This window comes from Leuciscus leuciscus (genome assembly GCF_965113295.1).
Source record: "Leuciscus leuciscus genome assembly, chromosome: 6".
Classification (NCBI taxonomy): Eukaryota; Metazoa; Chordata; class Actinopteri; order Cypriniformes; family Leuciscidae; genus Leuciscus; species Leuciscus leuciscus.
Genome location: NC_138730.1, coordinates 8,810,990 through 8,883,078, shown reverse-complemented (window position 1 = coordinate 8,883,078; position 72,089 = coordinate 8,810,990). Strand labels below are relative to the sequence as shown.

Below are 72,089 nucleotides of genomic sequence, written 5' to 3'. Positions count from 1 at the left end.
GAATCTATGAATAGTTTACGATCAGGGAAATACTCCTCAACCTGGACATTTTTCATATTCTTTGTTTTGTGAAGGAATAATCTTATTTTTCCAAATGTGTACACACCTTGATGATCGTACTGTCCATTTCTGCTAGCTGTTGCCTCAACATCAGACTCAACTGAGCTGCATTCAGTATCATCATTTCTATTAGCTGCGTCTACAGTCACCTGACCAGTGCTCTTATTCTTTAAGCTTTTCTTTACTCTTTTCCTTTTAGTAGAGGGAGTTTTAAAAAGTTCTTCATCCCTCAGCATCTCAGTGTCCAGACTCTCTTGAGCCTCAATAATTTCTGCAACAGCAGATACATTCTCCTGTGATTCATCAGTTTCATTCTCTACATTGTCTGCACCTATCGTTATGCCATGAACGTGTTCCCCTACACTCTCCACAGCTTCCTCATCCTCAACAGTCTCACTTCTCCTACTTTCCACATGCATGTCTTCCTCAGCAAAAGCAGCACTGGTCCCAGCAGAAGCAGCACTGGTCCCAGCAGAAGCAGCACTGGTCCCAGCAGAAGCAGCACTGGTCCCAGCAGAAGCAGCACTGGTCCCAGCAGAAGCAATCTCACCCATCCTCTCATTACCTACAGTTTCAGCATCATTAACTTTCTCAGTACATGCACCTCTAATGTGTCCCTCTTTTCCACATCGGAAACATTTCATAATATCAGAGGTAACAAAAACCACATAATCAAAACCATCAACCTTAAATTTGAAAGCCACATTCAATTCGTCTGCATCCTTCTTCAAAACCATATAAACCTGACGTCTAAAACAAACAACATGCTTAAGTAGCGGTGACTTACAACCAAACGGGATCTTTTTCATTTGGGACACTACTTTACCATGCCTTGACAGCTCTGCTATCAAGAGTTCATCTTTAATGAACGGGGGAACATTAGACAGAATAACTCTTTTCGCCGGTTGAAGCAGCGGCATTACGGGAGTGAAGGTATCCTGTATAACAACGCCATTCTGAACAACACTATTAACTTTTTCAATAGTGTCTAGAAAGACAACAACAGCGCTGTTCATGCGAGAAGCAGATAATATGCTATCGCAACCAACAACTTCTCCTACAGCCAAAACACATTGTTCCACCGAAACATTACTCACAGGCGCGAGCTTGATACCGTGTCTTCGCGACAACCGGTCCAAACTCACGCGTTCTGAGGACGCCATTGCCACCCAGCAAACGCCGGATAGCGGCGAAAATCGTCCCACCTAAAACCTACCAAGCCTATATTAACAATCTCAAACTCACACTTCTTAAAAAATCTTTAAACAAAAACAGTAAGAAAGTTAAGAGAAAGAGAGGGAAAAACTCACTCACACCAGCAGTACTCACACCAGCAGTACTCTCACCGCAAACTCCGCCCACTCACTCACAGCATCCACTCACAGAGAGAGAGAGAGAGAGAGAGAGACAACAGCAAGTGATGAGAGAGAGAGAGAGACAACAGCAAGTGATGAGAGAGAGAGAGAGACAACAGCGCAAGTGATGAGAGAGAGAGAGAGAGAGAGCGAGAGAGAGACAACAGCAAGTGATGAGAGAGAGACAACAGCAAGTGAAGAGAGAGAGAGACAACAACAAGTGATGAAAGAGAGACAACAGCAAGTGATGAGAGAGAGACAACAGCAAGTGAAGAGAGAGAGACAACAGCAAGTGATGAGAGAGAGACAACAGCAAGTGAAGAGAGAGAGACAACAGCAAGTGAAGAGAGAGAGACAACAGCAAGTGATGAGAGAGAGACAACAGCAAGTGAAGAGAGAGAGACAACAGCAAGTGAAGAGAGAGAGACAACAGCAAGTGAAGAGAGAGAGACAACAGCAAGTGATGAGAGAGAGACAACAGCAAGTGAAGAGAGAGAGACAACAGCAAGTGATGAGAGAGAGACAACAGCAAGTGAAGAGAGAGAGACAACAGCAAGTGAAGAGAGAGAGACAACAGCAAGTGAAGAGAGAGAGACAACAGCAAGTGAAGAGAGAGAGACAACAGCAAGTGATGAGAGAGAGACAACAGCAAGTGAAGAGAGAGAGAGAGAGAGAGAGCGAGAGAGAGACAACAGCAAGTGATGAGAGAGAGAGAGAGAGAGAGCGAGAGAGAGACAACAGCAAGTGATGAGAGAGAGACAACAGCAAGTGAAGAGAGAGAGAGACAACAACAAGTGATGAAAGAGAGACAACAGCAAGTGATGAGAGAGAGACAACAGCAAGTGAAGAGAGAGAGACAACAGCAAGTGATGAGAGAGAGACAACAGCAAGTGAAGAGAGAGAGACAACAGCAAGTGAAGAGAGAGAGACAACAGCAAGTGATGAGAGAGAGACAACAGCAAGTGAAGAGAGAGAGACAACAGCAAGTGAAGAGAGAGAGACAACAGCAAGTGAAGAGAGAGAGACAACAGCAAGTGATGAGAGAGAGACAACAGCAAGTGAAGAGAGAGAGACAACAGCAAGTGATGAGAGAGAGACAACAGCAAGTGAAGAGAGAGAGACAACAGCAAGTGAAGAGAGAGAGACAACAGCAAGTGAAGAGAGAGAGACAACAGCAAGTGAAGAGAGAGAGACAACAGCAAGTGAAGAGAGAGAGAGACAACAACAAGTGATGAAAGAGAGACAACAGCAAGTGATGAGAGAGAGACAACAACAAGTGATGAGAGAGAGACAACAGCAAGTGAAGAGAGAGAGACAACAGCAAGTGAAGAGAGAGAGAGACAACAACAAGTGATGAAAGAGAGACAACAACAAGTGATGAGAGAGAGACAACAGCAAGTGATGAGAGAGAGAGACAACAGCAAGTGATGAGAGAGAGAGACAACAGCAAGTGATGAGAGAGAGACAACAGCAAGTGAAGAGAGAGAGACAACAGCAAGTGATGAGAGAGAGAGACAACAGCAAGTGATGAGAGAGAGACAACAGCAAGTGAAGAGAGAGAGACAACAGCAAGTGATGAGAGAGAGAGACAACAGCAAGTGATGAGAGAGAGACAACAGCAAGTGAAGAGAGAGAGACAACAGCAAGTGAAGAGAGAGAGAGACAACAACAAGTGATGAGAGAGAGACAACAGCAAGTGAAGAGAGAGAGACAACAGCAAGTGAAGAGAGAGAGAGACAACAACAAGTGATGAAAGAGAGACAACAGCAAGTGATGAGAGAGAGACAACAGCAAGTGAAGAGAGAGAGACAACAGCAAGTGATGAGAGAGAGACAACAGCAAGTGATGAGAGAGAGACAACAGCAAGTGATGAGAGAGAGAGAGACAACAGCAAGTGAAGAGAGAGGGACAACAGCAAGTGATCAGAGAGAGAGACAACAGCAAGTGATGAGAGAGAGACAACAGCAAGTGATGAGAGAGAGACAACAGCAAGTGATGAGAGAGACAACAACAAGTGAAGAGAGAGAGACAACAGCAAGTGAAGAGAGAGAGACAACAGCAAGTGATGAGAGAGAGACAACAGCAAGTGATGAGAGAGAGAGACAACAGCAAGTGATGAGAGAGAGAGACAACAGCAAGTGAAGAGAGAGAGACAACAGCAAGTGATGCGAGAGAGAGAGACAACAGCAAGTGAAGAGAGAGAGACAACAGCAAGTGATGAGAGAGAGACAACAGCAAGTGATGAGAGAGAGAGAGACAACAGCAAGTGATGAGAGAGAGACAACAGCAAGTGATGAGAGAGAGACAACAGCGAGTGATGAGAGAGAGACAACAGCAAGTGATGAGAGAGAGACAACAGCAAGTGAAGAGAGAGAGACAACAGCAAGTGATGAGAGAGAGACAACAGCGAGTGAAGAGAGAGAGACAACAGCAAGTGAGAGAGAGAGACAACAGCAAGTGAGAGAGAGAGACAACAGCAAGTGATGAGAGAGAGAGAGACAACAGCAAGTGATGAGAGAGAGACAACAGCAAGTGATGAGAGAGAGACAACAGCAAGTGATGAGAGAGAGAGAGACAACAGCAAGTGAAGAGAGAGAGACAACAGCAAGTGATGCGAGAGAGAGACAACAGCAAGTGATGAGAGAGAGAGAGACAACAGCAAGTGAAGAGAGAGAGACAACAGCAAGTGATGAGAGAGAGACAACAGCAAGTGATGAGAGAGAGACAACAGCAAGTGATGAGAGAGAGACAACAGCAAGTGATGAGAGAGAGAGACAACAGCAAGTGATGAGAGAGAGACAACAGCAAGTGATGAGAGAGAGACAACAGCAAGTGATGAGAGAGAGACAACAGCAAGTGATGAGAGAGAGAGACAACAGCAAGTGATGAGAGAGAGAGAGACAACAGCAAGTGAAGAGAGAGAGACAACAGCAAGTGATGCGAGAGAGAGACAACAGCAAGTGATGAGAGAGAGACAACAGCAAGTGATGAGAGAGAGAGAGACAACAGCAAGTGAAGAGAGAGAGACAACAGCAAGTGATGAGAGAGAGACAACAGCAAGTGATGAGAGAGAGAGAGACAACAGCAAGTGATGAGAGAGAGAGACAACAGCAAGTGATGAGAGAGAGAGACAACAGCAAGTGATGAGAGAGAGACAACAGCAAGTGAAGAGAGAGAGACAACAGCAAGTGAAGAGAGAGAGAGACAACAACAAGTGATGAAAGAGAGACAACAGCAAGTGATGAGAGAGAGACAACAGCAAGTGAAGAGAGAGAGACAACAGCAAGTGATGAGAGAGAGACAACAGCAAGTGATGAGAGAGAGAGAGACAACAGCAAGTGATGAGAGAGAGAGACAACAGCAAGTGAAGAGAGAGAGAGACAACAGCAAGTGAAGAGAGAGAGACAACAGCAAGTGAAGAGAGAGAGACAACAGCAAGTGAAGAGAGAGACAACAGCAAGTGATGAGAGAGAGACAACAGCAAGTGATGAAAGAGAGACAACAGCAAGTGAAGAGAGAGAGACAACAGCAAGTGATGAGAGAGAGACAACAGCAAGTGATGAGAGAGAGACAACAGCAAGTGAAGAGAGAGAGACAACAGCAAGTGAAGAGAGAGAGAGACAACAACAAGTGATGAAAGAGAGACAACAGCAAGTGATGAGAGAGAGACAACAGCAAGTGAAGAGAGAGAGACAACAGCAAGTGATGAGAGAGAGACAACAGCAAGTGAAGAGAGAGAGACAACAGCAAGTGAAGAGAGAGAGACAACAGCAAGTGAAGAGAGAGAGAGACAACAGCAAGTGATGAGAGAGAGACAACAACAAGTGAAGAGAGAGAGACAACAGCAAGTGAAGAGAGAGAGACAACAGCAAGTGATGAGAGAGAGACAACAGCAAGTGATGAGAGAGAGAGACAACAGCAAGTGATGAGAGAGAGAGACAACAGCAAGTGATGAGAGAGAGAGAGACAACAGCAAGTGAAGAGAGAGAGACAACAGCAAGTGAAGAGAGAGAGACAACAGCAAGTGATGAGAGAGAGAGACAACAGCAAGTGATGAGAGAGAGACAACAGCAAGTGAAGAGAGAGAGACAACAGCAAGTGATGAGAGAGAGAGACAACAGCAAGTGATGAGAGAGAGACAACAGCAAGTGAAGAGAGAGAGACAACAGCAAGTGAAGAGAGAGAGAGACAACAACAAGTGATGAGAGAGAGACAACAGCAAGTGATGAGAGAGAGAGACAACAGCAAGTGATGAGAGAGAGACAACAGCAAGTGATGCGAGAGAGAGACAACAGCAAGTGATGAGAGAGAGAGAGACAACAGCAAGTGATGAGAGAGAGAGAGACAACAGCAAGTGATGAGAGAGAGAGACAACAGCAAGTGATGAGAGAGAGAGAGACAACAGCAAGTGAAGAGAGAGAGACAACAGCAAGTGATGAGAGAGAGACAACAGCAAGTGATGCGAGAGAGAGAGACAACAGCAAGTGATGAGAGAGAGACAACAGCAAGTGAAGAGAGAGAGACAACAGCAAGTGAAGAGAGAGAGAGACAACAGCAAGTGATGAGAGAGAGACAACAACAAGTGAAGAGAGAGAGACAACAGCAAGTGAAGAGAGAGAGACAACAGCAAGTGATGAGAGAGAGACAACAACAAGTGAAGAGAGAGAGAGAGACAACAGCAAGTGATGAGAGAGAGACAACAGCAAGTGAAGAGAGAGAGACAACAGCAAGTGAAGAGAGAGAGACAACAGCAAGTGAAGAGAGAGAGAGACAACAGCAAGTGATGAGAGAGAGACAACAACAAGTGAAGAGAGAGAGACAACAGCAAGTGAAGAGAGAGAGACAACAGCAAGTGATGAGAGAGAGACAACAACAAGTGAAGAGAGAGAGAGAGACAACAGCAAGTGATGATGTCTTTTACAAGCTTTGGCAATATTGTAACATGTACAGTCATGCCAATAAAGCAATTTTGAATTGAATTGAATTGAATTGAATTGACAACAGCAAGTGATGAGAGAGAGAGAGACAACAGCAAGTGAAGAGAGAGAGACAACAGCAAGTGAAGAGAGAGAGACAGCAGCAAGTGATGAGAGAGAGACAACAGCAAGTGATGAGAGAGAGACAACAGCAAGTGATGAGAGAGAGACAACAGCAAGTGATGAGAGAGAGAGACAACAGCAAGTGAAGAGAGAGAGACAACAGCAAGTGAAGAGAGAGAGACAACAGCAAGTGAAGAGAGAGAGACAACAGCAAGTGATGAGAGAGAGAGACAACAGCAAGTGAAGAGAGAGAGACAACAGCAAGTGAAGAGAGAGAGACAACAGCAAGTGATGAGAGAGAGACAACAGCAAGTGATGAGAGAGAGACAACAGCAAGTGAAGAGAGAGAGAGAGACAACAGCAAGTGATGAGAGAGAGAGAGACAACAGCAAGTGATGAGAGAGAGAGAGACAACAGCAAGTGAAGAGAGAGAGACAACAGCAAGTGAAGAGAGAGAGACAACAGCAAGTGAAGAGAGAGAGAGAGAGAGAGAGAGAGACAACAGCAAGTGATGAGAGAGAGAGACAACAGCAAGTGAAGAGAGAGAGACAACAGCAAGTGATGAGAGAGAGAGACAACAGCAAGTGATGAGAGAGAGACAACAGCAAGTGAAGAGAGAGAGAGAGACAACAGCAAGTGATGAGAGAGAGAGAGACAACAGCAAGTGATGAGAGAGAGAGAGACAACAGCAAGTGATGAGAGAGAGAGAGACAACAGCAAGTGAAGAGAGAGAGACAACAGCAAGTGATGAGAGAGAGAGACAACAGCAAGTGAAGAGAGAGAGACAACAGCAAGTGAAGAGAGAGAGACAACAGCAAGTGATGAGAGAGAGAGACAACAGCAAGTGATGAGAGAGAGACAACAGCAAGTGATGAGAGAGAGACAACAGCAAGTGATGAGAGAGAGAGACAACAGCAAGTGATGAGAGAGAGAGACAACAGCAAGTGAAGAGAGAGAGACAACAGCAAGTGAAGAGAGAGAGACAACAGCAAGTGAAGAGAGAGAGACAACAGCAAGTGAAGAGAGAGAGACAACAGCAAGTGATGAGAGAGAGAGACAACAGCAAGTGAAGAGAGAGAGACAACAGCAAGTGAAGAGAGAGAGACAACAGCAAGTGAAGAGAGAGAGACAACAGCAAGTGAAGAGAGAGAGACAACAGCAAGTGATGAGAGAGAGACAACAGCAAGTGATGAGAGAGAGACAACAGCAAGTGAAGAGAGAGAGAGAGACAACAGCAAGTGATGAGAGAGAGAGAGACAACAGCAAGTGATGAGAGAGAGAGAGACAACAGCAAGTGAAGAGAGAGAGACAACAGCAAGTGAAGAGAGAGAGACAACAGCAAGTGAAGAGAGAGAGAGAGAGAGAGAGAGAGAGAGACAACAGCAAGTGATGAGAGAGAGACAACAGCAAGTGAAGAGAGAGAGACAACAGCAAGTGATGAGAGAGAGAGACAACAGCAAGTGATGAGAGAGAGACAACAGCAAGTGAAGAGAGAGAGAGAGACAACAGCAAGTGATGAGAGAGAGAGAGACAACAGCAAGTGATGAGAGAGAGAGAGACAACAGCAAGTGATGAGAGAGAGAGAGACAACAGCAAGTGAAGAGAGAGAGACAACAGCAAGTGATGAGAGAGAGAGACAACAGCAAGTGAAGAGAGAGAGACAACAGCAAGTGAAGAGAGAGAGACAACAGCAAGTGATGAGAGAGAGAGACAACAGCAAGTGATGAGAGAGAGACAACAGCAAGTGAAGAGAGAGAGAGAGACAACAGCAAGTGATGAGAGAGAGAGAGACAACAGCAAGTGATGAGAGAGAGAGAGACAACAGCAAGTGAAGAGAGAGAGACAACAGCAAGTGAAGAGAGAGAGACAACAGCAAGTGAAGAGAGAGAGAGAGAGAGAGAGAGACAACAGCAAGTGATGAGAGAGAGAGAGACAACAGCAAGTGAAGAGAGAGAGAGACAACAGCAAGTGAAGAGAGAGAGAGACAACAGCAAGTGATGAGAGAGAGACAACAGCAAGTGAAGAGAGAGAGAGACAACAGCAAGTGAAGAGAGAGAGAGACAACAGCAAGTGATGAGAGAGAGAGACAACAGCAAGTGATGAGAGAGAGACAACAGCAAGTGAAGAGAGAGAGAGACAACAGCAAGTGAAGAGAGAGAGAGACAACAGCAAGTGATGAGAGAGAGAGACAACAGCAAGTGAAGAGAGAGAGAGACAACAGCAAGTGATGAGAGAGAGAGACAACAGCAAGTGAAGAGAGAGAGAGAGAGAGAGAGAGAGACAACAGCAAGTGATGAGAGAGAGAGAGACAACAGCAAGTGAAGAGAGAGAGACAACAGCAAGTGAAGAGAGAGAGAGACAACAGCAAGTGATGAGAGAGAGACAACAGCAAGTGAAGAGAGAGAGAGACAACAGCAAGTGATGAGAGAGAGACAACAGCAAGTGAAGAGAGAGAGACAACAGCAAGTGAAGAGAGAGAGAGACAACAGCAAGTGATGAGAGAGAGAGACAACAGCAAGTGAAGAGAGAGAGAGACAACAGCAAGTGAAGAGAGAGAGACAACAGCAAGTGAAGAGAGAGAGACAACAGCAAGTGAAGAGAGAGAGAGACAACAGCAAGTGATGAGCACAAAGAGCAGCCTAGGGGCCCCTGACAACCTTAATCCGCCCCTGGGTGTGACTATGCCCAAAATTAATATTGATCTCCATGTTGACCCAGAGTTCCTCGAAAGTTAAAAAAGCTTTCCAGTTCCTGTCAACACAGACTCTCCATTCAGCTCCACCCTGGTAAGACCCTCTCCTGTTGCTCCAGCCTCCACACCAGCCCCAGCATCCTCAGACTCCACAATCGACACAGACTAATGTATGTATATAGTGAAACAAGAGATCAGCTTCATTTTTGTTGAAAGTACATGCTGAAGTCATTATGGCACTGTTTCACATTAAGTGACAAACTAAATGATGTTACACCAACATTTGTTTTTTCTCGCCTTCCATATTCAATATCACAAATTATACAGAGGAAGACCGTGCTTCCCTTTATTTTTCATTTTACAGGTGTGAGAGAAGCCTGGGAAAAGGAAAGGATGTTATTGTCCTTGTCTCAAAACTAATTTAAACTTTTCTTTGCTGACATTTATTGAACTCAACAAACAACAAAAGTGAGGTTAGTCTTAGCTCGTTTTCTACAATAGGAAAGGCTGGCACTCCACCCTAGCTGTGGATCATCGAGGCAGGTAAGATTGGAACCATTTATTAATAAGACATAAAATGTTACTCTAGAATTTTTTGTTATCAACTGCATGTTGTCAAGTATAGTGACCAGTATTATTTTATGCACTGAATTGCGCTTTCCATAATTTATGCACTTTACAGTTATTGAACTGAACCAAATAAACACTGAACTGAATTGAGCCGAATGACAACATTGTCTTTTTAGAGCTGATTTGCAGCAGAATTAATGCATTATTTATCATTATTTTATAACGATCTTTATAACCATTACTGTGCATCACTGCTTTGAAAATCTGTATTGTATAAAGTGCTATATAAATGAAGGTGAGTTCACTTCCTACTTTCAGTTTCACAAACATAAACATTGGATGGCCGGGCAGCGTACATGATGCGCTGTGATCTTTGATCTCGCAGAACGTGGAGAGCTTTTCCCAGCTGTAAGTCTTATGCATTTTACTCAGTATTTTGGAATTCAATTATATACCACAGTCAGCAAAAGCTGCACAGTTGTAATTTATTCTAACAGTAGCCTGTCTTTTTTCTTTTTATATTTTTAAGGAGACCAAAAAACATATCTGGAACAGCTGTACCCTTACTGTTACTGGGTGATCCTGCTTACCCTTTGTTGAGTTGGCTCATTAAGCCTTACCAATACAATGGAAACCTAACAAGGGCACAGAAGTACTTCAACCAGAGGCTCAGCAAGGCAGTGTTGCCAACTTAGCACCTTTGTCGCTATATTTAGCGAGTATTCAGACCCCTCTAGCGACACATTTTCAAAAAAGTGACTAACGACTTTTTCTGGTGTTATTGGAGACTTTTGGAGACTCTCTGACGTGAAACCACATATCGTTCTTACTCTTCTCAACGAGCAGCGGGTGCTTGCCGTGGGCCCCACCCCCGTCCCAAAGCACTCACAGGCGGCCCAGTCCTCGCGCAGCAGCCCCTCCGAGCCGGTGTAGCAGTCGATTCTGTTCCCTACAGGAATTTGTGTTCCCCCTCAAAGAGGCATGTCTGCGCATGCCTAGAAGATGCATCAAACCACAACTGGAAGTACGGAAAGCGGCAAAGGCCAAACGCATTGGCGCAACATTCAATTGTCAGCATAATAAAATGGTTCTCACACTCCAGTAATATTTCTGTCAAAACAAAAACTCAATGCCTCATATTATTGTCTTTATATTATTATGTCTGTATTATTTATAAAGATTGCAAAACGTCAGAGATGACAGGTTTATGAAATACAACGTTGTAAACAGTATACAAAATGTATTAATATGTTAAATGTCACCAAAATACACATTTAAAAAAAGAGTTCATCATATTATTGTCAAAAGGTAAACACATTTTCAGGTGACACCTTTATATCCCCTGTATGAAAATAAATAAATAAATATGAATAAAACCATATTGCTATTTTTCTTTAATATTTTTCACATGCGAGATACATGGGTGCAACATAACATTCTAGTAATTAATTAATTAACCATTTCTGAGGGCACTAATTAGCTTTAATTAATCAAATGAATCAATGGTGTTATAAATGGGGAGATGACCACACAACATTGTCACCTGAATTTCTATTCTTGCTGGCACATTCCAACAATGGATCCAAAAATGTATGAAGAAATCATGAGCTATAAAACTCAAGGCACATATCCATTTGGTATAAAAAAAGACCAAAAATATGTGATTCGCAGACGTTGCTCCAATTTCCAAATTCATGGTAAGTAATCTATTCTAAATTATAATTATTTTTGAAAGTGAAGATAACATAGCTCCACAGACAGGAGTGAGGTATAGTAATACACCAAGACTTGATAGAAACAAAAAACCCATACTTGTCCATGGTCTATAGCCTTCTTTGCAAATAGAACATAAAATATTACCTATCCTGCAATTTTAGTTTAAAATATCCTATTTCTTTCATTAGGCATTCAGAACCTCCGTGGTTATTGTTTAGACTTTACTAACAATAAAGCTATTTCAATAGATGGTCAACTTTACTACATCTCCTCAAAAAATTGTATGGGTTCGAGGAAAAAAGTGGTCATTGGCCAAAAAGAGGCCAACCAAATATTTACAGAATTCCATGCCAGCCCCTACGGAGCACACTGTGGAACAGAAAAAACCAAGCTTGCCATTTCAGCGAGGTTCTACTGGCCTGGAATGGGGGTGGACATTGATAAATGGGTAAATCCTAAATTATTCCTTTCTAACTTTGTTGTGAAACATATGAATGCATTATGTTTTGGAATGCATTTCTCATGTGCTTATTTCTGAATATCAGGTTTTGCAGTGTGCCCAGTGCCAATATAGCAGACTGTCCATCAAACAGGAGCCCAAATACATCCCAATATGTGTAAGCTTGTCCACAGATGTGCATGGGATTTGAGACTGGTATTTCATGAGTGCACATAATTTGAATGTATTTATTTTAATTTTAAGGTGGATAAGCCTCTGGAACTGCTAGGTATGGATTTGGTGGGGAAAGTCACCAAAACCAACCAGGGAAACGAGTACATTTGTGTCCTCGTTGACTACTATACTAAATGGTCCGAGGCATATCCAATCCCAAATAAATCTGCAGCAGTTGTCTCGCGCTGCATTATACATTTTTTCTACAGGTTTGGGGCACCAAAGAGGATTCTAACTGACCAAGGGACTGAGTTTGTAAACCAGGTTTGAAGTTTGTTAAATGAACTAAATTCAATATGCATGATATTTTAATGGTTTCACACATGTTTTTGTTTATGTAGATTAATGTTAATGTATGTTTTGGAAACAGATCAATGAAGAGCTCTGTACCTTCCTCAATGTGGAGAGAAGCCTCTGTGCCCCGTACCATCCACAAACAAACGGGCTTGTGGAAAAATTAAATGGAACCATTCAGAGGTGAACCTTCATTTATGGGTTGCTTGTGGGAATGCAATATTCAGGGAAATATTTGTCTTTGAAAACTGGTTACTCATAATTTAACTCATTTTGGTCATGACTCCAGAGCCTTGTGCAAACTGGTGGATACAAGACCAGAAAAATGGGATGAGTACCTAGATGCAGTAATGTTTGGTCTTAGAACCAAGACACAGCTGACAACTAGGTTCTCACCATTCTTTTTAATGTTCGGAATGGAGGCACGATATCCTTTTGAGGTGCCGGAGATATATGAGGTATGTGATCATTTACATTGTTCCATATAAATATCATGCATCAATTTAGTGAAATCATTTCAATCTTCAATGTTTCTAAAAAAGGTCAACAGCACAGTGGAATCTGTGATCGCAGAGGACACCATTTCAAAGGCCATTTCTTTGAAGGAGAAAATGGACAACATTGTAAAAAAAAATGTAAGAAGAAAACAGGACAGGAGACAGAGGGTGGCTGCGGTGGCAAATCAGGCACCACTTTTTGTAGGGCAGAAGGTCTTACGACAAAACATACGGACCCAACAGAGGAAAGGGGGCAAGCTTGAGCGCAGCTGGTTGGGACCATATGAAGTTGTTTATTTGCAAGACAAAAGCGCAGATTTAAGGGATGAAAATGGCAGGATATTCCCCAAAATCAACACTGACCACCTCAAACCCTTCAAAGAAGACACACCCCGGATACCCCATAGAATCACCCAAGAACCACAACATAAAAGAGCACATCATGAAACGTTATGCCCTTCACTCACACCTGTAGACCTCACCATCACCAAGTCACATGAACACCAGCCCCCACCATCACCTCCATCCTCACCAATTGACTTGTCTACTAGATCTCAATCTACAAGATCTTCTCCCCTGTCTCCGTTGAACTTTTCAACCAAAATGCCACTTTCCTCTCCTGTGTCCCACACACCTACAATGATTGCAGAGGTACCAGCCGACACCACAGACGCAGTGCATGGCTGTAAGTGTTGATGCACAGTCAGATCTTATAATAGATCAATATTAGTCTGATTTCTAATATATTTCTGAGGTGGTAAGTGCAATGCTGTTTTTGGTTATCCTCTGTAGATATCAAAAGTGCCTGGGCTGGAAACGACAGCTATGTACTGCTGTCCAGAGTGGGACCCTATAAATTATTTTATAAAGACTTGCGTATCGGCCCTGGAAGGGAGTTGGAGAGTGAGGTACACATTTAATTGATTTTGTCAGATAAGCCTTTCATCTGCTATGCTAATATTTTGTATTAATGTTTTTCCATGTTTGTCAAGGTTATAAATGCATATCTCTCCCTAAAAGTGAGGGAGCACAATTTAACTTCACCAGGCAAGGCATTCCACATGGACACATTTGCCATGACCGATATGTGGAACGGAAAACATGAAAGGCTCAAGGTGTCCTGCAAAAGTGCAAATTTTTTTTTTAATATATATTTTTTTACTTGTTCTAATGCCCATTTTGTGTACAGTCGCAAAGTTTAAACATGTTTTTTTAGTTTTTTTTTAGTTGGACCCAGCAAACTATGAGGTCATAGTGGGTATTGTAAATGAGGGCCACCACTGGTTCCTAGTTGTAAGTATTTGTGGTATTGAACAGTTTTTTACTTAAGTTTTCCCTTTTCCCCTTAATCCTGATTAGCAATTATACACCCCTATCAAGTTGTCTTTTTGCATGTTACTTAGGCTATATACCCATCCCAACAAAAAACCATTCTGCTTGACTCAATTGGAGAGTCAGATATCAAGAAGAAAAAGTGTTTGGAGACAACAAGGTATTTTTCATACACCATATGTAGTGTTATTGTGTAATATGTAGGCTGCTTGAAATAATACTATCTTGTTTGTAGAGCCCTGATGATGGCAAAGGGTATTTCGGTTTCAAACTGGGTGTGTGAAACCTTGCCTCACCCACTTCAGAGGGATGCCATATCATGTGGTGTGTTCGCTTTGAAGGTGTGTGATTATAGTATTGTAGCAAATATTATAATATTTGTGAGTATTATTTGTGTGATATTATAATATTTATAATATCATCCACTTATAAGTGTTCGTTAAAATGGGATGATGCTTAAGTTAATATCTTGTTACTTCCTCAGTTTGCAGAACACATTCTGCAAAATACCACAATAAACTTCTCCAGCGATGTACAATCTTTAACACTATTCAGAATGGAGATTTCTTTAACTCTGCTCCGCCAATCTGGTATGGCTTTATAAACTCCTGAATGTTATTGACGTGCTTTTTGTTTTTGATGTGCATCACTTTCATCAGTGTCGTACTGTACCTCATAGATGACCTAAGTGACCTGTGCCACTTTTGTGGAGAGGCAGAAACTTTTGATGACTCTGAAGGAGAGGCAGAAACATTGACTGGATGTGCAGATGATTGCAGTGCAGATGTTCTTTGGGTAAATATGGTTAAGCATTTTTGGTTGGTGTAGCATACTCAAAAGTAATCATGAATGGACCAATGCTTTAAACCCCCCTTTTTTTAAAATTGTTAATCTTATATATATTTTTTATTTATTTATAGATTGCCTGTGATGACTGTGGGCGATGGTTCCACTTAAAGTGTGTTGGCAATCCATCCACGGAAGATGAATACAAATGTGCTTCTTGTAATAAATAACTAAATATGAAACCATTGTTTTTGGAGTTTATTTTTTCCCCTTTATTTTCCCTTTGGTTAAACCTACTCGAAAATCAATCTTTCAAAACAAGTAGCCTATTTATTTTATAAAATGTGACATAAATGATGGTGACATAAATTGTGAAGTAATTGTGGTTCAAATAGTCTTCTGCTAGACGAGTATTAGGCTACTAATCAAAGCCTTAATAAACATTACATTGAAATCGCTAATAACGGATTAAATCTGAATATAACAAAAAAAATAAGCTAGATTGAAATGACAGAGCAGGAAAAACTCGCTTTAATAACTTTTTTTTATTGCAAAATAGTACTTTTTTAACCTTTTGGCTTCCCGTACATCCAGTTGTGCTTCTTGTCGTATCAATTCTGACGTTACGTATGGTAACCTGATGGTAACGCGGCAACTACGCATGATTTGTAGTATGATTGCGTAAAGGGAACAGGAATTCCGGAAGGGAACAGAATCGACTGCTACACCGGAGATGTTCACCCCTCCGCGTCCAGACTGCAAATGAATCGCGCATCACGTGCGGGAAGCCGCCGCTGGCTGATCCCGCCCTGGCTTACATTCAGCACGGGATGTAAAATGTTCTTTGTCTAAAATAATTAAATCACTAAACAAAAATATATCGCTGATTTTTTTTTTTTTTACTCACACAGCCACTTACTCTCGTCCACTGTGTGTTTGTGCTTCTCTGTGACATAAGCTAAACTAGCTGGCTAGCTCATCATGTCAAAACTGTACACTCAAAAATACAGAAAGGAGTGGGAATCAAACCCTGAATTCAAAGGCTGGTTAAAGCCGTTTATTGGAGATAATACACAGACATACTGTCTGTATTGTAAGGCTGATTTCTACGCCGAACTTAGCGATGTAAAGACACACAAGACAACTCAAAAACACTCAAAAGGCAAAGCCTCATGATAGTTCCACTCAAAAAAACCTGCCACTTATGCTTAAAACATTTGACTCTGTTAAAAAGGCTGAGGCCACCATCCCCACTAACACAGAACGTTTAGGGAACGTTAGTTTATGGTTCTCTAAAGGTTAGTTTGAACCAAACCAAAAACGAACGTTTAGGGAACGTTCTTATAACGTTATAACATTAAGGGAACCAACCAGCTAAAACGTTCTCCTGTGGTTGCACTGTACCTCCACACAACGTTCCCGTTTGGTTGTTTTTGATTGCTCTGAGTGCGGTTTTGAAATGTTTATTTAAACCAGCTCCATTTAAGTTTTTGACGTAGCATATAAAAGGTTTGCAGTCACTTGATTTAGATTCACTCAAAAATGATTGGTCTTATGAAATCTAAGTAAGATAAACAGCATAGCAAGAGAATATATTTATTTTTAGGCTGATATCAATTTAGCTAAAAGCAATACTTTTGTGCTTGATTTCGGTTTTTTAACTGTATTAGGTGAAAATACTTAAAACAAGAATCTATCAATAGAACAATTTTCACAACTAAGAAAATCCACTTCTTTCATTTTACATTTCACTAGTGGCTCAGATCAGTGTTCAAATCCAACCGTTACACCGCCACGCCAGTAGGGGGAAGTGCCTCTGCTTTCAGGTGACCGATTTAAGTCCTGTCCTGACTTCCGTGTTGTGGTATTTGGATACACCAAAGTTCTTCTGGATTTAAACAGTAAATACATTTTTTTTTAACTCCATATCTAATGTTTAAGTGCAAGAAAGAGATAAAAAAATAAATAAAAAAAACACTATACATGGGTAGTACCACTGTGTAGTACACTCCATTTTAGTTTAAAATTACCCTCTAAAATACTGATTGGCCAGGTTGCCTGACGTCAAGGCGTGTAACGCAACACAGACGTTCCTGATTGGCTGGAAAAAATTGATAAGTCTACGTAAAACCCAGTAGACCATTCACTATCAGGAAGTCTTGGAAAACAACCAACGACCTCACAGCTTCACATTCTCACGAAAAAGTAAGTGAAATACGTTACAGTCTCATGATGTTGTGGTTGTAATGCAAGGGTTTGGGGTTTAACCTTAAGCCCTTTCCCTCGTAGGGTTTTGTTATATTCCGGCACTGCGCATGCTCGTATGACTGTTCTGGGTGCTGTAGCTGTAATAATGGATATAACGTTAGCTTCAGCTAATGGCTGTAATTCACCATGTGTTCTATTAATACATCCATGGTATTATCTTATGATACAGCCGAGGTATGTATGTATGTATGTATGCTGTGCCTGTTACATGAATGTAACGTCATTAGCGTTTCCCAAAACTGCCGGTGCTATCGGCTTAAGCTAAATAATGGAGTTAGGTAGCTACTTGTTGACAAAAACGTTGTTCTCTTAACATAGATTCCTACGTCAAAGCCATGGAAAAATGTCAGCGGCTGATGGACACTTCCAGCATTGAGACGGAAGACGATGCGAGCGTCTACAAAAGGCAGTGTACATGTAGACGCCCAAGGTGGTTCATGACGGATTCTTCAAGTGATGGTAAGACCTAAGTATAGACTACATTATTTACACAATTCAAATTTTCTTTTTGCAATCTGTACAGATTGTTTGGTCTTTTATTTCAGATGAATCTGTTCCACAAGCGAGAAAGCATTCCAGGACGGAGTGTGTGTCTGGAAGCCCTGTCTGTAAGTTAACATTTATGCATGCATTTAAGAAACCAGAGTCAAATTTCCTACCATGGAACTACTGACATTCAACCTGGTGCATATCATGTGACTGTTCTGATGTGTTTCTCTTCCTGCCTTTTTTCAGGTCAGCAGATGTCACGGCTTCCACCACCTGCATGTACGTTGTTGTTTTTTTGCCATGTGCAAGAAACCTACCATAAATGAACTGACCAATAATCATATCTACTTATTTTTTCAGATGAGTCAACACCACACAGAAAACCAGCCGATCGCCCAGAATTAGATGGGTCTATTGTGACGCAAGCTCGGCCTGAAGGTACAGTGGCTTTGAATTTTCCATTTCCAATTAAATGCAATTTCATGACAAGGAACTTGAGAGTAACTTTACTTTTTTGTTGTTGTTGTTAACAGCAGAACTCATCACACAGAGGGAGGTGGCTCAGCCATGGAGACTGAAATGAGAGGTAAAAAGACTCCCTTAAGTTGTTCACATGCAAGTATATAATGTATAACAACTGAAACTAACACCATTCATTTTTCCATAGCCGTGAGGACATCCATTACCCGCATGGCACAGCGGATGGACGCATTTGAGGAGAAGATGGAGCAGAAGATGGATGAGCTGCTCATGCTCTTAAGGAGCTCCCAGTCACTCCCTCTGCTCCAGTCAATGACCTGTTGCTGTCGCCCTGCTCAACAGTCACAGAGCTGGAGGAGTTCGATAGGAGTCTCGGTCAACAGGAGAGGAGGGACTAAATGGTAATTAAGTGGACGTACCCTGCCTTAAGATTACACTATATAATTGCATAATTTCAAATATCATTATAACTGAACTGACGGCTCTTACAAAATGAGATTGTACAAGCTCTCCACTTTGTTCTACATGTATAATTTGTATTTCTATATGTTTTACAGCAACTTTTTCTGACAACCCTTGGAGGTTCGACCGGAGGTACTGCCATCCGTCGCATGCAATGGCAAGTGGCAACCATTGACGTGCTGAAACAGTATAGTCTGCGGGGCAGAAGGGCAAAGAAGGCCTTCCAGGACCTGACAATCTGCAGGGTTACAACAGGCATGTGTTATTTTACTGTACACATCAGTATTATGCTTAGCTTGGAGGTTTTAATTTGACTTGTAACTTTGCTTCATTTTGACTTCTACTCTAGTGGCCTCCCAGAAAAACTTCCCCGCGCTGACTGCAGCAGACGAGAGGTAATCTGACTGCAGCAGACGAGAGGTAATCTGACTGCAGCAGATGAGAGGACTTGATTGGGCAAGCGCTGAAGTTTGCCCCACACAGACGGCAAATTGAAATTTGTCTATGTGATGTTCATAATAATCAAAGGAATGGGAAAACTATCAATATTTGTGATCATAAAAAAAACAAAAACAGGGTTGTTAGTAAGGCAATTTGTCTTGCTTTTGTCTATGTCTTCATTTTTAGCATGACATATCAAATGTTTGTTTGTTTCTTTTTAGGCCAACTGAGAAGGACTGAGCCTTCAAAACCATGGAGCTCTATTTTTTTTTTTATCTTTGTTTTGTATTATTTTTATTAAAGAAATTGTATTTTTGCCACTTTGGCCATTCACCTAAACATTACATACTTTATCATTCCAATATGCATCTTGCACACTACATTTGCACTATTACTTTTCACTCTTCATCCCACTCCATTTGTACTTGTATTGATATTATGTCTTATTTGTATAGTTGTATACTAAAACTGTATAAAATTGATTCTGGTTCTTGTATTATATTTTTAGGCATTTTATTGTTAATTTTATATTGTATATTAAAGTATTATTATGTTTAAATCCCATCAAGTTTGCTCATTCATTCCTGCTAATATATAATAATTCAATCTTGCTCATGCACAGACAGTTTAAAGTAATAATAAAATTGTTAAAAGTTTTTTAAAGGTTAGGGGAATGTAAAAAAGGAACGTTAGGGGAACGTTACATAAAGGTCGTAACTAAAAACTAACGTTCCCTGAACGTTAAGAAAACTTTCCAAGGGAACCAAAACCTAACCTTAAGGGAACGTTCCCGCAACCAAGAACGTTCTGGGAGCCATAAATTGTTAGCTGGGATGGCATTAGCTATTGCTGAACACTGTTCCATGCTAGCATGTGATCACATTGGAGAAGCATGTAGAGCTGCTTTCTCAGACTCCACTGCTGCTATCCATTTCAAAATGCACAGGACAAAGTGCACAGAAATGATTAATGGTGTTCTAGCACCATACTTTCTGAAAAAGTTGGTCGCAGATGTGGGTGACCAGTTTTTCAGCCTCCTCCTTAGTCCACGGATATAAGTGTTTCTAAATACCTGGGGGTTGTGATAAGGTACTTTAGTGACACCAAGCAGACAATTTCTCAACATTTCTGGGGCTTGTTGAATTGGAGGGAGGAGATGCCAGATCTATAGCCCGTGCTGTTGTGGCTTTCCTCGAGAAGTGTGGTCTTAAAAAGGAGAAACTCCTGGGGATAGGGACTGACAATGCCTCTGCTATGATGGGGATTAACAATGGGGTCCATAAAGTCCTGAGGGAAGAGTATGGCCTCAAAGATCTGATTCTTATTCGCTGTGTGTGCCACTCTCTGCAGCTTGCTGTAAGTCATGCTTCCAATGACACCATCCCCCGTAGTGTGGAATACTTGGTACGAGAGTCTTATAACTGGTTTTCAGTGTCTCCAAAGCGCAGGGAGGCCTACAAGGCCATATATGAGACCATCAACTGTGGGGAAAAACCTTTACAGATAGCCAATGTCTGTGCCACACGTTGGCTCTCCATTGAACTTGCAGTTTCACGCATTTTGGACCAGTGGGAGGAGCTTAGGCTCCAGTGAACACTGCTACATGGCTGAGGTTTATACTCCATGTATAGTGATTCTCAAAACATTTTGTATCTGACTTTTTTGAAGTCAGTGCTGGGTGAGGTACAGTTGGCCATCAAGGCTTTTAAGGGAGAGCAAGTAGATCCTCTTAAGCTACTTGACAGCTTGGTTAGCCTGATAAAGTCTGTGAGCAGCAGGGTGCTAAATCCACTGGCAAATAGTGATGTACTCAAAGGGCCAATAGATGGATACATCAGTCCCAACCCGTACCTTGGTTACCTTTTTGAGTCAAAGGCAGCTGAGCTCCACCTTGTGCCTGAGGATGAAAACAATGACCGAAAGCGGTGTGTAGCCTTCACCATCTCTCTCACTAATGAGTTGAGGGTGAGACTGCCGGACAACATCGAAGCATTGCAGTACATGTCAGTTTTTAATGTGGAGGAAACTTTAAAGCACAGTAAGAGCCCTGGAGAAATAGAAAAAATAGCCAAGCTCCTCGGCTAGTCCCCTGCAGAGATAGACAAGATTATCCAGCAATGGCGTGCCATTCATCTTAGTAAATGGAATTAGACAAAAAACACACTGGGTTTCTGGAGTGAGATTTGGAAGTTCAGAGATGCAGTTGATATCAACCCGTTTCAAGAACTTGCCATGGCTGCTGTGTCCGTGTTGTCCTTACCACACTCGAATGCTGAAGTCGAGAGAGTATTCAGCCAGATGAGTGTGGTAAAAAGCAAGTGAGTTGTAAATGTAAACAAAAAAAATAAGTATGACGTAGGCTGTGTTCAACTTTGTCTATCAACTGTGTTTATGTAGAAATTGTCCAAAAATACAATAAAAGTAAAAATGTTCTTCATAAAGGCTTTGATTAAACATTGGTCAAGTAGCAACAAAAATTACATTCAATATGTCAGAAAAGACCAAACCACTTTCTTTGTATAAAAGCATTCACATATTTAACAAACACAGCAGATAAAAAATAAAAAAAATAAAATAAAAAAAAACCTCTTAAAAATGGGAAGCTTATTCTGCTAAACCAAAAACCACGACAACATCAATACAAAAGGAACGAAGAAAGAAAATACTAATGTGATAGCCATTTAAACTTATCAGAGGTTGTAGTGTTTACTACTCTCACCCAAACTACTCTGTTCATCGCTGTCGTTCAGCTGCCTTGGGGTAAAGGACAACCTTTGGAGGAGAAGAGGCCCAAAGTGAGTTTGGGGAAAAGGAAAATGAGTAACTGGTGGAGGTTGGAAATCAGGGACCCTGTAAAAGGGAGCTGAGTTGTGCTGTGGTGCAAGATGTGCGTGGGATGACTGTTGACCAGTGGAAAAAACATTCACAAAGATACTGAACAGTCTTAATTCATGTTCATGTTGAGTCAACGCAGCCCAATAATCTGCAGCTAATTGCTCAATTTGTGTTATTTTTTTCTGCTCAGTAAAGCTCATTCCACAAGCGCTCTTCCTCCTACGTTAGAGCCCAAGACCCTCGCATCTCCCAGTATTAAGACCATCTCTGCATGCCTGGCTTCTGGAACTGGAACTGCTGCAAAAGGAAAATCTGGGGTAGCCATGATGAGGGTTGAAGCAACTTTGTGTGCATGCTTCGGGACGGATCCTGCGTTGAGTAATAACAGGGAACTCATAGATTTTATTGTTGGAGCTACTGCAAGGTTAACATGCCCAACATTCTCAGTTTCAATCAAGAATTGTCATCATTGTGCATCACAATCAATACCCAATTTTCAGTTAAAGCTGCCGTCGGCAAGTCTGGCAGATTGGGTCGATTAGCCAAAATTTTGAATGTTTACAACTCTCATGCCCCTCCCCACTACCAGCGAGCACCCTCCCATCGAGGTCGTGCTCGTCAGTGCGTCACTGTGCGTGTGTACCTGATTTTCTGTGAACGCGTCCGTCTCTTCAGCATCTATCAACACCATGGACTCGGAGGTAGGCTGCCCTGGCTAATCTATCCATAGATAGCAATAACCGAGGAATTGGAAGCTTGTTAGTAGATTTTCTCTCCGCCATCACGCTTCATGCAATCTCCAGGCGAACTTCAGGCGTGGCGTGTGCATGTGATATTAACGTGCGCGAGTGAGGGGGGATCTGTCGCGTGTGCACGACCTGTGATTGACAGTCAGATCTCACACCCCCCTGCGCTGATTGGACCTGATGAAGCGGGATTTTTGCAAAACAAATAACACGCTCCAGGTGGAGTTAGAAGCTCGGGTTTTTTTCTAAAACCACCTTATTTATGTTGTTCTGTCGGATTATAGTGTCGATTACACTGAATATGATCAAAAAAATGTTGCCGACGGCAGCTTTAATTCACCAGTTTCACCTCAAGAATTTAAGAAGCAAAGAGCAGAAAACTTGATTGATTTCGATGCACTTACAATCTCAAGGTTTTAGTGAAACTTGTTTAAGTAGATGTTAACAATATTTCAAGTTCACGACATTCTTTATTAATTTCGACATACAATCAGCTCACTGTAAATGCACATTACTGGCCTTGGTTGCAAAATATATATATGCTATCTCCACAGTTGTTGACTGGTTACACTTCTTACAACACAACACTCCTCTATTCTTCTAACAATCTCATTGCAAGTTTAGATTCATGACAAACGCTACCATGCAAATTCAACATTTACCTTATGTAGCATTTCACAGAAACAGCTATTTTCTTATATACCTCAACGTCACATGAACAAACCTTTTTTTTACTAAGAAGTGAGCATCTAAAAAGTAAATCTAAAGAGTGACGGTGGAATTGAAACAAACCAAAGACGAATAAACTTTTGTTGCAGTGAACACTTGGAGCAATGCTTATATATATATATATATATATATATATATATATATATATATATATATATATATATATATTTACATATATACGTCAGCAGAGTAAGTGACTGTGCACAACTCTCTCCACATGGAGGAGAGGCGCATCTCCAGTATGCATGTTCTCATGTTGTTTCAGCTTCCCAGACTCAGTAAAACCCTTTCCACAATGTGTACATGCGTATGGTTTTTCTCCAGTATGGATTCTTTTGTGTATTTTCAAGCCGCCAGCTCTAGTAAAAGCTTTGCCACACACAGTGCACAAGTGAGCTTTCACACCAGTATGCATTTTCTGATGATGAGTAAAATTACTAAGCCATAAAAATGTCTTGCCACAAAAAGAACACAAGTAGGGCCTCTCGTTTGTATGAATTTTAAGGTGGGTCTTCAAATGTCTTGGCAGAATAAATTTTTGACTGCACTGATCACAGTTAAACAGCTTTTCTCCCGAGTGAGAACGCAGATGATTTCTGAGATACGCTGCCCGGGTAAAACCCTTCCCACACTGACAGCATGTGAAGGGTTTCTCTCCAGTGTGACTCCGTGTGTGAGCATTAAGGTGTCCTTTCTGTGTGAAACTCTTTCCACACTGAGAGCATGTGAAAGGACTCACGCCGGAGTGAACTCTCATGTGATCTTTAAAATATCCTTTATGTGTGAAACTCTTTCCACATTGAAGACATGCAAAAGGCTTCTTTCCAGAGTTAACTTTCATGTGATCTTTAACGTATCCCTCGTGTGTAAAGGTCTTTCCATCCTGAGGGCAAGTGAAAGCCATTTCTCCAGCATGAATTCTCATGTGATACTTAAGGTTTCCTTTACGTGAGAACCTCTTTCCACACTGATGGCACGAGTAAGGCTTCTCTCCTGTGTGAATTCTCATGTGGTCTTTGAGATTTTCCTTACATGTGAAACTCTTTCCACACTGAGGGCATGCAAAACGACTCTCTCCGGTGTGAACTCTCATGTGATCCTTACAGTATCCTTCACGTGTGAAACTCTTTCCACATTGAGGGCATGTGAAAGGCTTCTCTCCAGAGTGAACTCGTATGTGACCTTTGAGATTTCCTTTACGCCTGAAACTTTTACCGCATTGAGGGCATATGAAAGGTTTCTCTCCAGCATGAATTTTCATGTGATCCTTAAGGTTTCCTATACGTGAGAACCTCTTTCCACACTGATGGCACGAGTAGGGCTTCTCTCCTGTGTGAATCCGTATGTGGTCTTTAAGATGGTCTTTACACGTGAAACTCTTTCGACATTGAGGGCATGCAAAACGACTCTCTCCGGTGTGAACTCTCATGTGATCCTTACAGTATCTCTCACGTGTGAAACTCTTCCCACATTGAGGGCATGTGAAAGGCTTCTCTCCAGAGTGAACTCGTATGTGATCCTTAAGATTTCCTTTCCGCGTGAAACTCTTGCCACACTGAAGGCATGTGAAAGGCTTCTCACCGGTGTGAATTCTTAAATGAATCTTGAGGCTTCCTTTTTGTGTGAACATACTTCCACACTGATGGCACGTGAAAGACGTTGTGGCTTCTATTCTTTTTTGTGAGAGACTGCTGGCAAACACTGAGCAACTAGAGTTTTCTCCAGTTATAAATTTATGCGTTTTTTGATACTGATGTTCCTCCTCCGCTTCATTCTGATATTGCCTTTCCTCTTTCACTCCCATCAGGTCTAAAATGAACATATTAAACTGTTATATATTCAGTTAAAGAGGGATAACCGTGAAATAAAGTTAAAACACTTTTTCAGAAAGCAACAGTGGTCAAGTTTCTTTAAGTCAGCACTCTTCAGCCTTCAGTTTAGTTAATCAAACAGACCTGAACAATCTACTCAAGGTCATCAAGATCTGAAAATTGCAGGTCAGTTGTGTAAGATCAGGGTAAGAGCTTAACTTAAAACATTGGCCCTCCACACCAAGAGTTTGGTTGCAGACTACAGTTAGGCTCAGTCGTTTGCAACATTTTAAAAAGAAGTTACAATACATGAAAATGTGACCAAGATGTAATTTGTTTGTTCAGACCAGGGGCCTCATGTATAAACCTTTGCGTAGATTTTATAATAAAAATGTGTGAATATGCAAAAAAAGAATAGTTTGCGTATGCACAAATGTTTTCAGATTTGTAAAATTGTACAGTAAAAACACCAGGTTGAGAGCCAGTAGCCGGGCTTCCATTACAGATTTGCGCAAAACTTTTGCGAGATTTTCTAAATGTCGATAAAAAACTATAGCGAAATGACTGCGTTTTCATTAACCGACGTTATGCGACTAAAGCATAAAAATGACTAATAAAGTCCTTCCAAAAATCATGGCAACGGACGTTGGTAGTAGGGGTGTAAATATTAATCGATTCGTATCGATGCATCGATTATACAGCCGACGATTCGATGCATCGATGCGTCCGCAAGAGTATCGATTCATGTGTTTATTTTGCCGCCTGTCTATTTTCAGCGATCTGCTCCGAAAAATGCGTACAACCTATAAGCTGCGGGTGGCGCTAACCTCATTATTGTCTTCTACTTCACACGCGTTACTTACGTTTCACAGTCTATCAATGTTCACACACATTGTTGAGTCTGACTTTCAAGAGCGATGGATCCCTCAGAGCGAGCTGGCAATGACAGTGAAATGTTACACACTCCAGTCGGCGTCAAGTCATGGGTGTGGATGTATTTTGGCTTCAGGAAAACAGATGGAGCAGTGGTAAGAGATGTTGCCGTTTGTCTGATTGCGCCCGTTTCACACATACTCCGTTTGCAGTGCGTATGCGGTGCGTATTGTTTTCAGTACCCATGTTAACAGGTCAGAGCTTTCACACTGCACGCGGTTGCGGTCCGTTTATCCGTTCCAGTTGCGGTGCGTATACAGCAGTGCAGAGATCGTTTCCGCACCGAGTCTATTTATGCTGTGCTGCACGCGCTGATTTAAAGTGACAGCGCATGTTTTGTGGTCAAAATGAACACAGATTGACATGAAAATGTAGTAATTTCACCATAAATGAGTTTAATTAAATAAATTGTAGTAATCTCACCATAAATGTATTTAATTTATTTCTACTATTTTTCACAGTCATCTTTTTTACTTTAAGACCGGGGTAAAGCAAGGAAAACTACAATTTACCTCAACAAGGCGACATAATGAACAACATTCATTTGTGGAGGTGGAAAAACAATTTCTTTGTGACATGCAATTGTATTCTGTATACTCAATAAAAGGCAAATTATATATTATTTTTGTTGATTTATTTGAAACTTAATAGATATCATGTAAAAATCGAGTATTGAATCGTATCGAATCGAATCGTATCGCGGGGAATTCTGAAGTATCGAAAATAATCGAATCGTTGGCTTAAGAAATCGGTATCGTATCGAATCGTCATGTAGGCTCCGATTTACACCCCTAGTTGGTACAGTAGGTTCACATATATCCCAGCAACTAGCCAATATTATTAATGGAAGGAGACATAGGCGTGTATCCAAGCATTAATGGAAAGGAAAACCCCTTATACTGTGAGCGGCACATATGAGGAGTTTCTGGGTGTTTCTCCCTCATATCTGCTTCGAGATCTTGATAAATTGTGGCATTTCTTTGTTGTTTAGAATCCAGTATTCTGGTAATAGTCTTTAAAAGTCTTTAATGAATTTAACGAAGAACTCTGTCTCGTCTTCTGTCCAAACATACTGCGCCTTCTTTAAAGAATGATAAACTTTTACGTACGCCAGGTGACCTGTAAATGTGAAATGTGCAGTTTTACTGTCTCCTTTTTCGAACTGCCTGAAAAATCACCTCATACGAGCTTAAAAACTTTTTTGTGATATATGGGAGTTTTTGGGAAATTGATTTGTTTTCATTGGGCGTATTTTCAATTCGCAATTTCAATTTGTGCAATTTGAAGGGTAATAAAAACGAGGCTACTGACATATAGTAGTTTGAAGGGCAGCACTGGAAGATGTGGAATATTCAATTAATGGATTAAATAATAATAATCAATGATTGATAAAAAAAATATCCCACCATAAGATCGCATAATGTACAATTAACTTTCATCTCAAAAGATGAAAGACAATTGGATTCTCCATGATATGACAACTTTAAAGAAGAATCAAGAATGGATACCAACCTCTTTGTTCCTCAATATTTTCATTTTCCACTCTGGATGGTTCTTGATCACTCATGTCCTCAATTTCCACTTTAATAAACTCCATGATTACAATAGCATGTCATGTAGATTCCTATAGTTACATTTGAGGTAATTCCTACTGCTTCTTTATATGTGTTTTACTTGTAGAATGAATACTTCCAAGCATTTATCAGTGAACTGCTGTGAAGAAAAGAAAAAAGAAAAAACTATTTATACATTCTTATTTAAACATTGTGCACACTGATAAAGATAAGGTTTAAAAAATCCCTGGTGCCAAATTCATCTCTTAAAGCCATTTTCACATGTTTTAGTTATAATTCAGGGGAGAAAATAATTTATTTGATCCCCTGATGATTAGTTGATATTCTGTCTCTATCCGTTAAAATAAACCTACCATAAAAATTATTGACCCTTTATTTCTTTGTAAGTGGGCAAATGTACAAGATCAGCAGGGGATCAAATAATTATTTTCTCCACTGTATATAATACACACTGATGAGCCAGAACATTATGACCAGTCACAGGTGAAGAGAATATCATTGATCATTTCCTAACAAGGCCACATATTAAGATCTGGGTAGATTTGATGGAAAGCAAACAATCAGTTCTCCAAATCAACCTGTTGGATGCAGGAGAAATGGGCAGGAATAAAGATCTGAGTGACTTTAAAAGGGTCAAATTGTTATGGCAAGTCGACTGAGTCGGAGTATTTCTGAAACGGAAAGACTTGTGTGTTGCTCCCGGTCAGAAGTAGTGAGAATTTATCAACAGGTCCGAGGAGGGACAAACCGGCGACACGCCTCGGTGGGACTGCACTGTTTTTACAGCATGTGGAGGACCAACAACATATTAGGAGGTTGTCTTGATGTTTTGGCTCATTGGTGTATACAATAAAACTGGCTGCATCACACTTCATTGTTGTATTCCCTTATTTTGTGGACAAAATAAATAAAATAGGAAACAGCAGAGGCTATCTGCACTAAGTGTTAAATGCAGACAATAAAAAAAAAATGTATTTTCTTGAATCACAAGTGTAAATAGTGTTAGATGTTATTTATACTTATATTATTATATTTGCAGTGTATTGTAGTACATTACAGGGCTCCAGACTGCGACCATTTTCCTGCATTTTTCCACAACTCTCAGTTGCACTATATGAAATTTTTTTTTTTTTTTCATTTTTATTCTCTTATCTCATAAAACCTATTAGTGATGAGTCGTTCATGAACGATCCGTTCATTGCATCTGTCATGTGACAAATGAACGAAAGACTCGGAAAATAAAGTCATTATTTATGTTCCCTGTAAATTATTTTTGACTGCATTATAATGATTTCTTAATTTAGAATATGATCAAGATTGCGTAGGTGGATGTGTTCGTGGAATTTGCCTGTTAAAAGTATAACATTTAAAGCCCCTTAAATGAACGAAATGACTTGAAAAAAAGATTTGTTCATTTTGATGAACGAGATCGAACAAGAGAGTCAGTAAAATGATCCGAACTTCCCATCACTAAAACCTATTGTAATGTTATTATTAGTAATCCGCCTTTTATTGTATATGGCGAATGAGTTGTTAATATCAGCCTTTAATAATAATACCAGCTGACAGGGTTCAATGTATAATTTCCAGCATTAGTTAAGGGAGACTTATTTTCTTGAGAAAAAGTAACATGTACTGTGCCTTAACCCTCTGGGGACCAAGCTGTTTTTGGGGCCCTTGAGATGTTCTGACATGCTCTGACATTTGTGCTTTTTTCAGTTATTTATAAACATGTTAATGGCAAAGGTGTAAATTCACTCTATATAGCACAAACAGGCCTACCATAATATGCGAGCAACATGTATGTAGATGTTTGTATTTTTAAGAGAATAATGTTTATGCGTGGTTATTTAAAAAAATAAAAATGAAAGTTGCTGAAATAAGACCACAAAACTCATACAAAATATGTGCCCACAAGACTTTTGACTAATGGATGTTTTCTCTTGGAGTTCTAGCTTCAAAATTATGTGAAAATAGTCTTGCTTTATCGTTCACAAAAAAAAAATACATTGATTTAAATGGTGTAAAACAGGTTTTGCTTGGAAAGCCAATATGCGAGGGGGAGGAGTAGTTTACACCTTAGATTACCCAGTCCCACCCACTCTGCATAATGACTCTGCATAATTAGCCATTCATTCAGGTGTGACACTGACTGAGCCACAATGCAAGGACAAAATAGCCTATATATTTAGAAGAAGACTTATATTGACCATTTAAGATTTTGCTTACATCTATCTTGTAAATATGTTTTGCTATTTTATTAAAAAGGTTACAATTACAACAATAATTACAATTTCAGCAATATTTCTGCAAAAAAAGTACTCTTTCTTTGTAAAAAAAAAAAAAAAAGATTATAGGCCTACATTTTATCATATGTATTCATTAGTTTGAATATAGCCAACATTGGAACATCTTAGTCTATGACTTTATTTTTGACAAAATAGTATTTTATATATATGAGCAGAAAAGCTTATTTGATGTGACAGTATATTCTACAGTAAAAACTGTACCCAAATCTAGTCAACAAAATGTTGTCTTTCATACTTCGCCTGACTGTAACGCAGTAACTGTAACTGTAAAAGCAGTTTATTCTTTCACACACAGACGCGCGATTCATATTTAGGCTAAACAGTCTTTACAAATATGTACCCTTCATTCATCTCACAGAAACGCTATTCATATTATAGAAACGCGATTCATCTTTTTGTTTACATAAGCCTACAACGTTATTCCATAACGTTATTCCACATTAACACTTGAGAAAGGATAACTTAGCCTACCTCACTCCTCAGCGGGATCTGCTCCTCATATCAGCACGGAAAATTTTCTCCATAAGGTAGGCTATATTATGCCTCTTTGTTTACAGCTGATGCGGGGGCGTTTCACAGACTGAAATGGTTCTCAGAATTTGCGTTTGAATAGCACGCGCTCTCCGGGGCGTGGTCAAATTACTTTTGAATGGCTCCTAATGAGCTCGACTGGAGTCGCTCTCTTTTTATACAGATTACAGAAGCTGATAATATTTGTTTTTTATATAAATTACTTCATTTAAAAGCTGCGATCTCAAGCTTTATGCCCGTGGGTCTGTTTGCCTGTTTGACTGAATTTTCGCGGAGTTATAGATAATTTTCGAACGCGTTTCAAATGGGAGTTTACTGACAGAGAGAAGGCAGAAATAGCATCATGTTAGTTTTTCTTTATTTGTCAAAAAGCAAAACACTTTATTTGTATTGTGAGTATACAGAAAAAAAATAGAAACTGAACAGGATCGATTGATGTATTACACGAAAATGAAAGATCAAAATTAACAGAGCATTTTGTGTTTATTTTTCATTGCTAAAAAAAAAAACGAGCAAAACGCGCGGGCGCGTTTTTGGTCCCCAGAGGGTTAAAGGTCCCATGACATGAAATTTTCACTTTCTGAGGTTTTTTAACATTAATATGAGTTCCCCTAGCCTGTATATGGTCCCCAAGTTTCTAAAAATTTCAATCGGTGTAAATCGAGCTTTTGCTATCTTTCTCTGCCTTTTAGAAAATGGAGGCTCATACGCGCTGATCTTGAATCTCCTCCTTATGACGCCATAAGGAGGAAATGTTACCTCCCCTGTCTCTGCTTTGCCCGCCCAGAGAATATTTTCCGCCCATGAGAAAATGAGCTAGGAAGTAGGAACACGCGCGCGCGATTTTAGTTTGTCCACGAGAGATATCATGGCTTTTGAGCGCGCGAAGCATAACAATTGCTCAATAATTGGATGTACAAATGAACACCGAAGGGTCAATACAGAGCTGGGCTTGCTGAACGTCTGAAACTAAAGTCTGGATCACTCTCTTTGGCTCAGCTACACACCTCGGACAAGTAAGTCAACTAATTATATATAAGTGTGTTGCTTTACTGTTTATGGTTACCTAGATTGTTACACGTAGAATGTGGCTGTAACATTAGCTATGCAGCTATGCAGTTTATGTGTGTGAATACACACACTGTAACGCGAGTGTTGTACACGTCTTTGTTATTTGGATAACCGTTTTCCTGTTGGTTATATGGCGCGCGCGATATCCGCATTTCAAGATCGCAGAGCTTGATGTAATTGTAATAAGATAAATACAGACGTTACAGATCTCTCATGAAAAGGCAACAGTAGGTTAGCGTTAGCTACATGATAATAACTGTAAACCATCCGAATAAAGTACCGTATCCAGACATAATATTTTAAACTAACCATTCGGAAACGTCCTGCTGGAGCCGCTGAGGTGCAACTTCTTCATCTGTTGCTTCTCCATCCGGATCAGTGCTATATCCAACGTAAACATGCACGCCACGGTACCGTTGCGCAAGATGGTCAAGGCCACACCCACCCTCCACCTTGCGCTGCCTTTCTCCTCCTCATTAGTATTTAAAGCTACAGACACCGAAACGGCCCGTCTGAAGGAAGCTCATTCTGGGACTGGCTTGTAGTGGCTATAATTCTGCACCGAGGCTGAATTTTTGGAAAGAGATTTCAGATACAGTACTAGGGACCACTAAGGCCTATATTAAAGCCTACAAAAAGTAGCATGTCATGGGACCTTTAAAGGCTCATGAAACCCCAAAACATATTTTTTGAGATGTGAACAGGCTGCACATCACTGAAAACACTAATACATTTAACCAAGTGGAAATTGGTTATTTTTGCGTTTTTCTGAGCAAATTCGTTCTTCCAGGTTCAAAGCAAAGTCGAAGCAACGTTATGGATTGTGAGGTAGAAGTGTGCCTTCGGAGTGTGTGATTGGCTGCCGGCACGATTCTATGTCAGCTGACCCTCGAGCGACTCTCTGCATTTATTCATGAGAAAGAGCTCGTTCAGTCCAATCACTGCACTGTATTGCGCATGAGATCACATTACAGCGGAGAATTCAAACAACCATCGGCGCGAGCATGAGAGCGGATTCTGCCGCGATGAGTTCAACAACGCTTGGAACGAGGATAATATAGTTCATATACGGACTGGAGAAAGCGAATTTCAAGTTTTTATTAAATAAAATTGCGGGGTGGTGGTGGCGCAATGGATAAGACACATGCCTTTGGTGTGAGAGACCCGGGTTCGAATCCACTGTGAGACACCAATGTGTCCCTGAGCAAGACACTTAACCCCTAGTTGCTCCAGAGGTGTGCGACCTCTGACATATATAGCAATTGTAAGTCGCTTTGAATAAAAGCGTCAGCTAAATGAATAAATGTAAATGTAAATGTTATGGATTTACTCCAGAGCAATGGTCGGCAACAGGCGGCCTGTGGGCCAAAACTGGCCTGCCAGCAGTGATATCTGGCCCGCGCACGCTGACAGATTATTCTGATAGTGGCTGGTTCTGAAATAGATCTGTCATGACAGGAACAGTTAACATTACTCACAATCACTTCTTCTTAAGTGATTTTGCCTTCAAAATAAAAGCACAGGAATGTTGCACGCAATGTTTTATTTTGAGATGAATTGAGAGCTTTTAATTTGAAATGTTCTGGGAGTCTGAAATTCCAAAGAGTCTGAGTATCGCTACACTAAACACACCTCTAAAATAGCCGTCATCAAATGTCTATATTCTTTGCAAACAGCGACAACTTCGTTGCAGACAAGACACACCGGCTTTGCATTCACAAAACTAGATGAACGCATAGTTGTCTTTCCATTCTTCGTTGTATGCCCTATTTTCACTCTTTAGACTCTTCGATAGCCATTTTCTCTCACCAGCTAGCTTAAATGTTAACATCACTCTGCACACGACTAATAGCGTACAGTACCTCCAGCACAAAAAATTAAATAAAATTGCAGTTTAGTACATGAGGATGTCAAGGATTAATTCTGAGAGTAAAAGTAGCTATGCCAAATAATTATTTCAATAAGTTAGGCTCCATTGTGTAACAAGCAAATTCAAATAATACACATTTATTATTCACAATATGGAAAGAGGAAATAAGAGCATGACTTATTCAAGTCCTCTTTTATTTTTTTTGTTATTTTTATCCGTTCCGCATCTCCCACATATGTGTTTTAGCAAGGCGGTCTGTGTTGCAAGTTGGTGAATGAAGATACTTGCCAGGTGACGTGTCACTACTGCATTTATCCAGAGTAAAACCCGGACACCGCCACACACATGTGGCTTTTTGTTAATGACTGTCCTACTACAGGATTTAACACAGAGTAACAGCTCACTACCAGTTACAAAAGACACTGTAACAGTCTGTCACAGGCAAGTCTAGTTGCATTTTTCATCAATTTATTTCTTAAATTATCCTGTGACTATGTTCTGTCCCGCTATCTAGTGTCGATTTTTTTTTTTGGGCCCGATGCCAAACGTACTTGCCGACCCCTGCCCTAGAGCTAAACACGAACCAGCACCGTATATACGCACGTTTAATCACGTCTTATTTAAATTAAATACTGTATATATGCAAATAAGGACACTGATGCAGCTGTACAGTCTGATCATGAACACAATGAGATTGTTCTGATACACAGACAATGTAGACCGAAACTTCAAAGAATAATGGACAAAAAGTAACTATGACTTTATTCTTTCTGTGTTAAACTGACACGTCATTTGTTCAGAGACTGTAGTGCTCGTAAATGAAATGAAAATATTCTTAGACCTTTTAAAAGTTCTTTTTGGCAGTTTCTTACATAAGGTTAATTTTTTAACCTCTGTTTTTGTTTTTTGTTTTTTTTAAACACAGTGGTCATATTTTAACATTCATGTGTCTGTATAATGAGTTGTTGCAGGTCAGTGTTTTATTGGTTGTTTTCTCCCCACTTGTCCCGCACGTCACATATTGAGAAAATGTCCTGCATTTTCATCAGTCTGTTGGTTTTTAATTATCATAAAAAGAAAACATGCATGCGTTCTTTTGCCTTTCTAAGAAAGCATTTTATCTATTCTTTTTGCGGCGTAGTTTTTCCCCTATATTTAACAGCGCTTCGTCAGAAGTACAAATACAACAGCCGTTTTTTTAAATCCTATCCAATAGTGGATAAGAAAGGAGTAAACACGGCCATTGGTAGGTTGTGACGGAAAATGTGGAGCTGTGATTCATGTCATGTGTTCCCTGTCAGAAAACAAATGGATAATTCGGAATAGAATAATGTGAGCCTCCAGTATGATTGTAATATTTGGTTGGTATGTGCTGTTTTCTGGTGTTTCAGCCAAGTGTGTTGGAGGAGAACAGCATTCATCAACTTGTTGCCTGCTGTGGTTGTTTCAATTCACATCCTTTCTAAAAATATGACAGTTTTTGGTTTAATATATAAGACTGTCAATGAACTAATTTCATGTTGTTTTATATTTTATTTGTTCATTATTTATTTTGTTGGATTTTAGTTGGACTTGGTCAGAACTGTTTCAAAAGTAGTGATCTGCATGATGCCTGCTGCCTTTGGGCTCAGTGATGTTGACTTTAAATGACATGTAAAATAAAGACATGTTCTGTTACATTGTGATGTAATGGTGTTTTCTGGAAGGGACTAAAGAACAAAGTATTTTTATCAGCTGAAAAGCAGAATACAAATGTTTTTATTAAGTTAGATAGACATTATATAACAGTTTCAGGTTATGTTTTAGTGTTGGTAACATGTTAGGATAGGGCCGATAGACGATACCATCGTCCATCACGATGGGTGACAGACATCACGATGTTTAGCCAAACTGCTTCTATGGACACCAATCATTGTGTATTTTACAAACTATAAATGTATTATTTTGCTATAAATTATATATATTTAAAATGTCTGAAACCTAAAATAAACATTATGTGGTTAAAAACACTGAATAGTTGTGATATATGACAAGCGCTGAGCACGTCCGTTTGCACTCTGAATTAAAAACTCCACATAAATCAAGGAGAAGTATCTGAAGTAGGGCTATACATTTGTTTATTTTCAGATTTTATCATGTAATTTTATTTTATTTTATTTTTTCAAAATGTATACATTTGCATGACTTATTTTAGTAAATATATTGTGTGTGTTTAAAAAAAAAAAAAAAATTGATATTAACGATGGTCATTAAAAACAGAACAAAAAATCTGTATGTTTGATTATTAAAGAATTCAAACAGCACAAATATCCTCACACACACTTTAACCAGTCTATTAGACAAAGCTATGTTTCCATCCACCTATTTTTATGCGCATTATGGAATATTGCATTAAAAAAAAACCTGGATGAATACGCCAAGATGTGCATACATTATAAAATTGTGCATAAAAACAAAATGTTTTAAGCGATAAGAAAATAAACTACGATGGAAACACATTTACCGAATAAATTCCTCGATGTGCATCAAAAAAGACATGTGACTTTGCAATGGGAAGGCAAAACTGGACCAACTAGCGGGCCCATCTCATTGCACAGCATCTGAAATGCCTCGTCAACGAAGTTCGGTATAATTCCCTCCTAGAACTCTCTTACACGACTGCGTTCCCAATCAGCCATCCGCCTCAGAAAGTTAACATGACCGTGTTTATTGCATTTCGTCTGCATGCTCTGAGGAGTAATATATTATATATGAAAAGTATTATATAGGCTACAGTGGCTTCTCCTACTGCATCGACTTCCATTTTTCTTAGTGATATTTATCGACAGTTTATGAGCAAGTGATGATTTTGTTCTCTTCGCAAAATGTCTTATGCAATATTCCAATTTTGCGCAGAAGTTACATTTGCAACTTGGGATGTACACATGTCTAGAGAGATACATGCGCAACTTTGGAAACATGTCTAGAGAAGAAATAAGAAGAAAATACTCACATCTTTATATGATTTCTTGCAATACACCATATCTTCAGATATCACACTGGAACTCCTCGATATCATGTTGGAAACTGATGCGAATAAACACAACGATATGTTGTTATACTTATTTGATAAAGTAAGAGAGCAGAATGAAGTTCCAAACCAAGCATACTCACTACATAGAGCAATAGAGTATGAAACTCTGTATCAAGTGTCCAAAATGCCAAATTAGAGTATTGACATGCATGTTTTAGCACACCAGGGTGACTAGGAACATTCAATTATCCAGTCGTGATTTCTTGTTTCAAATGAGTGTAAATATGAGGAAACACAAAGGCCAAATTCCCTTAATCATCCATCACAATGAGTAAAACCACATAATATAGTTCTGATGTGCAGCAAAAAGATTGTTGAGCTTGTTGGGCAATAATTCATTAGTTCCCATCAACAGGAACTGTTATAAATCTTCCTGGAAGAGGACGTGTGTGTATATCGTCCTAATGCACAGTGAGGAGGAAAGTCTGAGTGGCCAAAGACTCTTCAAGCATCACAGCTGTAGGAAATGCAGAGATTAGTCGAGTCTTGGGGTCAGAAAGCCTTAAAACGTGTATCAAACCGCACCTACATCACCACAAGCTGTTTGTGAGGGTTTTGCTCTCATCCCAAAACAAACTCCAGCATATTCAGTTGTCAGACACGACTGGAGTACAAACGTGACTCAGTTCTGTGGTCAGATGAAACAAAAAAAAGTGCTTTTTGGCAGCAATCCCACCAGATGCAAAATATTCATCTCCAATGCAAAATTCATATTTTGTAAATAAAGTGTTTAAAATATATATATATATATATATACACTAGCATTCAAAAGTTTTAGATCGGTAAGATTTTTAATGTTTTTAAAAGAAGTATCTTCTGCTCACCAAGGCTGCATTTATTTGATTAAAAATACAAACAAAAACAGTCATATTGTGAAATATTATTCCAATTTAAAACAGCTGTTTTCTATGTGAATATACAGTAAAGTGTCATTTATTCCTGTGATCAAAGCTGAATTTACTTCTAATATGATGATTTGATGCTCAAGAAACATTTATGATTATTATCAATGTTGAAAACAGTTATTTAAATTTTTATTTCATGATGCTATGATGAATAGAAAGTTCAAAAGAACAGCATTTATCTGAAATCTAAAGCTTTTGTAACATGAAACACTAGCGTTCAAAAGTTTGGGGTCAGTAAAAATTCTTATTTTATTTTGGGGGGAAAGAAATAACATAAATCAATACTTTTATTCATGAAGGATGAGTTAAACTGATCAAAAGTTACAGTAAAGACATTTATAATGTTAGAAAATATTCTATTTTAAATAAATGCTGTTCTTTTGAACTTTCTATTCATCAAAGAATTTTGAAAAAAAAATTGTACAACTGTTTTCAACATTGATAATAATAATGATTTCTTGAGCATAAAATCATCATATTAGAATGAATTCTTAAGGATCATGTGACACTGAAGACTGGAGTAATGATGCTGAAAATTCAGCTTTGATCACAGGAATACATTACAGTTTAAAATATATTAAAATAGAAAACAGTCATTTTAAAATGTCATAACATTTTTTTTATCAAATAAATGCAGCCTTGGTGAGCAGAAGATACTTCTTTTAAAAACATTTAAAAATCTTACTGACCCCAGACTTTTGAACGGTAGTGTGTATAAAGGACAATCCATCCAAAACTGTTTGTGTTTCATGGGGAAAACCAACCCCAAATAGAAATAACTAATAATATAATAAAACTTTTTTAAAGTTTAAATTAAATCGATTTAAATTAAATATTTTGAATTATGAACTGAAACGAGATCATACATTAACGATGGACTTGATGACAAGCAGCTTATCATTCAGTGATCATATTACAGATGTCATGTCTTTTTTCATTCAGTATTTTGACAGATGCACCAATTCATCTTATCAACCTGCATGTAAAAATAGGAATACATCAAATGCATCAATATGATCAGCAATAAAGAAAGGAACGTAAAATGCATAAATGTGCAATTTATAAAGAGGCAGCTCTTCGAATGAAGCATTGCTGTATTACAGTCAAGGCAAATAATGTCCATTCATGTCATCATTCAACGCTAAATGTTTTCAATGACAGTATTAAGTCAGTAATATGATGTTGTTGGAGCGCATTTATACGACGTCTAACGGTTTATGAACGCGTTATGTTTGTCAATAGACATTAAATGAAGCCCTGAAATACAAACCTTCTCGCAGCCGAGGCGCAGCCACGTGACCGTGACGTCACACCATGACCTAAACGCGTACAGAGGCGAAATAAAAGTCCGTGTACTCAAACATATGATATAAACTATCAGTGACTCAAATCAAAACATTAAAATAAAAAACATCTATAAAAATAAATATATATTATAAAAAAAATCAAATACAATCTGTTTTGGTGAAATGCAAAATGATTGTGATCTGAATTTCACCCACACTCTGTCAAATGTAGGCCTACTAAACAATGCAATGCAATAGAAGGGAAGGGAAGGAAAAATACACTGATATCCTGTGCTATTTCTTATGTATGTGTTTCATTCATTTTCTATTATTATTTTTATATTGTTAATTGTGACTGGGCTTTTCAATAGCTTGATTAGCAAGAGCCAATAATGCAAGTAATCAAATCAAAAATAAAAATGTTTACAAATGACAAACAATATAACAATAACAATTCAGTAGTCCAGTTCAGTAGATGTGTGATTGATTGCTCATTTCATTTTGTAAAAAAAAAAAAAAAAGAAAAGTGAAAACCTTACGCCAAAGCATTTGATGCAAGCTCTGAATCTCTCAATTTCATTTTAAAGCCTATAACTCTAAGAAAATTAAGATTTGCATTTTAGCATTAAGGTATGCTGTTTTTCCCCCGATTATTCTCATTAATACAGTAGTTTTGAATGTAATGTCATAAAAAAATAAAAAAAAAAATAAAAAAAAAATAAACTGTTCTATATTCAAATTAAACCATCACCTCCATGAATTAAAAAGTACATGAAATATCTTGGTGTACCCTTAAAAAAAAAAAAAAGGAAGTTCATTTACCATGGACTGGACTCTCTAGAAGTCCTGGAGATTCATTTATGAAGGTGTGTATATTAATGACTGTAAAAGTGTAAAAGGAAAGAAAATCCTAAAAATCATATCTGTGCCAAAATTATTAATTCAGTGAAAACTGAGCATTGCTCCCAGCAATCAGTTCTGGCTAACTCTGATTAGCATTGTCCACAAAGCCTGGCCAAACCACTGGACTGTTTTTCATAAACACATCCAACTGGATCAGCTTGTTTATTCCCAGAGGGTTTCAAGTGATTATCCTAATGAATATTGATTGAAAACATTTATATTAGTATATCAATAGGCTGGGTCCAGTTAACATCGCAAATCACACTCTTAGATTTCACTTAGATTGATAATTATATAGTTAAAGTCACGATGAAACAGGGCTATGTCTATGATAAAGAGACAGCCACTCTTGCATTGCATGTTCGTCAGGGACGTGCAGAGAGATCCTCAAGGCCAGGGGCTCAAATGCAAAAAAGGGGCATATATAAGTTCAAAAGTTAGGAAACATTACTATTTTTAATGTTTTTGGAAGAAGTCTCTTATGCTCATCAAGGCTGCATAAAAAAATAAAATTAAAAAAACATACAGAAGAAAACAGTAATATTGTGAAATGTTACTACAATCTAAAATAATGGTTTTCTATTTTAATATACTTATAACTTTTGATACTTTTTTCAAGATTCTGAGTTTGAAAAGTTACAAAAAGAACAGCATTTATTTCAAATAGAAAACTGTTGTACCAATATCCACAACTGTTCAAACGTTTGGGGTCAGTAATTTTCTTTCTTTCTTTCTTTCTTTAAAAAAAAGAAAGTAATATTTTTATTCAGCAAGGATGTGTTAAATTGATCAAAAGTGATAGTAAAGACTTAAAAAATAATTTCTATTTTAATAAAATTCTGTTCTTTTTAACTTTGTATTCATCAATGAATCCTGAAAAAAAGTATCACAAAAACATTAAGCAGCACAACTGTTTCCAACATTGATAATAAATCAGCATATTAGAATGATTTCTGAAGGATCATGTGACACTGAAGACTGGAGTAATGATTATGAGAATTCAGCTTTGATCACAGAAATAAATTATATATAATAATTGTTTTCTGTATTTTTCTGCATAATTATCAAAAATGTTAAAATAATAAAGTCCTTTCACATAACCATTTCGCGTGTTGTTGTCAGCCTACACTTCACATAATAGGCCTGTAGGTGGCGCTGGGGCTTCATTTAACCAACTATGATAGTTTTCAAATGGTAAACGGTGTATCAATTTAACTTACATAGGCTAAATGCAAGTGACTTGAATACTACTTACGATTAAAGCGACTTTTGGCGCTGGTTTTGTGCAGTGCTTTGTAGTCAATTAACATCCATTGTTAACACGATGGAGATTCAGATCGCTTCGTAAATGTAAATTCTTCTGTAATTTTCTTCTGAATGACTGGAAAATTGCCGCTCCACTTCATTGTCCAATGAAATTTAAACTTGTTGTGCCAGATGACAATTGGTCGGTCTATTATATAATAACAAACAGGCATCAATGAATTATGTAATATTTTAAAATATGTAATATGTGGATTAACACACTACCTTTGATTATTGAAAAAAAGTTTTTAAAAAATGGGTTGGTTTATTTTTTCCTGCCGTCGAGCCATAGGTACTCTCTGAAAGAGGCTTATTTGGCTCGAGAGCATCAGTTCCCGAGCAGACTGTGGGATACCTACGTTTACACTAGTGCATTTTCTTTTTAAAATGCGTAACTTTTGCTACGGTTACGTTTCTCGTCCACACACACTACTCCGGAGGTTTAGACCTTCGAAAACGGAGACTGACGCCGCCTTTCCACTGCAAACGACAAACGACAGCCGTCGGACCGGAAGTCATTCATTTCCTATGGAGAGACGTACGGGAGCTGCGGGGAGTTCCGATCATATGCGTATGCGGAAATTTCGGATCCGATTTGAGCTTCGGATGCGTTGAAATATCTGAACTTCTGCGGCTAGACCGTATGCGACCGGTCGACCGGATGTGATGTATTCTAATCAAAACTATGAGCGCGAAGCTTGAATTACCAATATTTTAATACTTTAATGTAAACGCTATTCCTGCAAAATGACGGTTATTAATAATTATGGCTGAAAAAAATATTTGTATCATATTAAATCAATATTTATATTGATTAGCTCTATAAAATCGACTGTTTTTTATATATAAGATGTATTGAGGGTCATTTGTTTTGTGTGGATATATTCATGCATGCATTACATTCATTAAAATCATTAATTTGACCATTGTGAATAGCCGAGGGTAACGGTTGCATCACGACCAATTTCAAAGTTCCGTGCGACTGACACCAGGGGGCGAAATGCGACAATCGAATGCGAATGTCGTGCGCAGTGGAAAGGCGGCTTCACACTGGCAGTTGAAATCAGCTCCGATACGGCTACGAAACGACCGGAAGTCATTCATTTCCTATGGAGATTCGCAGACCGCATGCGAATGGGTGCGAACCGGGTCCGAACGAGTGCGGTGCGAAAAAAATCGTGTCCGTTGGTCATCCGGATGCGTTCAAAAAATTGAACTCTTGCGAAAGGCTACGGACGGTTCCTATCCGACAATTCCAGCGGAAGTTAGCGTTGCTATGGTACCGATAAACAAACCTGAATTCTCAACTTTTAATAAAATAAATAATGATTTTCTAACGATAAGTTGTCATGTAATTTTTTTATTTTCATGATTTTCTAACGTTATTAGGGCAGTTAATACAATTAAAAGCCCTATATACCACTATATCACATTTAGCCGACCTGACATGTCAACGTCCTGGGGAACTTTCCTCCACGCAGCAGCCTTCCGATTAATGTCTCTATAACCCTCATCAGAGAGATCATACAGAATTGTACATTCTGACACTGACAAAATCAACCGTTAATCTCTCCGCCATTTTTGTTCTACTCGCTTCCGAAGCTTTTCAACGGTGTAGTACGACGTCCGCTGGGGGCGTATTGCGTATTACGGAGCTGATTTCAACTGCCAGTGTGAAGGCGGCGTGACCCCTTCAGTCGAGTCCGAAGCAAGACACGCAGGTGACGCAACCCATAGCAACGAGTCATGGCAACGGCACCTCAGACAGACACGTAAAAATAAACGTTAATTTAGGCTACTTTAGTTTTGTACACATTGTCATGTTAATTATAATCATATGTATTTCGTACTCAACTTTTTATTTTTTACACTGTTCATTTAAAATATATTTTGTTTTTCTGATCTTAAACGCAAGCTGTGTTGTAAATAGTTGTAAAACCGTTGTATAGAACAATTTATTGTGTTTCATTTACAAATTTTAACTTGTATAACAAAATTGTTATTTCTCAACCATTCTCTCAAGAAGAGAAAACAGTCTGTCCATTCTCTCCCTGCGCTCCTGTGATCTCCTCTCCTCTGTCTCTCTCTGAAACTTCATGTCCTCCCTGATTAGCTCGATCAGCTCATGCTCTCGGTCTCTTTTCCTCTTGGCTGGTGTTGGAGCTGGCTCTGGTTCTGGCTCTGGCTCCTCCTCATGTTGGTCATCCATTACTGAACTTGGCCCTGGTGTGTCCTCAGGGACAGAGGTAATGAAGACAGGGGGGTTGTTGGGAAGCCTCTGTCCCAGCACCTCATCCATGAGGACAAACCACGGCCACGTTTCAGCAGTGGGTTTCCCACTCACTCCCTCAACTGTCCCAGGACACTTGCAATCCTAAGGTAGAGCAAATAAACCACACCTGTTAACAACAACAGCACAACACATTTCAGCAAAGATGTGTCTATTAATTTGCATACTTTGTATTTTCTTTTTAAGTTCTCCCATTTCTTTTTGGCCTGAAAGGAAGTGATCTTCCCCAGCAGGCCCATTTTCTCCAGTATTGTCCTAAAATAAGAGAAAAAGGAAACACTTGTGAAAAATATTAAGACAGGGGTGTAATCTTAAACAGATGAAAATATAACAGCAGGACATGCATACAAAATACTCCAGAAATCATATTTCTGGATCCTCAAGTTTGGTTAAAACATTTGTAGACATGTATTGCATGACAGCACTACAAAAAAACAAAGTGAAAGACTATTGCCTTATCTACTGGTTGTCTTATTGTTGTGAGCTTTGAATAGGGTGAGGGCTTGTTGTTATAATACACACGAGAACCTAGTGGAAACAGGCCTTACCTCCAAGCCACGCTGGCTGAGTTTTTGGCCCCGGTAAATAAATAATCATTTTCGGCCCTCATTTTAATAAATTGAGCTGTCTGCTCCTTGCTCCCTAAAACAAAATGAAATGTTAGAACAAGTTTAGCCTCAGACCACCTAACAAATGAAGTCGCGCAGTGGTAACATTTTTCATTTAAGTTCACGTTTTTAAGAAAGAAAGACCACTGGCTTTTAACACTTGTTTCACTAGCTATTTGAGTTAATTAAAACACAATACTTACATTTATAAGTGTATTCTTCGGCCGCCAGAGAACTATCACCCGCCATTTGCTTTGAAAAAAATCCTGTCATTACCGGCGCAATGAATCCTATAATAATGAATTCTATCCTTTACGACCCGGGGAAAGAAGGACGCATTTGTAGGCCGCATTTGAAGGTGCCATCGAATTGGGACAGCCTTTATTGTGCTGGTGTGACGCAATCAGCCTTCAAATGCAGCCTTACAGGGATGCGGCCTTCGAACTGGGATACAGATAAGGACGCATTTATAGGTCGCATTCGAAAGAGCCTTCAAATTGAGACAGCCTTCATCGCACCGCAGTGATGCAATCGGCCTTCGAATGCAGCCTCTGAATTGGGACACAGCTAATGCATCCTTCAAAAGCTGAACGAAGGACGTGAAATGAAAGCTGCTTTCCCAAGAATCCTTCAAATTGAGATGGCCTTTGGTGGCGCCTGATGATGTTGCAGGAGAGATATGCAGCTTTACAAGGACACAGCCTCCCATTTGAGTGTTTGATTAGTGTTGGAGCGAAACTCTGGAGGAAAGTGAACCTTGAGGGCCAGAGTTGAGAAACTCTGTCCAACAACATTCTGTTAAAGAAGTGGTTCCCCAAACTGGTGGATGAATTTCTCCTGCTCAAAGGGACTGGAACAATTTAAGAAATGGTCCCCCATTGGGACACTACCACATTGTTGCCTCATGTTTTTTTAATGAAATGCTACAGCAATTTGCTTAGAAAGTGAATTGTAGGTTGAACACGAACACTGAAATATTAAAAGTCAGAAAAAGATTAAAAAGTGTGATGAACACTATTTCATTCATATAGGGGCAAACTAAACTATTCTGGCAGTAGGAGTGAGCGGGGAGTTCTTACAGTCAAAAACCATTAGACCATAATGACATGAGTGTAACTGAGAGCTTGTTGCATAGATAATGGAGATTCAGACTTCAAAGTTCTTGATTCTGCTTTGCATTACAGCTATTACAATATCTGTGTATTTGTGAAGGCGGACACTGCATCCACATGTAAAACCATGCATGTTTTTTTATTAGCAGGGTGAAGGAAAGTTTGTATGTTAGTTTCTAAACATATCTAAATGGGGTAGATTGGTTGTGTCTGACTTTCACAGGGATGTAATTGAATTTTGGGCACAATTTAAAGCACGTCACACTGGCTATGTTTACATACACAACTTTTGTTTCAATCGGACTGAAATCATTGTGACTGATGAATCTGAATGTAATGTTTACATGAACGCTAAAACAAGTGATCGGGTTGATCATGTGCGCGTTTATGTCACACAAGCTGCAAATCTGAATATATTTCTTGACGTGCACACTGCACAAATATAGAGTTTCCCCGCTGTTTGCACATAATAACCACTCTCCTACATTGGTTCTTTATTTGTTTTAAACAGCAGACTTAAAGGGCATATTGCAGGTTAGAGCCCCCAGTGAGCAAATGTATAAAAAAATTATGTAGAAACTAGATTTTCTTTAAATATATACTTATAAATACGCTATTAATGCTTCTGGAGTCATTTTTGTGAGAAATTTTACTTCTGCATCCGATCAGTGACTGCGGCAAATTTAACCAATAGGAAAATGATGGATCGCAATGACGAACGCTGAGGAAATTGTAAATGTTTACTCGTAGGACGGACCACAGCCACACAATTATGAGCCTGCTATGCAGCCAAGAGAGCAGGGACAGGTCAGGATTAGACCAAACAACGGTCCGAGGAGACAAATTGAGTTGTGGTGTGAGGAGAACCAGTGGAGAACAGGGCAGGTGTCTTGGTGAGAGACCAGCGTTAGTTTATAGATACACGTTAGCTGACGATGTCACACTATGCTCAGATCACAATATTGTACAGATTATTATCATGTATCAGGCAATAGCGAAGCTAGTATTGGTCATCTAGGAGTATTGCTACTTACCAATAACAGAAACTAATAAGCTTTGTATGTCACACTCGTTTATATCCATCCACACTAACGTTAACGTATATAGCGGTTTCTCATCAATGTAAGAGAGGGAGAGTTTAACACTATTCCACTAGTTATTCCACTGGACATGGACTCTCTTGTTTCTTTTCCCAAATTTTGGGAAAAATGCAATCTCAAAATTCTGGCCAGTTGATAATACCTAGAATATCAAAATTGACCGCTGGCGGTAGATCCTTTGCCTATTTAGCACCTAAACTTTGGAAAAATACACATAACACATTATCAACTTCTATAATTTAAATCATGTAAAATGTTAGACTGCATAAATTAGGTCAGCCGGAACCAGGAACACTTCCCATAACCCCTGATAAGAAGAATGGCTAATATTAGTCCCTCTGTTTATCCCGAGGTTTACCGTAGCCTTCTGGATCCAAGCCGTATCCAGATCTGATGAAGGACCTGCGCCTGGACACGACAACAACGCAGTCCTGAAGTGTCAACTAGACTCTCCACTGTGAAGGCCTCCTTCCCTTCACCTCTGTACAGATAAAGCGTTGTCAAAATTATTCCAGTTTGCATGATCCCGCGGAAACGACAAAAAAATCTGTATTATGCATGCCAGACAAGTAACTTGGTGATGTCAATTTGTAAAGAAAGACCACGCACCTGCGCACATATATATTCAAACGCGCATATCTATAGACTAAACACGTAATATGCATCTGCAAACCGTCACCATTTCACAGATTCACGTTTTGAAGTTTACACGGAGATGATAACGTTTTTCAAAAAAAAAATTTTAAACTTGCACCTTCGAACCTATTTCAAAGTTTGCATTCACGGCCAGAATGTTTTAAGAGTTTTCTGTTTTCAGTTAAAATAGTGTCGTGTAAGCGGCCCCTAAGTTACTAAGTAACTTTTTTACCTTAACTGAACAGCTTCGGAGTCATTGGGCTGGTTATATTACTTATTTCGGGTTGAATGGTGGTCGTTTCGCACCCCCCTGGTGCCCGTGAGCGGAAAATCCGCACTTGCAACTTTGAGCTGGCGGGCCGCCGGCCGCTGCGTCAGGAAGTCTCGCGTGATATCAGGTCTCGCGATGTAAACACTTGCTTTACGGCCAAAAGAAATCTGCTAAAATGCTGTCATTATTGCGCTCCCTCACGCTGTCCGAACCCGAATGAAGAAGACGTTTTAAAGAATGTCCCATCTGCTTTGATGTCGTTGATCTATAGCCTCTGGTGTCTGAGAATCGCCAACGAGTTTTTACGACAGTGTTGTCAAATATATATTCCGAAGCTGTGGGGGAGCTCTAGAGAGAAACCTGCGAGCAAAAAGCGAGAATACAGCGAAGAAATCCCGAAACTACCGAGCCCTGCTTTAATAACAAATGATTTTTGCAACGGAAGTGAATCAATCAAAAACTTCAATAACTTTATTCAAGAGCTGCTGGAAAACAGTCAAGGAAACTGTCACTTTTTCTACTAAATTTGTGCCTTTATGTCTGGTAAAACATTTTAAATCATAAATTAACTTTTCATATGGTATTTTCATACAAGGTTCTATATTAATTTTGAAAATAAAATAAAATAAAAAATAAAACTGCAATATGTCCTTTAATATTTATCCATTTCTGGTCATAATTTGAAGACAATGAGCATATGAACCGCTGTGCCGTGCTGCTCATATTTATCACGCGGTAAAAATGCTCCTCCCCGCGCCCAAAACCAGTCGTCTGTGGATGAGAATCTGAAACAAGGACTGGTGGGACTGGTTGTCCTGCTCCACTTCACAGACACTGAGGAGTGAAAGGAGAAGTTTAGAATGACGGGACACTTATTCATATGACACTTTATTCAACAAGAAGAACAGCTCGTTCAGTGCGTCATACATCATTACGCTATTTCAGTGTCATTGCACACGCGCAGTCCTTTCAGTTTCGGTTTTCAATCCGATCAAGTGTTTGCATGTCCTCTCGATCAGATCAGAAAAGAAATAAACCAGCCCTTTCAATCCGATCGAGCCCTGATGTTTGCTTTGCTCACTGTGACATCAGCTTGTGGCAGCATTTTTTTCTGTGTTTCATTAAAGTACTTGATGCAGTGAAACTCCTCGTACATAAAGGGCAGCGGTACGGCTTCTCTCCAGTATGCAGTCTCTCGTGTCTTTTATAAGTACTCGAATGAGTGAAACGCCTTCCGCAATGAGAACACGTGTAAGGTTTCTCTCCAGTGTGGGTTCTTTGGTGCTCTTTCAAGAAAGTGATTGTGGAAAACACATTTCCACACTCAGAGCACACATGAGCTTTCACACCAGTATGCATTTTCTCATGCTTTTTCAAATACTCAATCATTGGAAAAGTTTTCCCACAGAAAGAACACGGGTGAGACTTCTCATCTGCATGAATTTTCAAGTGTCTTTTGAGCTGTAATGCTGAAAGAAATGTTTTCCCACACTGATCGCAGTCAAACGGCCGTTCTTCTGAATGAGAGTGCTGATGAATCCTGAGATATTCTGCTTTGGTGAAACTCTTCCCACAATGAAGACAGATGAAGGGCTTCTCTCCTGAATGAATTCGCAGGTGATTGTTAAGGACGCCTTTACGCATGAAACTCTTTCCACACTGAGGGCATGTGAATAACCGCTCGCCAGTGTGACTTCTTATGTGATCCTTAAGGGTTTTTTTATGTGAAAAACTCTTTCCACACTGTAGGCAACTGAAAGGCCTCTCACCGGAGTGGACTATCAAGTGGGTTTTAAGCTGCCCTTTCTGTGTGAAGCTCCTTCCACACTGATGACACATGTAAGGCTTCTCTCCAGTGTGAATCCGTACGTGATTCTTAAGCTGTCCTTTCTGTGTGAAGCTCCGTCCACACTGATGACATGTGAAAGGCTTCTCTCCGGTGTGAATTCGCATGTGTCACTTAAGGTTTGTTTTTTGTTTGAAACTCTTTCCACAGTGATGGCACGTGAAAGGCCTGACTCCAATGTGAATTCTCGTGTGATCCTTCTGCTCTGCTTTCTGAGGGCAGATGAAAGAATCGTTGGCTACGGTTTCGTCAAGTTTTTTTTGTTCCTGATATTGATGCATCTCCTCCACTTCAGTCAGTTCTTCACTTTCTTCTTTCACTTTCTTCAGATCTGAAGTTAAATTATATAAGATCGTTAATTTTTTTTTAATATAAAATCAAAGAAACCATAAAAGGTGAAACAGAAATAAAAGTCCCATGCAAAAAAATGAATTAAGTGCCGATACACAATGCAATGTGAACGATAATTTTTGTAATTTTTTTTTTTAAGTTATGATTAACTTGATGGTCAAAAGTTAGGAAACATTACTATTTTTAATGTTTTTGAAAGAAGTCTCTTATGCTCATCAAGCCTGCGTTTATTTGATCAAAAATACAGAAAAAAAAACCCCAGTAATATTGTGAAATATTATTACAATTTAAAATAAAGGTTTTCTATTTTAATATACTTTAAAATATAATTTATTCCTGTGATCAAAGCTGAATTTTCAGCATCATTACTCCAGTCTTCAGTGTCACATCCCAGCAATTGCGGACGTCAGTGAACGTTACAAAGCGGACCAAATGCGGACCTAAGGGGACGTTTGAAAAGTCCGGGGGACGTCCCTTGTTAGCTGGGATGATCCTTCAGAAATCAATATGATGTATTATCAATGTGGGAAACAGTGGTTCTGCTTAATTTTTTTTATTTTTTTATAACCTGTGATACTTTTTCAGGATTCTTTGATTAATAAAAAAGTTATAATCATTCAAATATGATTATATGATGCTCAGTTATAATGAATGTTGAAACAGTTGTGCTGCTTTATATATATATATATATTGGAACTTGTGATACTTTTTTCAGGATTCACTGATGAATAAAAAGTTAAAAAGAACAGCATTTATTTAAAATAAAATAAAAATAAAATAAATTACTTACCCCAAACTTTTGAATGGTAGTGTATATTGTGCCAAAAGGTCTTTCATCTTTTCTTTTTTTAAAGAAATTAATACTTTAATTCAGCAAGGATGTGTTAAATTAATGAAAAGTGATAGTATATATTTATATTGTGAGAAAATATTTCTATTTTGAATAAATGCTGTTCTCTTTTACTTTTTATTCATCAATGAATCCTGAAAACAGTATCACAGGTTCCCCCCCCCCCCAAAAAAAATAAATAGTAAATGTAAAAAATATAAACATTAAAAATAGTAACGTTTCCTAGCTTTTGACCGGTACTGTATGCACATTACAAGCTGGCATCTGTTTTAGCATCTAAAACTATGACAACAATCTCAAAAACATTTTTCCCTAAAAGACTGTATGCATTAACAGTAATATAAATCAAATCAAGATTACTTACATTTTGACATGCCTAGTTTATTTGATAAAAATGTTTGTTGTAAAGAGGGGGTTAAACTGATGTAGAATAAATGTTAATGCAAAAATAATCATATATACAAAGAATGCATGTCTGGAACAGGGAAAAGGTGTGAATGCTTGCCAAATATTTTATGCAAACAACTCGCTAACATTGTTGCCAGATTGTCAGGTTCCTGCCCAATTGTATAATAAGGAAAGCATCACAGAAAATGTATGTGTACTGTAGTGTACAACTTATTGTTTCAGTTTAAATCATGGCCGGGTATGTAAGACCTGTCAATCAATTTGCAGTCTTTGATGCTGGCGAGACGTGATGACTCTTGAGTGACGGGGTTTCAGAACAATGAACCAACCAGATTTTGAACTTGTAGCTGTATATTCAAGTGATACGATTTCCATTCAGTTATAATGGGCACTTTTTGCAGTTAAATTGGCATATTCTGACATAATATAAGCCAATCTGTATTGACATTGAAAATGATGCATGTGTTTTGCATCTGTTGATTCATTGTAGTTTTAAAAGTTTCAACCTGGCCATATTTGCTAATTTTCTTTAAGGTATTTGCCCTGTTTTGATCTGTTTTCCTGGGAAATTGATTTATTTTGTCATTATTTTGTTTTACGGAGATAAGAATGGTTCTTATCAGCCTTGATTGACATGGAAATATAATCTTTTATTTTGGCAGTTAATGTTTTGGCCAGTTTGTCTTGGAGTGGGCGGGTTATGGTGAGATTTGGCTCGACCCAATCTGGCAACATATCAAAGCTCTGGCTGCATGTGGTTTATTATGATTTGGCAGTGAAGTATTGCTATTGCTCCAGCATGCACTGCTAACACATGCATTTTAAAGTGTTTTGTTTTCCCTTGACAGAGCCTGTACAGTGTTCAGGTAAATGTAGTATTAATAGTTTCATTTAACTAACTCTAACTTATTTTGGAAATGATTACTCACTACAGACGCTGTATAGACAAACGCTACTACAACAAATTTCACTGAATATTTACAAGCATTACCTATAATCTTGCTTTCTTCCTCGCCGTCCATAGTTGTTATAGTTAGTGTTATTGAATGACAAAACGACAAAAGACGTGTTTACGTGACTGGCGGGGAGGATGAGCGCCATATAGTCCCGTATCCCCGATATAACTGTTGTTTTCTCTGTGTGTGTGTGTGTGTGTGTGTGTGTGTGAGCGAACTAGTGTAAGTGGCTCTTCTTCTAGTATTTTCTGTCAGATTGAACGCCATACAGTGCTTTACCGCCATCTACAGATTTTATCGTCTCAAAAACCCTGCTCAAATTTTGTCAGGTTTCATCTTATCAAACCTCGGCACGCTGAGCTGAGGACATCTGCTGGTTAAAGTCGTGTAACAGCAAAAAAAAAGGTTCAATGATTCAAGGCAGAATTAATTCCTCATACGATTGAAACAAAACTATATTATATTTATTTCAATTATAGATATAAAGTAATTTTATTTACAAGTGTCATGTTTGTAATTTTTAATCGTCTATTTAAGATCAAGCCATTCAAACATGTGTTGTACTTAATTGTAGGTGTTGAGTTCTGTTTTAATTTGAATCTTAAACAAATCTAAATAAATCTTTTCTAAATTAAACAATGACTGGCCATAATATTTGACAATGACGGAAAACACTGAGTAATCTGAATTTAGACTGCAGTTTCAGGTTTTTCTTTGCAAAGCAAAATTAATTCAACATTTTAACTTTAAATGTTGCGAAATGAAAAACAAAATCAACGCGTAATCAAGACAAAAATATTGATGAATGATGTTTGACAGGTAAAGCCTCTTACTAGACCTTATGTAGCCACGCCCCCTTTCAGCGCTGCGCTCATTGTCTTTTGACTTCCGGTTTTATTTTCACAGTGATCTTGCATATTTATGAATGAACGGCTCGTTTTAAAATCTTCCCGGTCTACTGACATTTGTTAAGACATCTGGTTTAAACATTACAATCCTCATGATAACATTCATTAACTTTTGTTAACTTTATATCAAGTAAATCCACTTCAAAAGCTAATTACTCCTGGACAGTAATGCCATAGGAATATACAGATCGACGGCAAAAACGGAAGTTCAAAGACAATATTCTAAAGATGGCGGCACCCTTGTTTCTCTGGCGCATAAGGTCTATTCGGTTGCTAAGTCGTGACGTAACCACTCTCCGATAATACTCTTTCCGGGTCCAAAGTCCAGGTCCTCTCTACCTACCGCTTTCGCTAGTGTTTTGGTTATTATTGAGTGTTTTTACAATGCCGCAGTGCTGTGTCCCGTGTCCCGAGCTAACTCACTTCAACCTCGTAAATCTTCTTTTTCATTGATGCCTGGACTCTACCCTTAATTATGTCACCTGAGTGATGAGCTACACTAACCATTCTGTTGGTGTTAAAGGAATTTAAACCCTTTTTGACCGCCAAAGGTGCCTCACTAAGAAGGACGTGATCGTAAATAAATGTACAGGTTCCACCATTGTTATTTCTGGACGAGAGGAGCGCTTGGACCCGGAAAAGGCTAAACGTCACGCGTGACGTCAGCCTTAACAATCGGATTGAGTGCTGGGGATGTGGCTGGCGAGGAGAACGATGAAGCCGGTTTCTACGTCTTCTGTGAGTATGGGGATCTTGGTTCATGATCTTGAAGATGGAGAAGAGGGAGCCTGGGAACGAGTCGGAGTTGGAGTTTTTTTTAGATGGTTTTGGACGAAAAAGCTCGGGGAGAGAATTTCAGATAACCCTTAAAGAGGTGGAATTGAAATCGAACGATTGTCATCTGAATCGGGTGACTTAATCTGTATCTCTGAATCTGTAGTGAATGAACTTCAAGAGAATGAGACAAACAGCACTGTAAGGGGCGGCCTGATATAAGAAGGTTTTGAGTCAGGAGACTGGTTGAGGCATGATCCCGCTCCCAAACCTTAGTTAACTAGTCAAGTCCATTTATTTTAAATTTAAATATAAAATGATTTACTTTTATAAACAATCATAAAGTTATTTAAAAGTCTCTCTCTGCTGCAAACCCTTTTTCTGTTTGTTCTCCATGTGTGTTTGGTGATCCAGATGAAATGTCAGTGATGGAGGGAGATTCAGTCACTCTAAACTCTGATCTTACTGAAATGAAGAATGATGTGATTCGGTGGAGGTTTGGGAATGAAAACATTTTAATAGCTGAAATCACTAAACAGGCCAACAGCATCACTGTATATGATGATGTTCTTGATGGGAGATTCAGAGACAGACTGAAGCTGGACAAACAAACTGGATCTCTGACCATCACAAACACCAGAACTGAACATGCGGGACGTTATAAACTACAGGTGTTTTCAAACAGATTTTCATCAAAATCATTCAGCGTTTCTGTCTCTGGTGAGTTGAGATTATTTGTCCTGTCCATCAAATATTCTTATTTTTACCAACAATTTACATGCTTATTAATTGTTGAATAATTTTATAGTTTGAGATGATACAACACACTGATTGAACCAAAAATAAAATGGTTTATTAGATTTGTTCATATTTATCTTTCATGTTTTCCAGCTTGTCTGCCTGTTCCTGTCATCAGCACAGCCTGGCCTTCATCATCATCATCATCAACTCATCCCAATCCTATCAGCAACCAGACTCAACATCTGGACATCACGTTAATAGGTATATTATATATATTATTTTATTATGCTATAGGTGATATTAGGTATTATATATAGTTGATGTCAGCGCTGATATTAGCGTTTATTGATTGATTTGATCTCAGTTTGATGTTTTTATTCCTCAGACTCTGTCCACTGTTGTGGTCCTAACTGAAGCTGTGATCCGATTGGTCCTCTCTGCTCTGGTGGGCGTGGCTACTATCATTATTGTGGTTTATGACATCAGATCCAGAAGAGCTGAACGAGATCAAGCACATATTCACACATCAGGTACATGATTGATGATGTCATTTCTCACAAACTGATTTAGCATTTATAATTATCTGTGAGATTTATTAATGTATGGCTTTTTATGTTTATCTTTTTCAGGAAGTATTGAAATCTAAAGCAGAACGCTGAACTTTAAAGGTCTTTCAAGTGTGTTTTTTTGTTCTGGTGTTTTTTTCATAATAAATACTGAATATTTGACCTTGATTATTTTGAGATAAATCTTGAAAAATCTTATACGTGAGGCTTTATTGTTTATATTTCTCTCAGATACAAAAAAAATGAATAAAGATCTCACACAGATCTCACTTTACTACTGCTGTATATTTGCTCTATGTATTTTCTTGCCTTTATCAATAAAGTTTTTCACTCTGAGGTTCAAGAGTCTCGCCATGTTTTATATTTATTATGTAGAGCGACTCCCAGAGGAATACAGACTTTATATATATAGTTTAAAGATTTCAGAAGTGTGGAACATATAATGCTTTACATTATTAAAATATTATTTAACTATACTGATACTATTTGTCTGTCTACAATAATAAACAAACAACTTCCCCCATCTTGTCGTTTTACCTGAGAAATCACTGATTTGGGACACATTATAATATACTTTGAGATTACAGTGAAATACATAAACACAACATATCAATGCTCCATTTCCTCCAACAGGGAATTATATAGTCTTTAAGGCCTTGTCCACACGGACACGGCAATTTTTTTTTACGCGGTTCGGCCGTTCGTCCACACGGAAACGCAGTATCAGGTCACTGAAACCGAACATTTTTGAAAACCCCTGCCAGGGTGAGGATTTTTAGAAACGCCGGTTGCAGTGTTGTCGTGTAGACAGTAAAACCGGGATTTTTGCTTCTGATTCAGGCTTCTGATTGGCCAACATGGCTTTACGATCGCCGCCTGCTGGTGTGGCATGCTCTTGACAGCACGTGATAGCGTGTTTTTGCGTTTTCATGTAGGCGGAGAGAAAAACTCCGGTTATAAAAATACCTGTGTCCGTGTGGACTAGGCCTAAATCTCTAGTGTGATTTGTCTCTGTGGTCTCATCTGAGGAGCAACACCTCCATCTAGTGGCTCACCCTGAACTCACATGTTATCAGGAGTTATTTCCTCAGTCTCTGTAATGAGATCCAGTGACTGTGTGTGTTACTCAAGAAAGCCACTAGATGACGCTGTGTTCAGTATTATGTGATGAATAGCCTACTATGCAATGAGTAACGAAGAATAAAACCACATGTTGAAGTGTTCAGAGAAAACAAGTAGTAAAGAAGAATAAAACCACATGTTGAAGTGTTCAGAGAAAATAAACAGACATGTTGAGACTGCACTGAGAAGATGGTTGTGTGTGAAAATCCCAGTAAATCAGCAGTTTCTGAAATACTCAGACCAGTCCGTCTGGCACCAACAATCATGACACGTTCAAAGTCACTTAAATCACCATTCTTCCCCGTTCTGATCTCGGTTGAACTTCAGCAGATCGTCTTGACCATGGCTGTGTCCGAAATGGCCCTTATCCACTTCCGGTTTGGGAAACTTTCATTCAAACAGACTGAAAATTATAATTTCAAATCATAAGGTTGCCCTACAAATAAAGCTGATCCGTCAGTTTGACTGATGAGCTGTCAATGTTCCTTCATGTTTTATTTTCAGACATCACGAGAATAATGTAACACTTGGTATTTTAACGTGACATGCAGTGTTGGGGTAGTTACTCAAAAAAAGTAATTAGTTACTAGTTACTAGTTACTTCTGTAAATTGTAATGAGATTACTTTACTAGTTACTGCATTTGAAAAGTAACTTCACTACTTATTACTTTACTTTCCCATTTCTTAATTTACCCTGTAGATACGGACAAAAATCATAGCCCTATCATCACTTAGCCTGTCCGCATAGTGTTTATAAATGTAGCCTATACAAAATGGCATGTAAAACCATATGAAAGAACAATATCCATGTCTGCACAAAGAAATATGCCTCACTGTAAAATCCACAGACAACAGGATAAAGGACAAATGTCTGCGGTGGTAGACACATAATCAGGGCTGGACTGGGACAAAAAAAAATCGGCCCTGGCATTTTGGCCATAATAATAATAGCACACTAATATGCATATATTGTAAAACAAATGCACTGAAAAATAAAGGAAACTTTCATAATTAGTTTTGTACTAATTTCTATACTTGAAAGAGATATAAGCACATGATCTTTTATTTTGATGGAAAACATGGTTTACAAACGCGTCTCATTAAATTTATAGTAAATTACGGTAATCGTCAACTATGCAGATGTGGAAATAATGTGTTACTGGGTAATGGGTTCCTACACTCATGACATCCCATACACAAAATAAATATATTTGAAATATATTTTCAGAGTATATTTTGGAATATATGCAAATATTTGAAATTGGCCCAATAAATATATTTCACACTTAACATCATATATTTTTGTTATATTTCAGAATATATTTCAATGTATTTGGAATATATGCCACATATATTTTGACACTTTTGGGGACCCATACAGAAAAAAAGTACATTGAAATATATTCTGAAATATAACAAAAATATATGATGTGATATAATATGGTGTGAAATATATTTATTGGGCCAATTTCAAATATTTGCATATATTCCAAAATATACTCTGAAAATATATTTAAAATGTATTTATTTTGTGTATGGGATAGCCTAAGTGTTTTGAAAGTAACTGTTAGTTCTGCTCATCATCAGCCACGGGAGCTGATGAAGGTCCTGCTGCTGCAGAAAACATTTTGACACAGTTTACAGTGTCTGCTTGAAGGGTCTGTGTCTATTTTTCACGCTAATTTTCTCTGCACATTCCTTGCGTTTCTTCTCCATCTCTCAGACTATTTTGACAGAGACACACTGAAACACTTGTACGCTCGCTCAAAGCCCAAAGGGGGAGGTGTTTAAAGATGTGATTGGACCAGCCCAGTGTCAATCAAGAAAAGATCCAATGGGCCAAGGTGTTTCATGGGCCGGTCAGCTATCAGGAAAAAAAAAAACTGACGAATACTTTTTTTAACTAATGCATTACACCGGCACGCACTTACTTAACCCAGCGCCGCCAATTAAGCAAAACGAATGGGCCGCCGATGTACGAGTTTTATGGTCCGTTAAAAAAAAAAAAAAAAAAAATTTGAGATGTCGACCCAAAAGGCACGTCAGCCCACTGGGAATCTCCCGGTAGTCCCGATGGCCAGTACTTGCTGCCTGAGCATATAAAGTGCATTTCACGCGAATATTTTGGTCCTTTCGAGCAATAAACTGAAAGAAATGTGAATATCGCCACTGGCCGAAACCCCCTGTCCGTCTCCTCCGTCTCCATTTCCCGCTCCCCTTCGCACCAGCAGCTACGTCACTCAAATCGATCTCTATGACAACGGTGCCGCGCGCGCACACACACACACACACACACACACACACACAGACAGACATGCACGCAGCACAAACAGATCAGAGCTTTACACGCAGGCAAACACGAATTGGGTAACGCAGGAAAACGCGTTCCTATAGTCTAGTAAAGTAGTGTAGTTACCGATATTTTTAGTGTAATGCGTTACTTTATTTCGTTACCCAAAAAAGTAATATCGTTACTGTAATCCGTTACTTTGTAACTCGTTACCCCCAACACTGGTGACATGTTATAACAAGAATATCTATGCAAGAGCTATTTCCCAGATAGCAATGAGTCGGCGGCCCACCGTCGGCGCTCCGGCGGCAGTAGAAGCGGCAGAACGGCGACATCGCAAACACGTTGGACGGCGCACCGCCGGCGGCAGCCGCTTTTTAAAAGCGGCAGCCGCCTTCCTACCGCCTTCGTTCCGCGGCCGGCCCGCGGGCCAACCGCCGTCCCGCCGCCTTTATATTGAAGGCGGCCCTTCCGCGGCCCGCCGGAGGCAAGCGCTATTTTCGAGCTATCTGCCGCCGCTTATTCTGGCTATATATAATATTTAATATTTATAGCATGCAGTTTATCAAGAATAATGATTGCTCAAACCAGACAAATATCCATTTGGCATTTTTATTCCACATTTCAAAGTACATTAACTGTAATTTAAACAAGATGTGTCAGATCACTGACACATAACAGAAAAATAAATAAATCAATATACTAACATGCAGGTTTCTTATTAAATTTTGGTAAAAAACAAAACAAAAACAAAAAACAGCCTTACAAGCAAATTACAACTCTTACAATAATTGTTCATATAAAGAGGACAGCTCTAGGGTGAAAAAAATTACCTGTAAACATTATGACAAGTAAAGAGAATACTTGATACGAAATAATGTGCAGGATACCAAATAAATCAAAGTATGACATCACATTTACAAGCCATTTCTAACAATAGGTTAAGTGGTAGTAATTTATAGTAAAGCTCTGGAGTAGAATAGACCATTATAGCTGCAATGCTGACCTGTGGCACAAGGACTTACAAGCATTATTTGAAAAAAGAAAAAAAAGAAAGTAATTTCCACAGTTAGTGAGTATAGTGTGACACTTCTGACTTCTTTAGGGGTCTTGATGTTACTGACTGCAAGATAAAGAAAGGATTCCAGTTGTCAGTGATTCTGGGGTGTCAGTAGTCAGCCTAAGTGGTCGGCTGTGGGTCCCTCTCAGCTGTGCGGTGCCTTTTTCTGCCTTCACGGTCAGATGCTCCTTTCAGGTAACGCGAAACGTTAACCTAGACCGCTTCATCAGTGGCATCCTGGGTTGCCAGGTTCTTCCGGATGGCTAATTTAGAATATACAGATCTGTCATTTCATTTGAATTGCATGAGGCCATACACATCTACTTAAATATAATAAAAAAAATATCCAACTTACTTTGAACAATGGTCTAAAGCAGTGGTTCTCAATTCCAGTCCTCGTGACCCACTGCTCTGCACATTTTGTATGTCTCCCTTATTTAACAGACCTGAACCAGATCATCAGCTCATTAGGAGAGACTCCATGAACTGAACTGAGTGTGTCAGATAAGAGAGACATACAAAAAGTGCAGAGCAGTGGGTCACGAGGACTGGAATTGAAAACCACTGGTCTAAAGGAACATGTCTCTAAAACATGCTTTATCCCCTACACCGAGCTGAAAATCCAAAAAAGTGTTACAAATTACATTTCTCTGAAGCTTCTCATAAATAAATAAAAAATGTGAAAGGCTAAGGATTCAGACTGTAATATATGCAGTTTACAATCTTAAATTTTACTTTTTAGATTACTCTATGGCGTTATAATCAGCAAACTTACAAATTGTTCCTGGAGCTTTTTATCCTGCTTCAAACTGTTGTCAAGACACGGCAAATCTTCCTGGGTGTGTAGGGGGAGTAACAGATCCCCTGACAGGGATAACTCCAACAGACACAACATCGCCAAACTCTGCAAGACGTCACAGCATAAGTGTCTGATCTGCACCTACAGGGTTTCCCAGAATAAAATAGTCAGTCCTGGTCCCTCAACTACTAAACTATGACATTTATATCTAGGTCTACTACATGTACAGGTAGCCCCAGTGGGAATTAAACCAACAACCACAGGTGCTGTTTGCAAGTTGTACCTGATTGCCCAGTGCAAGCAAACGTCTTCAACATTGTTTGTTGAACTTGCTTCACCTGCTCTTGAAGTGAGCCGCTGTCATCCAAAGCTACAAAATGAAAGGCATATGGTCATTTTGGACTTACATCACACACAAAAAAGTACAATTTAAGAAACAGTGCAAGTTCTCACCTGCTCGTGCATTGCTTTCCCTCAGGGCTTGGTTCTACATTTTAAAAATAAAACAAACAATTAAAGGCACTATTTGCAATACTGTTAAAACACTGGACATTAAGACATAAGGCTAGAATATACCTTCACAGCTGAAAACTTCATGCTTGACACGAGATGCCATTGGAGTACAAGGGCCAACAATAGAGCAATGACTTTCTCCCTCCTATTGATAATCATTGACATGTAAAAATATGTTTGAAGTTATTGCATACATTTAATGAATTGGACTTAAATGTAACACTTAGTTAAGCGCAACGTATTACATACCTCCAGAGTTTTCACCCATATGCTGCCAGGGTAAATTTGCTGCCGGGGGAGTAAAGCTTAGTACTTGATGAGCTGGGGGAGCAAACATAACAGCTTTCATTTCAATGCAGAGTATTGCATATTCAGTAATGACAAAAAAACTTCACAAATAACATCACTTACTTGTACTCAAACTCTTGGCGGATTCTGGATTACTGGGGAGAAACCTGGTTCTAAGAAAGAGGAAACAGAAATTTGATGATAATAATAATAATAATAATGAATGAAAGATTCCGCTATCCACAATAAACAGACAAATAAATTACACAGATGAAATAAAGGAAAATCAAATGTACAAGTCAGACCCATTTACCTGCTCCCTTCATGAACTTAAAATGATGTTTCTCCCAGGTGCTGTGTGGAGGTGTGCAGCGGATGGCTAAATTGTTCCTTTGTCTTTTTTGCGAAGGTTAAATGGGGGCCAGTGGCACATGCCCTTCGCTGAGCCACTCTTGCGGAACCACTGCAAATGGCAGATCCTCCTTGTTGATAAACTGAACAATGTGAAGCATCTAAAATAGAAGACACATTAGCATAAAGTATACTTTTTGATAAAAAAAATTTCAGGCAAAATCAACAACATTAAAATGCTCACACCTTCGAAAAAGCAGTCATTTTCACAAGTGGATCAACAGAAAACCATGTTCAGACAAACAAAATCATATAAACAACCTATATACATCGTTATTTTTGTAAGAAAACACCAAAAGTTAAACTATAGTCTTTCTAGATGTAAAGTTTGGCTACCTACTGTAGCTAGATACATTTAACATGTAACGTTAGAACATGCTTGAACTCAGTGTGTAAAAAAGGTGAAACAGCATGTGGTAGCGAACACTGTAATCTAGACTAGCAGCATAATTATGTTTAGTTAGAAAACAACACAAGTTATACTGATCAGTCTTTCTTGTCGTGAAGATTTTGCTAACGTTACCATTCCCACCGTAGTTCAGGAACTGTAACGTTAGTTAATTCGACTGACCAATACTATCTTAAACCACATGTACTCACACTTTTATAAACATACATAACAGTTAAACATACTTAGAAGAAGAAAAAAACTCAACGCCAGGAAGAAACTAAGTAACGTTAGCCTAGCTATGGCGGAAGCATGGCGGAAACTTTGCAAACAAGGCTAACTTACTTTAGCTTGACTAGTTAGGCAAGAACAGATTTTAAGAAGAAGAACTAAAAACAATGTCAAAAATGAACATAGTAATATTGCGTTAAACAAAAAGGAAAAATGTACTTACTTAAAAGATCGTATATTTCCTCTCTCCAAATACTGAAACCGTGTGACGAGACGAGTAAATCTGCTTCAGTTTTTTAGGTGCTGCCCCTCTCGACCGGTGGAGGTACTTCTCTGTTTGTGCTTTAACACTTTCTTAAACATTTGTACAGGTCGCAAAACTCGCAATTGCAAACTGCAAAGTAATCCCTTATACATGTAAAATGTAAAATAAATTAAAAATTGAGCTTGTAAAACAATGAAAAACATAACCACAATTTCCTGGAGTGACAGAGAGACAAAATATTTATAAATATTTCACTTTATCCTTCAGGTCAAAACAGGGATTTTCATGTTTCTCATATAGACATTACCATGGTTGCAAATTAATAAAAAAAATATAAAGCAAACCCAAGATTTTGGCCAAGTTGCAGATGTCTTTCACTGTTCACTGATTTCAAGCATTGGTGAAAAATCTAACTTCATCCATTTATTCTGCTAAATTGTTCATACCATGAATGAAATATTTATTTTAAAAACTAATCAGAATCAGAAAGATATTTATTGCCAAGTAAGTTTTACAAAAGGAATTCTTTTTGGTCTATTGGTGCATCTCAAATTGTGCATAAATCAAAGAAATGTAAAGAATTGTCACCTTAAGTGAATAAAATAATTCTATATATTTTACATATTATCGCTTCAGAGTTTCAAAGTAATTTAAATGTAATTTCCTAAACCTTATCATGGAATCAGAGTAAAATCTGTTATAACCCCTAATGGCTTTGGAGCAACAACAAAAATGTATATAATTCACATAATAATTATAATCGCTTTAAATGTGAAAAGTAGTTAAGATGCTGTCAGTTTCACTCATGGCTGGTCGATTTCAAAGCGTCTTGCCGCCAGCCGGCCGCGGTTCATTTAGACGGCGGCAACCGCCAGAGAGAATGAAGTCGGCGGCCCGGCGGCTGTTCGCCGGCGGCATCTCGCAAGAAATGGGAGTGACGTATTCGGCGGCAAACGTTTCATCGCCGCCAGCGGGACGCACCTATAGCCGACAGCTTGGGGCCGGCGGCAAAAAGAAGCCGTGCCGATATTTTTTGCTATCTGGGTTTCAGTCGCTGTATTCTCTTCCTCGTGATTTTCTTTTTTCTTTTGCATTCCGCTGTAACAGTATGAAAAATGACAACATATACTGAACATTTGTGGTCTGTTCTCCCAATTTAATTTCTGATATATTCCATTAAAAATTCCCTGGAATGCACGAAGAATCTCTCGTTTTCTCCTCAAATCCTCACATTTCTTTCCAGGTTTGCTGAAGTTAATGAACATTTTTGATTAAGGCAACGAATGTTACAGATATATATTAATCAGTGGCGTGCACAGACCTCCAAGACCAAGAAGGGCACAAAAAAAAAAGAAAATAATTATTACTTCAAATAACAGTCAAATGTATTTTTTTACATAATTTAAATTCAATTATTTATTAAATAAATCACCTGTATTTAAAGCAGTACCCGTCTGTCTGTTGTGTTTTTAAATATTATAATGACTTCCTCACAATTAATTGGAATATCTCGCTCGATGGAGAGCAGCAGTAGGTCAGAGAGCCTCTCTTCATTACAAAGACTTTGAAGACTGGATTTCACAAGCTTTAACTTTGAAAATGACCGTTCAACTGTAGATGTGGAGACAGGTAATGTTGCATATATTTTAAGGAGTTGAGAAAGAGAGGGGAAAACAGACTCAATCTCATTGTCTTTTAGGCACTTTAGCATTTCCTGCACATTGGTTTTGGGGAAGGAGTAGGATGCATGAAACCTTCTGTGAAGGTCTTTTCTTCCTCAATCCCATAGAACTTGCTAACTGTTCTGACAAGTTCAACATCACCGGTTCCACTCCTTTTGAGCACTTGGATGCTACTGTCAGACTGTGTAAGCCTTTGAGGATAATATTTGTCATATAATATCAGTTGAACTATTATCCTTTCCTTTGAATCGTCTGACCATCTCTTGAGTAATGGTATCCAAAAAGGTGTAGTATACCCTTGTTCGGTAGAACTCCTCCAAATTCTCAGGGTGATGGTCTTCTCCTGTTGACATGGAACTGTACTTATACCTTGCAGGTATTTTTCTGGGTCTTGTCTCACCAGGTATTTTGTCAGCAAACTCAATTCCAGCAACCTCAGCCCTCTCCTTTGCTTTTTCAAACACAATTTTGAATTCACTTTCTGACCTCAGTTCCTGAAGCCTTTTTAGCACTCCTTCCACCACTGTGTATGACACTGCCAGATCCACATCTTTACGCTGAAGAGCAGCTGATGCAAAAGCAGTCTCATGGAACACTGGGGTGGTCACCTCCATACAAAGCATAAACTCAAAATGTATGCTGTGAAACAACATTAGAGCATCACCTGCAGCTGGATCTGGTGGATTGCTGTCTGACAGTTGCATAGTGCTTTTGTCACAGGTCGGGGTGGGCCAAGCCAGACTGCGCTCACCCCTAAACCACTGTCACCCAGAGGAGCGTATCAAGGAGGAGGCAAGAGGCAGGAGTAAAAGGAATGGCAACTTTATTTTCTATTAAAAAGCAATTAAGAAATCCTAATCTAAAACTCCTTGTCTTCTTCCCAGGAACCTGGAACAGCACCGCCGTGGATATGGACCGGCGAGAATCTCAGGTGAGTATCACAGGTGAGTAAGGATATCGAGGCTCACTTCCTTCACGGACTGGTGTCAGACTCCCAGTGGGAAAGCGTTGGACAGGTGCGTATCACAAGTGAGTAGAGAGAACGGGGATCACTTCCTTCACAGGTGGATGTCAGACTTACAGTGGAAGGGCGTTCGACAGGTAGGTGTCACAGGTGAGTAGAGGGATCACGGCTCACTTCCTCACAAACTGGTGCCAGACTCACAGTGGGAGAGCGTTAGACAGGTGGATATCACAGGTGGGTAGAGGAATCACGGCTCACTTCCTCCACAGACTGGTGCCAGACTCGCAGTGGGAGAGCAGTAGACGGGTGAGTATCACAGGTGAGTAGAGAGATCACGGCTCACTTCCTCGCAAACTGGTGCCAGACTCACAGTAGGAGAACGTTAGACAGGTGGATATCACAGGTGAGTAGAGAAATCACGGCTCACTTCCTCCACAGACTGGGGCCAGACTCACAGTGGGAGAGCAGTAGACAGGTGAGTATCACAGGTGAGTAGAGGATTCACGGCTCACTTCCTCGCAAACTGGTGCCAGACCCACAGTGGGAGAACGTTAGACCGGTGGATGTCACAGGTGAGTAGAGAAATCACGGCTCACTTCCTCCACAGGCTGGGGCCAGACTCACAGTGGGAGAGCAGTAGACCGGTGAGTATCACAGGTGAGTAGAGAAATCACGGCTCACTTCCTCCACAGGCTGGGGCCAGACTCACAGTGTGAGAGCAGTAGACAGGTGAGTGTCCCAGGTGACAGAATCGGCTTCAACAGCAATACACCATTCTCACATGGGTTGCAAGAGACGGATAACTTCACACCATGCAGGTAGGCTTCAGGGCTGCAGCAGCCTCAAGGTCAGACAGAGCGGGGTTTCTCTAGAACAGACAGAATCAACTTCAACAGCAATACACAGTTCTCACATGGGTTGCAGGGGACGGATAACTTCACACCATGCAGGTAGGCTCAAAACTGCAGCAGACTCGGGTCGCAGGCTGAGCGGGGGCTTCTCCCGGACAGACAGAATCAACTTCAACAGCAATACACAGCTCTCACGTGGGTTGCAGGGGACAGATAACTTCACACCGTGCAGTTGGGCTTCAGGGCTGCAGCAGACTCAAAGGCACAGACAGAACAGAGCTTTCTCTAAGGCAGACGAAATTAAGACTTCACACAGCAGTATACAGTTCTCACGTGTATTGCAGGGAACAGATAACTTCACACCATGCAGTTGGACTTCAGGGCTGCAGCAGACTCCAAGTCACAGACAGAGCAGAGCTTTCTCTAGAACAGACAGAATCAACTTCAACAGCAATACACAGTTCTCAAATGGGGTGATGTTATCTCGCAGAGGTTCTTCTTTCTAGACACCGCACGTAGATGTAAGCAATCTCACTCAGCTCTCACGGTAGATAGTAGACCCCCAGGATGCATGGGCGATTGCACAGCAATAAAGATATTCTTCCACACACACACACTGCAATCCAACTCTAAGCATGCAATCGTGAGGGGAAACGTCAATTTAAACACTGCAACTTCACTCTTCTAGTGCGCATAAGGCCAGCACTCACCCGCAAGTCCTGGTCTACCGCACTGATGATCGCCAGGGGCGGACAGAACACTCGAGAGATTTTTCCTCGCGGTCACAGACGGACTTCACTTCGCTGAACTCCATTCGGGGAGAGGAGGTGAGAGATCGACAAAGAATCAGTATTTCACTCGGTGAAGGGTGTACACATGCTCCAAACACTTCAATCCAATACCCAATTTAGTGGAGAACACAATGTGTTCAGTTTGTTAACTACTCATCTCTCTCTCTTCTCCAGCTCAGTCAGCGCGTTTCATTCCTCTGGGCCGTCCTCGCGTCCTCTCAAACAACGCTCCTCTTCCTTCAAGACAACCCCGTAACTGCAGTGCCCATAACCAATTCCCCACGAGAGAGAAACCACCAACGATCGGAGGGGAGGACAGTCCAGATCAACAAGGCAGAAGAACAACACAGCACCACAGCATGGCACAGTACCCGCCAGCCTTCTCCTCCTCGTGGGTTTTATCCTCTCTAAAAGCGGGAGTGGCCTCAATCAGACGCTCAGAGTGAAGTCCCTACACCTGTCGCCAATCTGCCGTTTAGTTGTCATGACGACAAACACTCATACAGATCTGGAGCTGTTTGTCACCCCGTGACACTTTTAAGGCATTTTCTCGACAGGCCCAGCGTGTGTCTGTCAGCCATTTTAATTCAAAGGTTTACATATTTAACAATAACAATTTTTGCATTTCTATGAATGCAGCATGGCGCTTGCTATAAGAAGACAGGAAAGTGTAGAGCCTCTGTACCAAATTTAAAAAAACGCACAAAATGCGGGCTTGATTTAGTTGTCACTAACACTAGGTTTAAACAGTGTGCGTGGCAGTGCACATATAGTGCTTTTTCATTTTGGCTCTGAATTCTGGCCTGCAGCCCCTTGTAGCTAGCACTCATGTTAGCACTCATGTTAGCTGCACCATCATAGCCTTGACCCCGGATATTTTCAGCGTTCAATCCATTTTCTAAAAGAATGGTCATTACCACTTCCTCTAAGTCTTTGCCACTTGTTGAGTTTACCTGACACACTTGAATGAAGCGCTCCTTTATTTGCATGTCATGGACAAACTGGACCACAAAGGATACTTGCTCTGAGTGTGACACATCGGTAGTTTCATCCAAAAGAACTGAAAATATTGTGGCCTCATTCATCTCTTTCAGAATTACATTCCTCACTTGTGTTCCAAGAGATCTTATTAGGTCATTTTGGGTCCTGTTGGATAAAAGTGTCACCTGTGGCTTCTTCTTGTGTGACTGAATCATCTGGATACACTCAAGATACATTCTGAGGACACTGTCATATTCAGCTACACTGTTAATTATTTCCGTGTTAAATAACAGGAAATTACTGCCAGCAGGGTTACCATTATTTTCCTGTTATTTTAACAGTTAATTCATGTTAATGTTTTTTTTTTTACAGTGCACTCCCCGTAATGTTTTTCAACAGGAATTTACTGTGAATCAAATAAAAAAACAGGAAATAACTGGCAGCAGTGTTACCATTATTTTCCTGTTAAATCACCATTTATTTTGTTTCCATTAAGTATTGTTAATTATTTTTAGCATAGTAACGTGTACCACTGATTGTTATAGACATATTCTAGCTTGAGTTAATACAAGAATAGGCATAATCCATCAGAACACTTAAGTGAAAGAAAACGAATAGTTCCGTGTTGAATCTTTTTTTTTTTTATTGTAATACAAACACTGAAAGATAAATACTTACAAATGTAGGCACACATGGATCAGACCAATCACAGAAATATACTGTATATCATGTTCATTGCTGACATCTGTGGTCGCTGGACAGAAAATAACAAATGTGTCTGTCTTAAACTAACAAAGACACTTGCGTTTGGCTTTGCGCTGCGTCGGTGCAAGATAGGGCCCTAAACCTCAACATTTAATGTTCCCTGAACTGCTAAAATTCAGCTAAAAAGACTCAAACCAAGGATATACACTGTGACTCCAGGTCACATAAAAATGTTACACATAGGCTCAGATTAATCACAAACAAATCTCATTTTCTCATGTTCATGGCTTGAAAAGTAGCAAATACATTTTTAAACCCAAATACATTGTTCATTATAACAAAATACGGAACCTCAACACTTAGTGTTACCTAAACTACTAAAATTCAACATGTATGAATACATTCAAACCAATACTTAACACTTAACGGAACTCTTCATCAATAAAGAGCAATAAACAATAAAAACACTGTCACTGCTTAGAACACTAACCATTTTCTCAAAGCACACAATGAGGATCCTTTGCAAAGTATTGGGTCTGTATAAGAGAGAGAGAGAGAGAGAGAGAGAGAGAGAGAGAGAGAGAGAGAGAGATGAGTTTCATAATATCACATGGCTTGACCTAACAAACGCTAATTTTAGAAACAGAGCACAAAACAGACAGAATAACAAAATAACAGAAAGTGTGATGAGTACAATTCATTGAAAGAACAAAAAAAGAATGGCAAAAGAGCATGAAAGAGGAGTTCAGCATTCTAACTTTGAAAGGCAGTTGAGAATGAACATTAGAATGAATTTCCCCAGCCTCCTGAGTCATTGTGTAATGTATACATCTTACTCACCATTTTCAAATGAAATCCCACTGAAAGTCCATGAGCTTGCGCAAGAGGCTGGCGACGTGTGAATTGACAGTTCTTTTTTTTTTTTTTTTTTGCAGCCTTTGTCCTTTTTTTCTGGGTTTATACCCACAAAGCGTCTGAAAAATTATACACTGGTTAAAAATCTAGTAATTCACACAGATTGACATATTGACAGACTACTGTGAATATTGTAAGTTGCACTAAAACTTTCTAACTTTCTTTTTTGGGACGATTTCAACTTTCTAAATCAAATTTAATTGCTAAATCCCATCACCAGACCTGTTGAAACCATGCTTGAGCCACAGCTAGGCCAGAAAAAATGCAGGTGTTATCTTACCTCTGGATGAATTCAAGCGTGCAGGCTGCCTCCTCCTGGTACTGTAGGTTAAAGATGTAAAAACAGGGGAAAAAAGACGCCAGCCCTGTCACAAAGGTGGACTGGGTCCTTCGCAAACGATTTGGCCCTCAAGGCTGAGCATCCAGCGCTGGAAGCGGCTTCCCGTTTCTCCTGAAACAGAAATGTTTTAACTGTCAAATTTCTGTTTTAGTTTTTATTTTGAATACAGTTTGATACCATTAAATTCACTACATACAACACTAAAGCCAACTGTCCTATCTAAAACCAACTTACCAAGAAGTATCAGACGAGGAGGTATAGCGAGTGAACTCTCAAGGTAAGCTGCAGTGGCATATCCCTAGGACATAGAACAAATTAAACACAATATTAATGACATAAGACTACCACTGAGTGAGATAGATAGATAGATAGATAGATAGATAGATAGATAGATAGATAGATAGATAGATAGATAGAATGAGAGATGGAGAGACAGGAAGAGATAGATAAAGAGAGAGAGGGGGATATAGATAGAGAGATAGAGAAAGATACAGAGAGAGATAGTGATGGATATATAGATAAAGTGAGAAAGATAAAAGAGATAGAGGGAGAGAGTTAGATAGATACAGATATAGAGGGGGGATAGAGGGAAAGAAGGAGGGGGATAGAGGGAAAGAGGGAGAGATAGAGGTAGAAATAGGGGAAGATATAGGGATAGATTGATAGGAAGAGAGAGATAAGACAGAGAGATAGATACAGGGTAGGTAAAGAGAAAGAGAGAGATAGAGAAAGAGATAGGTAAAGATAGAGATAGAGGCAAAGTGAGGGAGAGATAGATGGTCAGAGAAGAGTGTGTGAGTAAGAGAGGCAGAGAGAGGAGAGAGGTGTGTGTGTTTGTGTGAAGGGGAACTTACATCTGCAAGAAGTAAGAAGTTCTGAGACATCTTTGGAAAAGTGAGACAGAAGAAGATGGATGACCTGATAGGACAGCAAAAAATAAAACAAACAAACAAAAAAAAACCAAATTGGGTGCACTATGCCAATGCAATTAAAAGAGAATAGCTGTTCACATAGCTAGATACTGCACTAGCCCGATCAGTAGTAGCTGCTTTTGCTGGATTTACCTCATTGATGGGCTAAAACCTGCACATAAAATAGTCACACCAGAATGTCTGGTAGCCCAAAAAGCTATAATCCATCCAAGACGAGCAGCTGACATGAATTCATCGAATACAGTCTTAGACCAACTATCTAGCATCATAAACAGCTATCAGTAAATAGATTTATGTTAGCCGTTTGATTTTCAGGATGAATCTGCTTTAACCAGACGTGCACATGGCAAGAATGCCACACAAACTTGACCACGGGAATGCTACTTAAACGTTATAGGCCTAACGTTAGCCTATTGTTTATAGATTTAGATCGTACATAAATGGACATTAAAATAAGCGTGACTTTCAAGAAACTCTTTAATCTCACCGGATTATTGTGATTTTGGTCGATGTAACCACCGCGATCTTCCGACATGGATTTCCGTGTTCGTTGCAGGTTCAAATGCCTTCCTCTACGCTCCTTCCCAGAATGCAAAAAAATACTGTATGAACATGTTATTTCAAATAGTGGCGCCAAATAAAGTGCTGCGTGTCATACGGGTATTTACACCGTGTTCAGAAAGAACAGGGGAGAGACACACAGAGGCAAAGTATTTTTTTATTAAATGCAATACATTTGAATATGTATTTTCTCGTTATTTCATCTGACTCCATAAATGAAAAGGTTTTAATGATATCTGTGCATCATTAAAGCGAATGTTTGACTATTCTTCTTAACTCTTAATAAAAAATAATGTCAAAGACGGTTAGAATAATCAAATGTAACAATTTATTATGTCAGGTAAATGTATCATGCCAATTTCATAATCAATTCAAAGATACTTGATACAAAACATCAAATGCTCTGGAAAAAAGAGAAGAGATGCAAACCCAACATTAGGAAATACATGATGCTGAATTCTTTGAGGTCCTTCAACATCATGGGCTCATCTGGGTAACAGAAGGCCCCGAATCCCCTGTTACATTTCATTATATAGCCAGAACCTTTCACATGGAAACATCTGAATTTTCATCATCTGAGTTTGCCACTTATTTGGTTCCCCTGGAAACATTTCCGTTGTGGTCTGTGTTATTTGCAGCGCGTTTCTGTACTTGGTTGTGTTGTGAACTTTTGCAGCGCGTTTCTGTATTTGGTTGTGAGTATTTGGAGCACACGTGTTGTGAAACTGATGAAGAAGTTTTCTTAATTTGTGGGTGGTTTTTTTCTATTTGCATGTTTGTTTTTTCTATTTGCCTGTGTTTTTTTCTATTTGCATGTGCTTTCTTCAGTTGCAGTGCGTTGAGCTCTCTAGAATCTAAAATGATATTAAGATATCTTTAATATGAGTTGCGGGCATGCAAACTTTGGGCAAAAAAACAAAAGTAGTGCTTTTTCCCATTTTTTAAATGTCACTGTTGGCATATAATGAACCAAAGATGGCTAAAGTCAACCGATTTAAAGACTAACAATCTCTGTGTGAAAGTAAAATAATGATGCTGTTCTAAAGTTATTTTAACCCCCCTGTAATCTGACTCCATTTTTTTTACCTATTTTACAAAACAGTTAATTTCTCAGTAAATATAGGCCTACATCCATCACATGTAATATTTGGGCTTTCTTCTTCATTTATGTTTGTCTTTCTTCAGGATTCTTTCAAAATCAAAAATTTGAGCCGAGAACGTTTCTTAAATTTGGTTGATTTTAACGCGAAAGGACCCAAATGTGTTTGTCTGAGAACCTTTTATACATCTTTTGTACACATATTTAACTGCAGATGCTGAAATGACATGCACTGTGTGGTACAGTACACATATTTTGAGTGTCCCTTATTCTGTCCCTTATTTTCCTATAAAGAACCACGATTGTCCTGTATTTTCCTTTCCAGAAGTTGGCTACCCTAATCATGAAAGACTCTTAATCATAAAAGAGCTCCGTTAAACCTTTATAACAAAGGAACACAAACACTAAGGTTTTTTATTTTAATTTTATTTTTTTATGCAGATAAAAA

At 39.3% G+C, this 72,089-nt stretch overlaps 2 protein-coding genes, 2 long non-coding RNA genes and 1 pseudogene across 9 annotated transcripts; 2 read left to right on the top strand and 3 right to left on the bottom strand.

The window, feature by feature from the left end:
* Positions 1-14,736: 14,736 nt before the first annotated feature.
* LOC309500275 lies at positions 14,737-15,256 on the top strand. The gene is made up of 3 exons (XR_014206528.1): positions 14,737-14,818; positions 14,908-15,023; positions 15,149-15,256. It is a non-coding gene; the product is annotated as an uncharacterized lncRNA (long non-coding RNA).
* An 8,379-nt stretch (positions 15,257-23,635) lies between these two features.
* On the bottom strand, positions 23,636-38,848 carry LOC309500670 (uncharacterized protein). Of its 5 annotated transcripts, none has more exons than XM_082172351.1 (4): positions 38,812-38,848; positions 36,556-36,629; positions 27,721-27,921; positions 23,636-25,273 (listed from the first exon to the last, which is right to left on the bottom strand). In XM_082172351.1, exons 3-4 carry the CDS (start codon positions 27,803-27,805, stop codon positions 23,646-23,648), a joined length of 1,713 nt encoding a protein of 570 aa, XP_082028477.1. In that variant the 5' UTR covers positions 27,806-27,921; positions 36,556-36,629; positions 38,812-38,848; the 3' UTR covers positions 23,636-23,645. The 5 variants fall into 5 exon arrangements, with proteins under 5 accessions (XP_082028477.1, XP_082028480.1, XP_082028478.1 ...); XM_082172354.1 differs by lacking the exon at positions 38,812-38,848 and adding an exon at positions 38,408-38,799; XM_082172352.1 differs by lacking the exon at positions 38,812-38,848 and adding an exon at positions 36,717-37,960.
* An 8,673-nt stretch (positions 38,849-47,521) lies between these two features.
* LOC309500671 lies at positions 47,522-51,666 on the bottom strand (annotated as a pseudogene). Its single transcript, XR_014211797.1, has 2 exons — positions 51,499-51,666; positions 47,522-49,229 (listed from the first exon to the last, which is right to left on the bottom strand). The product of XR_014211797.1 is annotated as an uncharacterized misc_RNA (transcript).
* Positions 51,667-53,080: 1,414 nt separating this feature from the next.
* On the top strand, positions 53,081-54,756 carry LOC309500672 (uncharacterized protein). The gene is made up of 5 exons (XM_082172355.1): positions 53,081-53,109; positions 53,560-53,865; positions 54,037-54,147; positions 54,272-54,416; positions 54,516-54,756. Exons 2-4 carry the CDS (start codon positions 53,565-53,567, stop codon positions 54,298-54,300), a joined length of 441 nt encoding a protein of 146 aa, XP_082028481.1. The 5' UTR covers positions 53,081-53,109; positions 53,560-53,564; the 3' UTR covers positions 54,301-54,416; positions 54,516-54,756.
* A 5,863-nt stretch (positions 54,757-60,619) lies between these two features.
* LOC309500349 lies at positions 60,620-61,977 on the bottom strand. The gene is made up of 3 exons (XR_014206559.1): positions 61,779-61,977; positions 60,839-61,037; positions 60,620-60,698 (listed from the first exon to the last, which is right to left on the bottom strand). It is a non-coding gene; the product is annotated as an uncharacterized lncRNA (long non-coding RNA).
* Positions 61,978-72,089: the final 10,112 nt, after the last annotated feature.

Excerpts from the sequence above, each read along its gene's own strand:
- LOC309500672 (XM_082172355.1), top strand. The coding sequence starts at position 53,565 with ATGTCAGTGATGGAGGGAGATTCAGTCACTCTAAACTCTGATCTTACT. Across the intron at positions 53,866-54,036 it reads ATTCAGCGTTTCTGTCTCTG|CTTGTCTGCCTGTTCCTGTC; the intron begins GTGAGTTGAGAT and ends CATGTTTTCCAG. Across the intron at positions 54,148-54,271 it reads TCTGGACATCACGTTAATAG|ACTCTGTCCACTGTTGTGGT; the intron begins GTATATTATATA and ends TTTATTCCTCAG.
- LOC309500670 (XM_082172351.1), bottom strand. The coding sequence starts at position 27,805 with ATGGAGTTTATTAAAGTGGAAATTGAGGACATGAGTGATCAAGAACCA. Across the intron at positions 25,274-27,720 it reads AAATATTGAGGAACAAAGAG|ACCTGATGGGAGTGAAAGAG; the intron begins GTTGGTATCCAT and ends TGTTCATTTTAG.